This window comes from Balaenoptera acutorostrata, chromosome 20, assembly GCF_949987535.1.
Source record: "Balaenoptera acutorostrata chromosome 20, mBalAcu1.1, whole genome shotgun sequence".
Classification (NCBI taxonomy): Eukaryota; Metazoa; Chordata; class Mammalia; order Artiodactyla; family Balaenopteridae; genus Balaenoptera; species Balaenoptera acutorostrata.
Window position 1 is genome coordinate 27,674,532 of NC_080083.1, and position 72,089 is coordinate 27,746,620.

At 43.6% G+C, this 72,089-nt stretch overlaps 1 protein-coding gene and 1 pseudogene across 1 annotated transcript; both read left to right on the forward strand.

The window, feature by feature from the left end:
* The first annotated feature begins 5,165 nt into the window (after positions 1-5,165).
* On the forward strand, positions 5,166-7,337 carry LOC103015190 (regulatory factor X-associated protein-like; annotated as a pseudogene).
* A 6,492-nt stretch (positions 7,338-13,829) lies between these two features.
* Positions 13,830-37,449, forward strand: TRIM25 (tripartite motif containing 25). Its single transcript, XM_007176176.3, has 9 exons — positions 13,830-14,489; positions 18,683-18,778; positions 21,945-22,178; positions 24,278-24,449; positions 26,276-26,341; positions 28,557-28,583; positions 28,908-28,991; positions 29,070-29,168; positions 30,649-37,449. The coding sequence occupies exons 1-9, from the start codon at positions 13,893-13,895 to the stop codon at positions 31,173-31,175; spliced, it is 1,902 nt and encodes a 633-aa protein (XP_007176238.2). The 5' UTR covers positions 13,830-13,892; the 3' UTR covers positions 31,176-37,449.
* Positions 37,450-72,089: the final 34,640 nt, after the last annotated feature.

A 72,089-nucleotide genomic window follows, 5' to 3' on the forward strand; every position in this document is an offset into this window, starting at 1 on the left:
AAGACAAACACATGGAGGCTAAACAATACGTTACTAAATAACCAAGAGATCACTGAAGGAATCAAACAGGAAATAAAAAAATACCTAGAGACAAATGACAATGAAAACACGACGACCCAAAACCTATGGGATGCAGCAAAAGCGGTTCTAAGAGGGAAGTTTATAGCTATACAAGCCTACGTAAAGAAACAAGAAAACTCTCAAGTAAACAATCTAACTTTACACCTAAAGAAACTAGAGAAAGAAGAACAAACAAAACCCAAAGTTAGCAGAAGGAAAGAAATCATAAAGATCAGAGCAGAAATAAATGAAATAGAAACAAAGAAAACAATAGCAAAGATCAATAAAACTAAAAGTTGGTTCTTTGAGAAGATAAACAAAATTGATAAGCCATTAGCCAGACTCATCAAGAAAAAGAGGGAGAGGACTCAAATCAATAAAAACAGAAATGAAAAAGGAGAAGTTACAACAGACACTGCAGAAATACAAAACATCCTAAGAGACTACTACAAGCAACTTTATGCCAATAAAATGGACAACCTGGAAGAAATGGACAAATTCTTAGAAAGGTATAACCTTCCAAGACTGAATCAGGAAGAAACAGAAAATATCAACAGACCAATCACAAGTAATGAAATTGAAACTGTGATTAAAAATCTTCCAACAAACAAAAGTCCAGGACCAGATGGCTTCACAGGTGAATTCTATCAAACATTTAGAGAAGAGCTAACACCCATCCTTCTCAAACTCTTCCAAAAAATTGCAGAGGAAGGAACTCTCCCAAACTCATTCTATGAGGCCACAATCACCCTGATACCAAAACCAGACAAAGACACTACAAAAAAAGAAAATTACAGACCAATATCACTGATGAATATAGATGCAAAAATCCTCAACAAAATACTAGCAAACAGAATCCAACAACACATTAAAAGGATCATACACCACGATCAAGTGGGATTTATCCCAGGGATGCAAGGATTCTTCAATATACGCAAATCAATCAATGTGATACACCATATTAACAAATTGAAGAAGAAAAACCATATGATCATCTCAATAGATGCAGAAAAAGCTTTTGACAAAATTCAACACCCATTTATGATAAAAACTCTCCAGAAAGTGGGCATAGAGGGAACCTACCTCAACATAATAAAGGCCATATATGACAAACCCACAACAAACATCATTCTCAATGGTGAAAAACTGAAAGCATTTCCTCTAAGATCAGGAACGAGACAAGGATGTCCACTCTCACCACTATTATTCAACATAGTTCTGGAAGTCCTAGCCACGGCAATCAGAGAAGAAAAAGAAATAAAAGGAATACAAATTGGAAAAGAAGAAGTAAAACTGTCACTGTTTGCGGATGACATGATACTATACATAGAGAATCCTAAAACTGCCACCAGAAAACTGCTAGAGCTAATTAATGAATATGGTAAAGTTGCAGGTTACAAAATTAATGCACAGAAATCTCTTGCATTCCTATACACTAATGATGAAAAATCTGAAAGAGAAATTATGGAAACACTCCCATTTACCATTGCAACAAAAAGAATAAAATACCTAGGAATAAACCTACCTAGGGAGACAAAAGACCTGTATGCAGAAAACTATAAGACACTGATGAAAGAAATTAAAGATGATACCAACAGATGGAGAGATATACCATGTTCTTGGATTGGAAGAATCAACATTGTGAAAATGAGTATACTACCCAAAGCAATCTACAGATTCAATGCAATCCCTATCAAATTACCAATGGCATTTTTTACGGAGCTAGAACAAATCATCTTAAAATTTGTATGGAGACACAAAAGACCCCGAATAGCCAAAGCAGTCTTGAGGCAAAAAAATGGAGCTGGAGGAATCAGACTCCCTGACTTCAGACTATACTACAAAGCTACAGTAATCAAGACAATATGGTACTGGCACAAAAACAGAAACATAGATCAATGGAACAAGATAGAAAGCCCAGAGATTAACCCACGCACCTATGGTCAACTAATCTATGACAAAGGAGGCAAAGATATACAATGGAGAAAAGACAGTCTCTTCAATAAGTGGTGCTGGGAAAACTGGACAGCCACATGTAAAAGAATGAAATTAGAATACTCCCTAACACCATACACAAAAATAAACTCAAAATGGATTAGAGACCTAAATATAAGACTGGACACTATAAAACTCTTAGAGGAAAACATAGGAAGAACACTCTTTGACATAAATCACAGCAAGATCTTTTTCGATCCACCTCCTAGAGTAATGGAAATAAAAACAAAAATAAACAAGTGGGACCTAATGAAACTTCAAAGCTTTTGCACAGCAAAGGAAACCATAAACAAGACGAAAAGACAACCCTCAGAATGGGAGAAAATATTTGCAAATGAATCAACGGACAAAGGATTAATCTCCAAAATATATAAACAGCTCATTCAGCTCAATATCAAAGAAACAAACACCCCAATCCAAAAATGGGCAGAAGACCTAAATAGACATTTCTCCAAAGAAGACATACAGACGGCCACGAAGCACATGAAAAGATGCTCAACATCACTAATTATTAGAGAAATGCAAATCAAAACTACAATGAGGTATCACCTCACTCCTGTTAGAATGGGCATCATCAGAAAATCTACAAACAACAAATGCTGGAGAGGGTGTGGAGAAAAGGGAACCCTCTTGCACTGTTGGTGGGAATGTAAATTGATACAGCCACTATGGAGAACAATATGGAGGTTCCTTAAAAAACTAAAAATAGAATTACCATATGACCCAGCAATCCCACTACTGGGCATATACCCAGAGAAAACCGTAATTCAAAAAGACACGTGCACCCGAATGTTCATTGCAGCACTATTTACAATAGCCAGGTCATGGAAGCAACCTAAATGCCCATCAACAGACGAATGGATAAAGAAGTTGTGGTACATATATACGATGGAATATTATTCAGCCATAAAAAGGAACGAAATTGAGTCATTTGTTGAGAAGTGGATGGATCTAGAGACTGTCATACAGAGTGAAGTAAGTCAGAAAGAGAAAAACAAATATCGTATGTTAATGCATGTATGTGGAACCTAGAAAAATGGTACAGATGAGCCAGTTTGCAGGGCAGAAGTTGAGACACAGATGTAGAGAATGGACATATGGACACCAAGGGGGGAAAACTGCGATGAGGTGGGGATGGTGATGTGCTGAATTGGGCGATTGGGATTGACATGTATACACTGATGTGTATAAAACTGATGCCTAATAAGAACCTGCAGTATAAAAAAACAAACAAAACAACTAATACTCAACTTTCATTGGGTTATTTGTATGGAAATATGTTAATATAAATGTTTCAGACATTACATGAAATTTCTAAAAATCTTATATTTGTATTTGTATGGAAATATGTATGGAAATATGTTAATATAAATGTTTCAGACATTACATGAAATTTCTAAAAATCTTGTATTTGTATGGAAATATGTATGGAAATATGTTAATATAAATGTTTCAGACATCACATGAAATTTCTAAAAATCTTATATTTGTATTTGTATGGAAATATGTATGGAAATATGTTAATATAAATGTTTCAGACATTACATGAAATTTCTAAAAATCTTATATTTGTATTTGTATGGAAATATGTATGGAAATATGTTAATATAAATGTTTCAGACATTACATGAAATTTCTAAAAATCTTATATTTGTATTTGTATGGAAATATGTATGGAAATATGTTAATATAAATGTTTCAGACATTACAGGAAACGTCTAAAAATCTTATATGTTCTGGTATAATGTTATAAGTAATAATCCTAGTTATTACTTTAAAATGTATATCTCAGAAATAACTAATTTTCTTGTCAACTGCATTATTATGAACTTTCATCAAATCTTTAACCATGGTCATTTTTAAGTCTTTTGTCATTTACAGACAGTTCTGGGTGTACTCTGATGATTTTGCAAATATGTTCCTATAAAAGAGTTTCATCTTCAAGAAATTCATGGAAAAGACTCTGACAAGTACAGGTTTCTGGTAACTGACTGTACTGCTGAACTGAATGAATAAGCATTTTCAGAACTCTAATGAAAAACTGATGAACTCATAAAACTGCTAACAAAAGATCAAGATGAAAAAAAAGAAATTAATTACATGGGACTGAGTGAACTGATGAGGATGAGTATAATTTTTGTGACTTTCTGTCTGAATTAAAAAAAAAAAATCCCACAAGGACTCAGAGGAAAAGAATATACAAATCAATTTTCACTGCAAAGTAAAGGAGCTGTTACAGTGGAGGATTACTGGACTGAATGTCAATATTATGACATAGTATAAGTGTGTTTCATGTTTGGTAATTGCAATCATTGTTGCTTTTGTTGTGGTCATCCATGTACAATGCTTGGTGTCAGTCTATCTATCTCTTGTAAAAATAAAATACAGTGTGTGTGTGTGGAAAAAAAAAAAACAAAAAAAAAAAAACAAAAATATGATACCAGCCAAAAGATGTATAGACAGAATGTAAACATTAAAAGAAGCAAGAATAAACTTGTTTTTTAAAATAGAAAGAAAAAAAAAAAAAAAAAAAAAAAGAAATGATCCTATCTAAAGAAGAAAAAGAAAATAAGATTTAAAAAGATTAACAAAGCCTCAGTAAACTATGGGACAATATCAAGCAAGCTAACATATATATAATTGGAGAGAGAAAATGAGGCCAAAAAAAATGAAGAAACAAAGACCAAAAAAAATTGCCCAAATTTGGAAAAAGAGAACAAGTTACAAATCCAAGAAGCCTAGCAAACCCTAAGCAGGATTAAAAAAAAAAAAAGACATCTAGGCACATTATAGTTAATATGCTGGAAATCACAGTTAAAGAGAGAATCTCAAAACCCACCAGAGGAAATAAAATACATTACCTACAAGGGAGCACCAGTACAAATGACAGTTGACATCTCATCAGAAACAATGGAGGACAGAAGACAACAGAATGACATCTTTAAAGTGTTGAAAGGAGAGTCAACCAGGAATTATATATTCTGTGAAATTACCCATTAAAAATGAAGACGAAATAAAGACATTTTCAGATAAATAAAAGCTGAAATAATTCATTGCCAGCAGGTCTGCACTACAGGATATGCTGAAGTAAACTTGTAGCCATCGGCAGGATGAAGAGTACTGGAAATGGTAAATATGTGGAGAACATATCTATCTTTTTATGTATAACGTATTTTCTTCTTCTTTTATTTTCTTTGAGAGGTGACTGACTGTTTAAAGTAAATGTAGGACTTCCCTGGTGGCACAGTGGTTAAGAATCTGCCTGCCAATGCAGTGGACACGGGTTCGAGCCCTGGTCCGGGAAGACACCACATGTTGTGGAGCAACTAAGCCTGTGCATCACAACTACTGAGCCTGTGTGCCACAACTAGTGAAGCCTCTGTGCCTAGAGCCCATGCTCCACAACAAGAGAAGCCACCGCAATGAGAAGGCCGCACGCTGCAATGAAGAGTAGTCCCAGCTCGCCGCAACTAGAGAAAGCCCAACACAGCCAAAAATAAATAAATAAATTTATAAAAAAATAAAGTAAATGTAATAATATAATACCACTGAAAGATAAACTGAGGCACATTAAACTTTTGAAGAGTTCATTGGAGCAAACATTGAATCAGGCAGTGCCAAACTGAAACTGGTTAGAGGGTACTCTAATGTCAGGAGCCAAGGGAAAAGGCTTTTACAGAGCAGTCGCAGGAGCAAAGCAAGGAAATTATTGAATTGGCTCTAGTTTGAGCAGTTGCATTATTTGGGAAATTCCAGTTGGCTGTTTGAGATTGGTTGTTCTCAAGTTTTGATTTTTTTCCCTTGAGGCATTTATAGAAATTGACTCTGGCTTAGGTTTTGGCTTGCTTACTTTGGCTACCAAAGCATTAGAGCCACCCTAGTCTAATGACTTCCTTGTTAATGACTTTCACAATAGTGTGGGGTTTATTATGTATGTATATGTAAAATACATGACAACAATAGCAAAAGGTGGTAAATAAAATTTTAATGTAATAAGATTCTCATATTTTACATATTCATTCATTTAATATATTCATTCTAAATAGACTGTGATGAGTTAAGGATGCATATTATAATCCCTAGAACAACCACCAGAAATGTAATTGAAAGACGGGATAGTTAGGGAGTTTGGGATTGACATGTACACAATGTTATATTTAAAATGGATAACCAACAAGAACCTACTGTATAGCACAGGGAACTCTGCTCAATATTATGTAACAAACTAAATGGGAAAATAATTTGAAAAAGAATAGATACATGTATATGTATGACTGAATCACTTTGCTGTACACCTGAAACTAACACAACATTGTTAACCAACTATATTCCAGCCCCTTTTCCTCTCGCGGGTCCCGGGTCTTGGTTTGCTAAGTGCACTTGGGCCCGGCAGGTGCTGAAAGGTTGGGGTCGTGGACCCTCGCCAGGTCTCAGCAGCACGGAGGTGCAGGCTGTCGCCGAGGGCGCGGGGCCGGCGCCGCTAGCGGCGCGCTCAGCCCCGGGGCCCCCGCCCCTGCCCCCGGCCAGGCCCTGGCTCCAGCCCCCGTCCCGGCCGCGGCCTCGCAGTTCACCCTGCTGGTGATGCGCCCCTGTGGAGGGCAGGACGAGGCTGCGGCCGAAGTGCGTCCTGCGGCAGGTTCCCGCCCTGGGGGGAGCAGCGCCGGGGCGGGCAAGCCCACTCGGTACCTGTGCGAAGTGGCGGGGGATGGCGAGGAGGAGGCGGGGGAAGACGAGACAGACCTGCTGGACACTTCGGACCCCGGGGGGAGGCGAGAGTATGGCTAGTTTGGAGGATCTGGAGGACGAGGAGACCCACTCTGGGGGAGAGCTCGGCAGCACGGGAACCCGGAGCCGGGGCAGCGGCGGGGGCAGCATGAGCAAGACCTGCACCTACGAGGGCTGCAGCGAGACCACGAGTCAGGTGGCCAAACAGCGCAAGCCGTGGATGTACAAGAAACACCGCAACAAGATGTACAAGGATAAGCACAAGAAGAAGAAAAGCGACCAGGCCCTGAACTGCGGTGAGGCCGCCCAGGCTGGCAGCGCGGGAAACGTCAAACTTGAGGAAAGTGCAGATAATATATTCTCCACTGTTAAAGAGAGAACAGAATCTTTTGGGGATCAACCTGCAAGACCTACTCTTTTAGAACAAGTGTTAAATCAAAAAAGACTTCTTACTAAGAAGTCCAGAAGTGGTGCAGTTTTTACAGAAACAGCAACAACTATTGTATCAGCAAGTTTTGGAGCAAAGACAACAGCAGTTTCCAGGAACATCAGTGTGAGGGAATTTATCAAGAAGATCTACACGTTTTTTTATCTTATTGTAGTGGATGGACGTATTTTTATACTAAAGATAAATGGGTTAAGATTTGCCAGTAGAAGGTGAACAGTCATTTTCCTGTGAATGTATGTGTGCATTTGGGGACAATAAGTATCGCACATTGTGCATCTAATCCTTTCAGATCACTGTGGATTTGAAGAAATCAGCTTGTCTTTCCAAAGTAATATTTAATTACAGTGTTTTTTTAAACAAAGTGTTCCTCTTCAGTCATCGTTACTGAAGGTAATGAAGCAGTTGCTTTCTGTGGAAGTCAAGAAGTTAATAGATTTTAATCTTGGATCTCAGTGATTCTCATTAAGGGGCAGTTGGAAACATATGGGTATGTTTTTGCTTGTCACAGTGACCTTGAAAACTGCTGGTTTTTAGTGAATAGGACAGGAATGCTAAGTGTCTGGAATGGTCCCCCACAACTAAGAATTATGTTACATGCAATGCCAATAATCCTCCTGTTAAGAAACACTGAGAGCTATTTGTGATGATAAAATGTAGTTGGGCACCTAGAATTGTGTTCTTGTAATAACCTTTTCTTTGCAGTCAAGACTGGAGCTGTCAAAGAGGTAAGCATATTTTCTGTGTATAAGGAAAGTGATCACTGTTAAATAGCTGTGAGATTAGGATGTGCATCTCCTTTCAGAGATGTGCTGGTAAAACCTGAGAGGCTTTAACCAAGTACCCTGGAATGAATGCATCTCCTAAAGTTGGCTTCTCTACTTCTTGTTCCCTATTAGTGTTGATCTTATTTAAAACAGACAGTCTTGTGTGTAGAATTTGTGAATAGTACAAATGTATCTCATCCCACCAATGTCAGGATGAAATTACTTTTTTATACTCATTTCTTTTTCAAAAAGAGATCCTGAGTATAAGAATAACACTCCAGCATTTTCTGTGTTTTTCAAAATTGAGCTATTTTGAGATTGTGTTATTCCTAAGTAATGTTCAAAGAGTGATGGGTAATCTGGATAGATACTTTTTTCTTGTATTTTCTCCTAGGAAAACTTTTAAAAGGCAAAGCTTACCAATAAGAGTATCAAATGAAATGTCAAGAAAGTATTTCCAGTGTTAGGACAATAAATGCATGTGTCTCAAGTTAAACTTGTGCAAAAATTTGTTAGTTTCTTGGGTTTTAAGCTCTGAAATATATATCAAGTTAAACTTAGTCATGGCTGTTCTAAGATGTACTTAAGGAGAGAAGGAATCTTTTTGTTCATTTTATTTATTTATTTATTTTTGACTGCATTGGGTCTTCGTTGCTGCACGCAGGCTTTCTTTATTTGCAGCTAGCGGGGGCTACTCTTTGTTGCGGTGTGTGGTCTTCTCATTGCGGTGGCTTCTCTTGTTGCGGAGCATGGGCTCTAGGTGCACGGGCTTCAGTAGTTGTGGGTCACGGGCTCTAGAGCACAGGCTCAGTAGCTGTGGCACACGGGCTTAGTTGCTCTGCGGCATGTGGGATCTTCCCAGACCAGGGCTCAAACCTGTGTCCCTTGCATTGGCAGGTGGATTCTTAACCACTGCGCCACCAGGGAAGCCCTCTTTTTGTTCATTTTTGATATATGTTTTATACCTGCATATCTGTGCACAAACGCTTTTACCAGAATTATTCATTAAAGTCCAGTTATTGACCTTTGGAAAAAAAAACCTATATTCCAACATAAAATAAAAAGTTAAAAAAAGAAAGAAATAGAGGTATAGGCAAAAGACCAATAAGAGGAAATGAAAATGAAATGTACAGCATATTGGATTAGTCCAAAAGAAGACTGGAAAAGAGGAACATAGGAAAAAAAACACAAAGAGACAACCAAAAAACAAGTAGCGTTTTGGTAGACTTAAAATCAATAAGTACATTAATTACAAATGGACTAAACACACTAATTAAAAGGCTGAGCTTGTCAGACTGCATAAAAAGCAAGACCCAAATACGTTCAGTCTACAGGAGACACGCTTTAAACATAAAGACACAGGGAAATAGAAATTAACACGTTAGAAAGCTATACCATGCAAGTAGTAAGAAAACTAGTGTAACTATGTTGCTATTGGACAAAGTAGATTTTAAGAGAAAGATTATTATGAGAGATAAAGGGGGACTTTCAAGGGGTTAAATAATAAAAAATACATAAAATCCTTAACGTGTATGTACTTGTATTAGTTTCCTAGCGTTGCCATAACAAAGTACCACAGACTAGGAGACTTAAAACAAAAATTTATTCTCTCACAGTTCTAGAGGCTGGAAGTCTGAAATCAAGGTATCAGAGGGTCACACTTCCTCTGGAATCTGTAGGAAAGGCTCCTTTCTTGTCTCTTCCTAGCTTATGAGGATTTTCCGGCAATCTTTGGTGTCCCTTGGCTTGCAGCTACAGCAGTTCAATCTCTGCCTTCAGTGTCACCTGCATTTGTCTTCACATGGCATTTTCCTACATCATGTCGAATTAGGGCCCACCATAATGACCCCATCTTAATTGATTATACCTGCAAAACCGTATGTCCAAATCAGGGGTTAGGACTTCAGCATATATTTTGCTTATGTTGGCTGCCAAAGCATTAGAGCCACCCTAGTGTCTCTATTTTGGGAAGATATAATTCAGTGCATAATAGTGCCTAATAATAAAGCTTCACAGTACATGGGGGAAAAAAGGGACAAATACAAAGTGAGAAATAGACAAGTTCATTATCATATTGAAATTAACATCCTGTCAGTCTCAACATATTTCAAAAGACAAACATCTGAGATAGTAGAGCTGACTAAAATGGAATTAAATTAGAAATTAATAACAATAAGATATACTGGAAAGCACTAGATAGTGGGAAATGAAGCCATATCTTTATAAGTAATTACAAAGAAATTACATAGAAGAAATTATAAAGGAAATTAGAAAATATTTTGAATGAAATTGATAATGAAAACCCTTATCAAAACTTGTGGAATATAAAACAGTGCTTAGAGGGAGGTTTATATTTTTAAACACCTATATTAGACAAGAAGAAAGTTTAACAATAATGATCTGATGTTCCAGCTTAATAAACTTGAAAAAGAAGAGCAAATTAAACCAAAAGTAAATAGAAGGAAATAATAGATATGAGAAGAAATCAATGAAAAAGCAGAGAAAATTAAAGCCAAAAGCTGGTTCTTTGAAAAAATTAATAAAATAAATAATCTATTAGATGGATTAATCAAGAAAAAAGAAAGAAAACACAGATTACTTAAATCAGGAATGAAAGAGGGGTTACTACTACAGAGTCTACTGACATTAAAAGAGTAATACGGCAGAATAAGGACCCCTGAAAATTCTGCCTCCATAAAAGAAAACTAGCAAAAATTGTCAGGATCAGCTTTTTCAGAACTCTGTAAATTAGCAAAAAGCTTGCAACAATTCAGAAAAATGCTTATTCAAAGAAAGTGGTTGAATCTTGGTAAGAACAGCAAGCTTTGTGGGGTTTTAACTTGACCTTTTCCCATTACCCCCACCCTAGCTCCATGGTAGTCTTAAAAACCAATAGCCTGCAAATAACTCTAAGCCCTTGGAAAACACTGGGAAACTTATTGGTTTTAGGCACTTAAGGAAATCCTTATCTAGTCATTAGCTGATCACGAAGCTAACCAAGCAGAGAGTTTAGAGAAACACATGATGAAGAATACACACTTTATGGAATTAATTCAAAAAAGTCACTAAACAAATAACAGCAACAAACAGCCACAACAACAAACCCTGGGAAGGGGGAATCTGGTGTCCACAGTGCCACATTGTATTATTTTAAATGTCCATGTCCAGTTTTGAACAAAAAATTGATGACAGTTGGTGATACATACAAAGAAACAAGAAAACATGGCTCATATAAGAAAAAAAAAATTAACAGAAACTGTCTCTGAGTAAGCACAGATGTTGGACTTTCTAGACAAATACTTTACATCAGTTATTTTAAATGTTCCAAGAACATTAGGAAATCATGTCTAAAGAAATAAAGGAAAGCATGAGAATGATGTCTCTTTAAACAGAGTATCAGTAAGGAAATAGAAATTATTATTATTTTTTTAAAAAGAACCAAATGGAAATTCTGGAGTTGAAAAGTACAATAACTGAAATGAAAAATTCACTAGAGGGGCTCAACAGCAGATTTGATCAGGCAGAAGTGAGAATTCATGAATCAGGACATAGATCAACTGAGATGATCCAGTCTGTGAAACAGAAAAGAAAAAGAATAAAGAAAAATGAACAGAGGCTCAAACACCTGTGAGACATCAACAAGCTCACCAACATACACATGATGTGAGTTCCTAAAGGAGAGGAGAGGAAGGAGGGCAGAAAGAAGATTGGAAGAAATAACAAAGGAATAAAAAGAGTATATTAGAAAATATTTAACACAGAAGAAGGCAGTAACAGAGAAATTGAAAAGCAAAAAAGATATATAACATAAAAATAGGTAGTGAATGGCAGATGTAAATCCTATCTTTTTAGTAATTTAATGTAAATGGATTAGATGCTCCAATTAAAAGGCAGAGACTGGCAGAATGCACAAAACACATGATCTGACTACATGCTGTACACAAGAACCACACTTTAGTTTCAAAGACACAAATAGGTTGAAAGTAAAAGGATAGAAAAAGAGACACCATACAAATAGTAACCAATAAGAAGACAGACCACATTTGGGTCTCAATAAATTAAAAGGATTGAAATAATACAGAGTATATTCTCTAACCACAGTGGAATGTATTTAGGTAGGTCTTAGTAAATATCTACTGCATAGAATTTGATAAACATAAAGTATGCCCCTCCTAGTGTTCTTCACTGGCTAACCAGCCTTTTTAAACTTCTCTGCCTGGAAGGAGAGTTCTACAAGCCTTCTGGCATGAGTCAGCTCACCTCGCACACAAGAGCTAGGTCAGAGGGGATTTCATAGTGTTCATTTCCTGGCAACTGCTCCCCATGGAGGCGGGGCAGCATTTTATAGTAGGAAATGCTTTGCTTCTGGAATCAGATAGTCTGGATGCCAATAACCATTACCTTAGGCAAGTTATTTAGTTTCTCTAAGCCTCAGTTTTCTCATCTGTACCATGAGATAACTATACCTCAAAGATTTAGTGGGAGAATTAAATGAGATACTAAATAGATAAATACATAAATCTTAATTTCCTACCCTCCTCATTCTTCTGTCTTCCTTCTTCTTGTGCAAATAACAACGCAATATGAAAGAGAAGAAATGGGGTAAAGAGTCCTGGAGGAATAGAATAACTATTACTATATTACTATAGTAATTACTATTACTGTTACTATTACTACAGGAAAAGCGGGAATTAGGATATTAAATAAAGCAATCCTGAGCTAGCATCCCAGTCCTATTTTGTATAAAATACGTGACCCTCATCTGTAAAATGATATAATGACTTCTGTCTTGTAGTGCTTACAAGGATTATAAAAGATTATAAGGGTATCTATGACTTGTCTAGCACCCAGCAGGTGCCCCATAAATGGTAGTGATCACGATTAGCATTTACCTTTTTGCTGCCCACCCTATCCCCAAAGCAAACTCCAGCTTACTCCTCCCGAAACACTACCTTTCTCTTTGCTCCCCATCCCCTCTCTTGAACACTTCTCCCTTATTGTACACCCACTTTACCTGCACCCAGGCCAGAGCAGGGAGGGAAACAAAGCTAAAAATAAATGAACGAAAATAAACCTAAATAAACAATTTTGAGAAAAATGTTTCAAAATTATATTTGTGTGTGTGTGCACGGGCAAGTGTGTTTGTATGTGTGTGAGAGGAAAACTTTGTTAAACTGGGATGACTCCGAACTCCAGTAAAGTAGAAATGGAAAATAAAATAAAAAGCATGTTATATCGGCGGCATGGAAAGAAATCACCAAGTTTAAGCCTGAGCGTGTGGGTGTGTGACCATGGGCTCCAGCCTGCAGAGATTGTAAGCCTTTACGCCAGAGCCCAGGACCAGGGAAGAGAAAGGAAGGATTAAAAAAAAAAAAAAAAAAAAAAAAAAGGTAGTCAGTCGTTTACTGTTCCTGCAGTTATTTTTTTAAAAACCCTGTCCTGATAAGACAGCCTTGCTCGCGGGGGCGGTGGGGACAACTCCTGTCCGGATGAGTTCTCCGAAGGAAGGGACCTGCTGCAGGGGCTTCTGTGCAGTAGTCCCCTCACTCCCGGGATCCGGGGTTCACCACGCGAGGCGTCAGTTTCCTCATCCGCAGAGTGGCCGCAAGAACCCGCTGGTGGTCCAGAGGCTCGTCTGAAACCCCGAGCTCAGCGCCCCGCACCCAACCCCCGGAAACCACCGGGATACGAACGTCGCAACTCGCACCTCATCAACCCCGGGGGCCCCGCGCGGCCCGCCCCACCCCCCGCGCTCCCCGCCCGCCCCACGTGACTTCCCGAAAGGGCCGGGGACCGCCCCTCGCGCCTCTCAGTTTCGTTTCCTTGGTGGCTTCCGGGCGATAGTGCAGCAGAAGCGGCAGCGGTTCCAGCGCGTCCCGTCGGGTCCCCCCAGGAGCGCCATGGCGGAGCTGTGCCCCCTGGCCGAGGAGCTGTCGTGCTCCATCTGCCTGGAGCCCTTCAAGGAGCCGGTCACCACGCCCTGCGGCCACAACTTCTGCGGGTCGTGCCTGGACCAGACGTGGGCCGTCCAGGACCCGCCGTACCTGTGCCCGCAGTGCCGCACCGGCTTCCAGACGCGGCCACAGCTGCACAAGAACACGGTGTTGTGTGCGGTGGTGGAGCAGTTCCTGCAGGCCGAGCAGGCCCGTCCCGAGCTCCCCGACGACTGGACGCCGCCCACCCGGGCCGCCGCCCCCAGCCCGGCCGGCCAGGTGGCTTGCGACCACTGCCTGCAGGCGACCGCCGTCAAGACGTGCCTGGTGTGCATGGCCTCCTTCTGCCAGGAGCACCTGCGGCCGCATCTCGACAGCCCCGCCTTCCGGGACCACCCGCTGCAGCCGCCCATCCGTGAGCTGATGCGCCGCAAGTGCCCCCAGCACAACCGGCTGCGGGACTTCTTCTGCCCTGAGCACGGCGAGTGCATCTGCCACATCTGCGTGGTGGAGCACAAGACCTGCTCGCCTGCGCCCCTGAGTCAGGCCAGCGCTGACCTGGAGGTAGGGGTTGGCCGGCGAGGGCCCAGAGGGGCAGCCTGGGCCTGCTGGGTTGTGCAGAGGGCACCACTGTGGGCATCTTGGCCTACTTGGATCACCTGGGTGCGGGGGAATGGGCCTTGCTGGGCCTGAGATCAGGGCAGGGGCATCCCCAGTGTCCAGGTAGAAAGGGGCTGGGAGAACATACAGCCCTCCTGGATCATTCCTGGTCCACCTTCTCTGCCCCCACCCCTCTCACCCATTATACAGAGGAACGTTGCTTGCCTTGAGGCTAGCACTTGTCTGACATGTTTAGTACAGGGTTTTGAACATCAAATACGAGCGCTAGAGGTTACCTGTGTTCTCTCAATAAATCTGGGTAACACCCAGGAGGTGGGTATAATTAGTTATTTACAGCTGAGGAAATGGAGGTTCAGAGAAGTTAATTTAACCTGAGCTAACCCAAGTGGCCAAGTGGGCATTGGGCCCCCAGCTGGTCTGACTCCACATTTGCCGTTTCTCCCTATGGACCAGCCTCAAAGCCAAGTCCGCAGAGTTCAGAGCATAGGACATTCCTGAGGTCATGTGAGAAAAAGCCTTTGGTGAGCCAGAGACTTCCAGTGACCAGGGAGGATGGTTATGGGTGGGAGGGTGGGCAGAGTCCCAGGAATCCCTGGATAGGATGCCCAGCCACACTCCTGCACCACAGCGCCCTATATACTTCCTGTGCCACTTTAAAGCACAGGACTGGTCCTCATCAGTAAAGTGAGGAGGTGGGACCGGGTGGATTCATTTCTAAGGGGCCTTCTGGGTCTGTGATGATTTCAGTGGTTTGGGGATCATAATTTCCCCCTGTGGACTCGAGGCAGAGGCTGAAAAGGTGTAGTCTAACTACTTTTCATTGTATCAGTCTGAGCTCCAGAGTGAAGCCTGATTTCCTTTCACTCTCGCAGCTCTGTCAGGGAGAACAAGGGCTGTCCTCGTGTCATCAGAGGAGACGTGAGGCCTGTGGGAGGTTTGCAGTGGCGCCAGGGCCAGGGTGCAGGCTTTGCTCCCATCCGGACACGGCTCCTCCCTGGCCTGGTCTGCTTCTCCAGTCTGAGCTGGGTTTCTGTGTACTTCCTCCCTGAGTCCCAGAAGTCAGATGTCAGGCAGTGCCTGACAGTTGAGTTTGGAGGTACCACCATCTCAGGCCCAGCCTACCTGGGTCTCTACCTGTTGCAGGAAAGGGCCTGCCTGGCCTTCGAAGGCTGGAGCCCTGCTCTGCCCTGCATCCGCTGTGGTTCAGGGCAAGTCACTGAGTTCTCTTAACCTCAACTTCATCCGTAAAATGGGATTAATAGCATTCCCTCCCCACCTCCAAGGGTGACCAGGAGGCTCCGGAGGGATGAACTGTGTGGGAAGTGCCTCATAGGCGGGCCCCAGGGTCAGGCTGGTTGACACGGGCTCCGACCAGAGCTGGATGTTGAGATCTGGGTTTGAATTCTGGCTCTGCTTCCTAGCTAGGAACTCAAAAAAAGGACACAATAATAGTACCTATCTCAGAAGGTTATTGGGAGGATTAAATGAGGTGTTTCATAAATGGCGTTTTACAGTTCGCTAATGCTCCATAGAACTGCCACTATCATTTCTGTTACTCAGAAATTCCCTGAGGAGAGTTTGCTGCATAGAGGGTGTTAGGCTGCCCAGATCTTCATTGCCTCAGGATGCATGGTTCTGAGGACTAGGGCAGCCTGGCTCCTATCGAAAGACCCTTCTAGAAGTTCTTCCCAGGAGGCAGAAGGACCCATTTCCGCCTGGTCTGGAGCCCCAGCTCCCTCTCAGCCTCCAGGGCCTGGAGCTGGAGTCTGTGCCCAGATTATCTGTATGCCATACACACTTGGCTTTTTAATCCTTTTAACAAGGCTTTCCTGCCATCTCTCCCCTACCCGTCGTTGTCCTGGCTTGCTGAGTCCTTTAACCTGTCTCCTTTTCCAGCCCTGCTGCTGGTCAGTACTGGTGGCAGAGCCAGCCCAGCTTGGCTCGGTCACTGGTGTGGGGCAGACTCAGGACTCTGGTGCCTCCCACGTGGAGGACCCAAGTCCCCAGTCTGTGAAGGGATCCTCAGAACTTCGAAAAGTTCTCTACCCTTGATTAGGGGATTGTCGCTGCTGTCAAAGTCCTTGGGTGGCGTTCCTTTCATCATCTATAGCCCTGTGGGCCCCTCTCTACCATCAGGGGACTGTTGTATGCATTTGATTAATGGTGGGTAAAATCTTTCAAAATACAGGGTTCAGGGGTGTACTACTAAGCGTGAGTCTTGGAGGTGAAACATTTGGCAGCCCCCAGGTATTCTGAGGTCTCTTCCAGCTCTGAGACCTGTGAGGCCAGATCTGCCCGGGCCTGGCCTTCTGCCTTTGGCCCACAGTTCATCTTGGCCACTGTTAGAGACCAGGTCAAAGGGCATTGTCACAGAGGTCACATCTGAAACACTATCAATGACTTGGGCTTTGGGGGTTGAGTTAGTGTGGCCTTGGTCTCTGCTTCTAGCCTTTACATGTGACTGTCTCTGGGTTGTTCAAATCCAGAGTCAAGGTCACTGGTGGAGTGGGAGAGGCAGGGAAGAGGAAGGGAGGGCCAGAGTATTGTTGAGCCAGTTAGTTAGGGGACATACATTTTTTTCTAGAATTTTCCTCTGTGCTCAGTTTGGACACAAGTCTGTAATTGTAACACCAGGATCTTGTAACACTAGTTAATAACGATGTGACCTAGGGCAAGCCACTTAATTACTCTGTGCTTCAGTGACCTCATCTGTAAAGGGCAGATAACCCTCTACCTCCTAGTGTTGTTTTTAGCTTTACATAGTTAATACATGGAAAGCACTAGAACAATGCCTGGCTTGGAGTAAGTACATGATAAACACTAGCTGCCATTATGGTGGTGGTGGTGGTGATTTTCCTACCCATTTCTATGCCCCAACATTTCACCTGAGTAGGGTGAAATTGGATATTGATTATGAAAATCTATGGCAATACTAAGAGGCCTTGGGTGATATTAGCTTCCACTGTGCATAATTAGCCTTTGTATCTGAAGGCTAGGTGCCTAGCAATTCTGAATCGCCTTAGTTCAATTTCAGGGACTGAACTGTCGATGGCTGGTTTACTGCTGGTTCGTCCCTATTCCTAAGGTTTAGCCCTTGGAGGTCCCTGCCTGTGGGGCTTATCAAGTGAGCCTTGGACTCTGATATTTGTCCACCTGCCTCTCCGAGGCTGACAGAGGCCCTCCCAGCTGTCTTCCGGAACTGGCAGATGGCTCTGGGAGAACAACCCCCGATGCCAGCCTTATCTCTCTGGGTTTCCTTCTTCTGGATCTTAATTACATAATCCTTCCCTGCTTTCGTAGCTCCCCATTGGTTTTTAGTAGATCCCTCTCCCGCAATATTTTGTCTCCTTTTCTGGTTGTTTGCAGTGGGAGGCTTGGTTTGAACAACCCCGTCTGCCACTTATTGAAGCAGCTGTCCCAGCTCGTTCTGTCTGTGTGAGCTTGACCACCTTGCTGTCCTCTTTGCCTCAGTTTCATCATCTATAAAATGGGTGCTAGTGAAGAAGCTCATAACAATCCAAGCTGAAATTTACTAAGGCCATTTGTCCTGACTAAGATCCAGGCACTATGCTGAGGACTTACACTGCTTCAGTTAATTCTCCTACTAGCCCCGCGGGGTGGGAACAGTTGCGTTGATATCTATTTCGTGGCCAAAGAAACAAGTGAGAGACAGTTGGAGAGCTGGGTATTGAGTCTGGTCTGTCTGGCTCCAAATCCTATCCTTGTAACTTCTTTACTGTCCTGTTCCCCTGAAAGGATGAAGGGAGGCAGTAAATATGAGAATGCTTCAAAAAGCTACAAGCAGGGACTTCCCTGGCGGTCCAGTGGTTAAGACTTCACCTTTCAGTACAGAGGGTGCGGGTTTGATCCCTGGTCAGGGAGCTAAGATCCCACGTGCCTCGTGGCCAAAAAACCAAAACATAAAACAGAAGCAATATTGTAACAAATTCAATAAAGACTTTAAAAATGGTCCACATCAAAAAAAGAAAAAAAACGTAATAAAAAAATAGCTACAAGCAGGTGAGACTTGGGGTGGTGGAAACACCTGTGGGATAGACTTGAGGGCAGTCGCTGGTGTTGGGTGCTGGTGGGGGGCTGGATGGGGTGTTTTCTCACTCGGTTTGTTTTCTCCGCAGAACAAGTTGAGGCATAAACTGACTCTCACGTACAGTCAGATCAACGGGGCATCAAGAGCACTGGAGGACGTGAGAGCCAGGCAGCAGGACGTGCGGGTGAGAGACAGGGCTCCCCGCCACCAGCCTGGCCCTGGAGCCTCCCTCCGTCTCTGGGGAGGACGAGGCTCGTGTTAGGTTCACTCACAGAGTCAGAATTCAACTTCAACCGTGCAAAACATGCAAAAAGCTATGTGCCCAGAGAGATGCTTCACAGACTCAAAGCCTACCTACAAGCTCAACCATTAAAAATTAGGGTTAAAATATAGTGATATAAAAAATGGTTATGATTTAAGGGGGAGAAAAACAGGAAGTAAAAGTTGTATCTATTTATTTTTAAAAAGTGTATTCATTTCTAGGGCGACTGTAACAAGTTACTGCAGACTTGGCTTACAACAACAGAAATGTGGTCTCCCACAGTTCTGGAGGCCAGAAGTCCAAATTCAAAGTGTCGACAGGGCCACACTCTTTCCGAAGGTTCTGGGGAAGAATCCTTCCTTGCCTCTTCCAGCCTCTCATGGCTCAGGCATTCCTTGGTTTGTGGCTGCATCACTCCAATCTCTGCCCCTATCTTCACATGGCCTCCTCTGTCTTCTCCTCTTTTGTCTCTAATAAGGACACTTGCTATTGGATTTAGAGCTCACCTGGGTAATCCAGGATGATCTCATCTCAAGATTTCTACCCTAATTACATCTGCAAAGACTCAGTTTCTAAGTTCTGAAACATGGACATATCTTTTGGGGGGCTGCCATTCAACCCATTACAGGAAGTATAGGAAAAAAGACTGGAAGGAAATATAGTAAAGGAACAGTACTGCAAGTGTTGGAGTGGTAGAATTAGGGATATTTTTTTCCTTCTAGTTTTTTTTACAGTTTTTATAAGGTTACAGTGTTTTTATATTGAAAGAGGATTTGATTTTTAAGCATCCTGGTCTGGAGCTGCAGCATTCAGTTTTATTGCCACAGCTGTGGCTTAATTAGATGAAATCTGGGTTAGAATGCTAGCCTGTGTTGGCAGATCTCTGAGCCTTAGTTTTGAAGCAATCACAGCTTCTTTCCAAAGGTGAGTTATGAGGCTTAAATGAAAGGATGCACATGAAAATACCTGTATCAGTTGGGGGGCAGGCTAAACTGCTGTAACAGAGATACCCCTCAAAATCAGAGGTTTAACTAAGATAGCCGTTTATTTTGCTCCCTGTGACGGTTCAGGTGAGCAACCCAGGCCAGTGGGACCTGAGCAACCCAGGCTAGTGGGATGGCTCTGCTCCATGTGATCCTTCACAGTTCAGGATCTTTCCTTTTTATTGCCCTTCCTCATCTCTTTGGTTGCAGCTGGGTCACCATTACATCTTTGCTCTAGCCTGTGAGAAGGGGGACAGGGAAGGAGAGTGTTGCCATTATCACTTTCGCTCCTGTCGTGAGCAGCTTAGTCACATGACCAAGCCCAGCTGCAGGGGATGCTGGGAAATGTAGTCTGTGGCTGGGCAGCCACGTGCCGGTCTAAACTCCAGGGGTGTTCTCTTAGTGACGGGAGCAGGAGGAGGATGAATCCTCGGGGACATTGGTAGTCACACTGGAGGTGGCAGGGTAAAGTGTTGGTTAAAGAAATAATTGAATTCCCGGGACTTCCCTGGCGGTCCAGTGGTCAAGACTCCGTGCTTCCACTGCAGGGGGGCATGGGTTCAATCCCCAGTCAGGGAACTAAGATCCCATATGCCGTGCAGCGTGGCCAAAAAAGAAAGAAATAATTGAGTTCCAATCTTCCTGTCCCTCTTAAGTGTGTTTCTGTTTGTCACGTTTGATTCTGAGCTATTGAGGTTTCCCAACTTGTAAAGCGAAACTGCAGCTTCTAGAGCAGTGCTGTCCGCTAGAAATATAAAGTGAGCCTTATACTGTATATAACTCTAATTTGAATAACACATGAAATTAATTTGAATAATATATTTTATTTAACTCAGTATATCCAAAATATTATTTTAATCAGTATAAAGTATTAATGAGATATTTCAAATTCCTCTTATTTTACACTTATAACACATCTTAACTTGGACTAGCCATAGTTCAAGTGCTCTGTAGCTACATGTAGCAAGTAGCTATGGTATTGGATAGTGTAGTTCTAGAGGAAATTTTCTAGAGCAGCTTCATACCCTTTAAAAAATTACTCATGGGGCTTCCCTGGTGGCGCAGTGGTTGGGAGTCTGCCTGCCAATGCAGGGGACACGGGTTGGAGCCCTGGTCTGGGAAGATCCCACATGCCGCGGAGCAACTAGGCCCGTGAGCCACAGCTACTGAGCCTGCGCTTCTGGAGCCTGTGCTCCGCAACAAGAGAGGCCGCGATAGTGAGAGGCCCGCGCACCGCGATGAGGAGTGGCCCCTGCTTGCCACAACTAGAGAAAGCCCTCGCACAGAAACGAAGACCCAACATAGCCAAATTAAATAAATTAATTAAAAAAAAAAACTACTCTTTAAAAAAAAAAAATTACTCATAAACTGCTTTCCAGCTTAAGAAATAAAATATTGCCATGGAAGATGAAGCCCCTGCTTTGCTTCTCCCTTTTTATATCCCCCTTCCTCTCTTCCAAAAGTAACCACTATCCTGAATTTATCCATTCCCATGTGTTTCTTTATACTTTTAATATGTATGTATGTATTCCTTTGGCAATAAATACTACCATTCTGTTTGTTTCTAACCTTTATGTAAGGAGCATCATACTGTATGTCTTCTTCTACAAGTTGTTTTTCCCTTATTAGTGTTTAATATTCCATCCTGTGAATAATTTTCCATCTTCTATTGATAGACATTCAGGTTGTTTCCAGGGTTTTGCTAATTCAAACAGTGCTGCTTAGAGCATTCTTGTGTGTCTCTTGGGCAGGTTCTGAGATTTTTTTCTTTCTTTATTTACTTGGTTGCATGGGGTCTTAGTGGCGGCAGGTGGGCTCCTTAGTTGCGGCTCCAGGACTCCTTAGTTGTGGCTCACCAGCTCCTTAGTTGCGGCACGTGGGCTCCTTACTTGCGGTTCGCGGGCTCCTTAGTGGTGGCATGTGAACTCTTAGTTCCAGCATGCATGTGGGATCTAGTTCCCTGACCAGGGATTGAACGCCGGCCCCCTGCATTGGGAGTGCGGAGTCTTATCCATTGCGCCACCAGGGAAGTCCCCAGATTTTTTCTAGAGTATATTCCTAGACTGAGCCAGTCTGATGGATGCCCTCTTGTTTTGGCTTCTCAGGAGGTTGCACACAGGAAGATGGACCAGCTTAGACAAGAATACCTGGAAATGAAGGCTCTCATTGATGCCTCAGAGGCCAGCTCCACACGAAAGATAAAGGAAGAGGAGAAGAGGGTCAACAGCAAGTTCGACAGCATTTATCAGATTCTCCTCAAGAAGAAGAGTGAGATCCAGACCCTGAAGGAGGAGATTGAACTTGCCCTGACTAAGGGGGACGAGTATGAGTTTCTGGAGGTGGGTCAAGATGAGGACATTGAATATGCTTTCTGCCTAGCGTCATGATGTTGACTGTAGGTGCATTGGGGCCCTCGAGGAGTTGAGGCTGTATGAGGTCATGGGAAGCATCCCTGAGACACATGCTGTGTTAGTTTTCTACATTTCATGACAACTTACCACAAGCTGAGTGGCTTAGAAGAACCACTGTTATCTGTTATCTCACACTTCTGTGGCTCAGGGCATGGCTGAGGTCTCACCAGGCTACATTCCTTTTGGAGCTCAAGGTTGTCTTCCAAGCTCACATTCTTGTTGGCAGAACTCAGTCCCCTGTGGTGCAGGACTGGGGTCCCCATGTCCTTGCTGGCTGTCAGCAGGAGCCACCCGCAGTTCCTAGAGGCTGCTGTGATTCCTCGCTGTGCGGCCCTCTTTCGAGTTGGCAGCCAGCTTCCTCAAAACCAGCAGAGAATTTCTCCCTCCAGGAAAGCCCAGTTTTTCTTTTAAGGACTTTTACCTGATTAAGTGAGGCCCACCTGGGAGAATCATCTTTTTGATTAACTCAAAACCAACAAATTTGGGATCTTCATTACATCTGCAGTAACCTAACCATGGAGTAATATCCTTTCATACTCAGAGTCATGCTCATACTCAGGAGGAGAGGATGTATAGGATGTGTACCCGGGGCAGGCGGGAGTCTTGGGGGCCATCTTAGCATGCTGCCTACTGCATAGGCCTCCACCGCTTCCCTCCATCCCGCCTCTGCACGGCCCCTGGAAGTGTCTCTCTAAAGCACAGGCACCCCTCCCCGCCCTTTCTGATTTCACATTCCCACAGGGCCTTGGTGACCAGCCTGCCTTTGCCAGCAGCCTCATCTCTTGCCAGCCACCCCCTGCCCATGCCCTGTGCTCTAACCACAGCAGAGCACTCGTCAGATGCACCGGGCATTGGGAGGGAAGGCCGTGGCTGGCCTCTGCCTAGTAAACCCTGTCCTTTGTTCAGGGCAACCCCAGTTCCCCCATCTTCCTCAGATCCCGTTATTCTGCCATTGCTGGCGATCCGGAGCATGTTACCTGCCTCTGCTCTTGCCCTCGACAACGTTGTTTTAGATGTGCTTGTTTTCATGTCTGTTTAAAAGGCTGTCAGGGGACTTCCCTGGCAGTCCAGTGGTTAAGACTCTGTGCTCCCAATGCAGGGGGGTGTGGGTTCAATCCCTGGTCAGGGAACTAAGATCCCGCATGCCACACCGCGTGGCCAAAAAAAAAGAAAAAAAAAAAAACCTGTCAGCTCGTTTCGGGCGGGGCCCTTCATCCTCCTAGCACGTCCAGTGCACGGCAGAGTGTCTGGCACGCGGCAGATGTTCTGGGGAGGCCCATTGATTGGGTGACGTGCTGCTTTGACCCATCAAAGGCCCAGATTCCATGTTCAGGTCCTGAGGAGGGACAGGAGTGCCTGGCAATCTTCTCTTCTCTGTTCAGGATCTTCTAGCCACACCTAGGCTGGATGGCATTAAGTTTCATCGCACGTGCTCATTCCTGTTTGTTGACCTAGCTGCCTTGAGCTCTTACAGAAGGATTCTGAGTCCACATCTGGTCCTCTTGATACTGTATGACATGATTTGGTCTCCACATTTGGAAGCTTCTGTACGATCCTTCTTTTCCGTTGGGCATGCGGCTGAGTCCTGCAGCCTTCCAGGCATTCCTGTCTATTTTCAGGACACGTGTTCAGAGCTGGTCCTTGTGGGATGGACATGGTGATGAGTCTCCTGTACTTTTTCAGCCACAGCTGGAGGGGTGGAAAGAGCATTATCCATGGGGGTCAGGAGATCTGGGTCCCAGCTTTGTCCCTGCCACTAATTGGCAGAGGTCCTGGCAAGACACTTGTCATTTTTGACTTCAGTTTTCCCATTTGTAAGGTGAGCGACCTCTGAGGGCCCTTCCAGCTCCAGATCGCTGTGTCTTGAAGTGGCACTTTAACCCCCAGTGACCTCTGGCTCTAATTTGAGAGGCTGATTAGACTTAGTGCCCATGGGCACAGGGAAGCTCCTTCTGGGGTTCATGAGGCCTGAGCCCAGGCCCTGGCTTCACCAGAGCTGCCTGAACTAACCCCCTGGCTTGTTGCAGAAAGCAGCAAAACTGCAAGGAATCACGACGAAGCCAGTCTACGTCCCCAAGGTGGAGCTGAATCACGAGCTGCTAAAGGGTGTCTGTCAGGGCACCTCTGAGCTCAAAAATGAGCTGAAGCAGTACCTCAAACAGCTCCAGGACAAGAAGCCTGAGGAGCTCATCATCCCAGGTAACTATTAGCAACCTCCTGTGCTTTCCACTGGGACCCCTGAAATGGGATGTGTCCCCTCAGTGTTTTGGGATGGGAGAGAAATCTTGATCTGGAGCATTGGGGCTTGAGTTTCGGGGGTTACAAAACATCTGCCCTCCATCTAGGAGGTAGTGGGGAGTTTTTGCCTCATCCTGAGATTGTAGCTGTCCTTCCTAAAATATTTTTGGGGGCCGGATGTTATGAAGGGTCTTTCTAGATAGGCTTTTTTTGTCTGAGTCTGAGGTTGGCTCAGATGGGTTGAATGGATTCTGGGTTCTCATTGTTATTTGGTAGGGAAATGGCTAGTTTGGGGGTCAGAGAAACGTGGAATTCCTCCTTGATACCCCCTACCCTTCCACTTATATCCAACCCATTGTCAGATTTTGCTTCTTAAATATCTCCTGATTCAGTCAGCTGGTTTCACTGCCGGCCACCACTCACCTGCTCTCCATTGCAATCACCTGTGGCAGCTTCCTAATGAGTCCCTCTGCATCCACTCCTGTTGCAGCTGGAGAGAGCTTTTCAGGATGCAAATCTGATTTCTTGGCACCTTCTCCCCTGCCTCCTGTTCAGAGACTTTCCATTGCTTTTATTTATTTATTTTTTTAAAATTATTTATTTATTTATTTATTTATTTATGGCTGTGTTGGGTCTTCTTTCTGTGCAAGGGCTTTCTCTAGTTGCGGCAAGCGGGGGCCACTCTTCATCGCGGTGCGCAGGCCTCTCACTGTTGCGGCCTCTCTTGTTGCGGAGCACAAGCTCCAGACGCGCAGGCTCAGTAGTTGTGGCTCACGGGCCTAGTTGCTCTGCGGCATGTGGGATCTTCCCAGACCAGGGCTCGAACCTGTGTCCCCTGCATTGGCAGGCAGATTCTCAACCACTGCGCCACCAGGGAAGCCCTCCATTGCTTTTAGATTGCAGACCAGACTCTTGACCCTGGCTGTCAACCCCTGCCTGGTCAGGCCCCGTCTGTCTTGTTAGCCCTGAAGTTACCCTCTCCTCCCATACGTCCCTCTACACTCTACAATTCTTCAAATATGTCAAGCTTCCTGCCACAGGGCCTTTGTACATGCTCCTCCACTGCCTAGAGGGCTCAGACTCCAACATCTTCACCAGGTGACTCCTCTCACCCTGCAGAGATCAGTTGAAACATTACATTTCTCAGCAAACCTCCCCTGTTGCCACTCCTGCTCCTCAGACCAGGTTGCCGGGTCCTTATCATCCCTTGGGGCCCTTTGCGCACCTGTCATTTCACTCTTCCTTGCCATTCCCATGTGTCTCCCCCACCAGACTGTGATCAGTGAGGGCAGGGGCTGGGTCTGTTTTCATCCAACACTCTCCCCAGCGCCTGGCACAGAGGGGAAAGCCATTGATGAATTAGCCCTGCATATTTCTTTTTCTGCTGTATCAGCGATCACTGGTCTGGGGATGGAGGGGTGAGAGAAACCAGAGGGAAAGGAGCTACCACGACATGCCAGGCATCTTGATCTCACCACCACGAGCGCGGGGAGTCATCCCCGTCATACGTCGGAAGAAACCAAAGCTCACAGATGGTTCAGAGGTCATGGAGCTGGGTGCTGGTGGCGGAAAGACTCCACCCTGGCTACAATTTAAGGCAGAGAAAAGAAGGAACATACCGAATTTGTCTTTCAGTTATCTTGTTTCTAGTGCTTGTAAACGATCGGATGGGGAAGGTCAGCGGAAATCAACTTTGTAAGCCCTCTCCCCGCCTGCCGACGGCGGGGCTGGCTCCTAGGCTTGGTTTGGAAGAGCCGCATAGACTACCCTCTTCTTCTTTGGCACAGGGGGCCCTGGAGGACATGGCCTGTTGCACATTCCGAAACCCCCACGGCCTGTGAAGAAGATCCCAAGTAAGTAAAGTAACCCCGCCTCCGTCCCTGGGGCAGCAGCGACTGTGGCAGGCGGTGCTCGGGCTGAGGTACTGGCAGGCGTCACGGCTCCTTCCAGCGGGGCACAGCTCACCCCAGGCTCCGCGGGGCCCGGGCGCACCTGGAGGCAAGTGCTGCCTGACCCCGCTGAGGGGCGGTGGCGGGGCTGTTGCAGGAGCCCTGCTGGGGCACGCGGGAGGACCGGCCATCAGCACTGGATATTCTGACTGCCTGGAACAGCAAGATGACCGAAGCTGGCTTGTCTTGAGAAATACTTATGATGCCCGAGTTCTGGCATTTGGGGTGACCCCCTGAGCAGAGGCTGAGCCTCACCGTAGCCCAGTGCCGTTCAGCCTCGGGTTGGGATGTGTTTCTGCCATCACAGAGCTCTTCAACCTTTTTTCCGTATTGCCCTCCTTTGCTCTTACCTCTCAGGACCTTTTAGAAATTTTTTTCCTAATCACCCCCATCCATGAAATTTTAATACCACACATATGATATATCTGTTTATACACTGTGCTTTTATACATAAGAAGAACAAGTTTTTTTCCATCCTTCTCTCCCCCTCACCTCCTAAGAATCAATTTTTGCTCCCCCTTGGGGGCAAAATCACCCTTGTTGAGATGGGTGGGGCTGGGGTGAAGAATGGTCCTCAGTTTCCTCATCTATCAATTTTGGACCATAATGATGTCCACCTCATGGGATTATTGTGTGAGGTTCACATGGGACACTGATGGTGAAAGCTCTTTAAAGGACAGGCATATGTCACCAAACTGTTGGCCAACAAGTCAGCGAGGACGGAGGAGGGCTGCCCCCCATTGGGTGGTTGGGATGAGAGAACTCCGGGCTGGTGTTTGTTGTTGTCTGCTTGGTGTTAGTGTTTAGTGGCTGTCTGTGGCAGACAAATGTGTGGTACCAGGTCCTGAGTGGAACGGGGTCGGGGACTGGGATGCCTGGGGCAGGTGAGGAGGGAGCCATCAGTGGAGCTTGAAAACGTGGAAGGGCACCTTGTGTGAAGAGGGAGGTGGAAGAGGAGGTGACAAGTACTGTAAACCTGTGTCCTTCTCAAGGCACAGCCCCTGAAAGCCTCCTTCCCGCTGCCCCACTTCATAAGGCCCGCTCTTCACGTGAGTGAGCTGTGGCGGGGCTGAGGCGGGGAAACAGGCAAGGAAAGGGTAGGCTTATCACTGTGGATGAGGCTCCTAGGAATTGCGATGACTGGGGAGGGGGCCCTTTGCCTGAAGCCAACGTCATAGCCCGGGGTCCTGCCAAGATGCTGGTCCAGTGGCCGTGGGCAGGAGAGGAGCAGGGGGGGAGACGGGGAGAGTGAGAACGACTCCTGAGAAATACGGCTCTGAAGTGGGAGGAACGGGGAGCCAGTGGGGCATGTGGGACCAGGGAGGGTCTGGTGGGGAGAGAGCAGGGCTGGTCTGGAATGTACAGGATCCTGCAGGCAGGCAGGGGTGAGATCCAAAACCCCCCTTGTCATTTCAGCGGTGGGGAAGGTAGCAGAAAGGGAACCTGAAATCTTCTAGCCTGCTCGACCTTGAGCCTCATTGCAATCCCAGGGGCTTGTAACAGACAGACTTCTGAGCCCCACCCCCAGACTCTCAGTTTTCAGCTGGTCTGGGTGGGTCTGAGAATTTGCATCCCTACAGCTTCCCAGGTGATGCTGCTGCTGGTTTGGGGACCACGCTTTGAGGACGGGTGTTTTAGCTAAACTCAGTTCCCACAGGCACACACTCGGGATACTTTCTAAAGACGATCGTGATACTTGGCAAGCACATTTTTTTGGCTGGCTCCCTATGTGTGTCTTCTTTTGTGTTTGTTTTTGCATTTTTTCTTTTGTGGAGATATAATTTAATCCTACAGTAAAATGCCCAGATCTTAAAAGTACAGTTCGATTAATTTTGACAAATACATACATCTGTGTTACCATTACCCAAATCAGGATAAAGATTTCCATTATTCCAGGAAATTCGTTCGTGCTCCTTATTAGTGAGCCCCTCCCTACCAAAACCATGATTCAGGTTTCTATCACCGTAGATTAATTTGCCTGTTGACCCCTTATATTTTTCAAGTTAAAACATCATAGCTTTATTTGTATGGGTCACATTAGTGCATTGATTGTTATTATGGTGTTTTGAAAGTGTCATTGTGTTTAAAATATGTTAATTCTGAAAATTTTCTCTTTCAGAAGAAGAAAAGAAACCCAAGAAACCTCGTAAGTTACGCATTTCTGCATCTTTTTGTTTCTTGAGTGCCTGAGTGTAGAACTAAATGCCAGCAGGGAGAGCTGAGCCATGGGTTTGGGGGTCTGGGCTCTGTGACTGTGTCCCGTGCTGGCAGCCAGGCCTGGGCTTGGAGGTGACAAGTGTAAATGCGTAAGACCGCTAGGATGAGTGTTGCCCTGTCTGGACTCGTTTGTGTCGCCCTGGCTGTCCAGGTGTGTGTTTGTGGAAGCAGCTCTTGAGAATCAGCGTGGGAGGGAGTATAGGCCATCAGGTCACTCTGTCATGTCCCCAACTCATGGCGTCTCCTCCCTCAGCCCCAACCATTGCCTCACCCAGCAAGCTTCCCACCTTTGGAGTCCCAGAACTTTTAGTGGATCTCAAGCAAACTGGCCAGGAGGGTGAGTTCTGGTGGGCCAGGGGCAGTGGGCTGCCCGCTCTGAGTTTGTTCTGAAAACATCTCTCTGTTCTTCATCCAGCTGAGGCCAAAGTCCCCACCGTACTGCCGACCCCGGTGTCTCTCAAGGCCAAGGTGCTGGAGACCTTCCTAGCCAAGTCCAGGCCTGAGCTCCTGGCGTGTGAGTAGCTGCTGGCTTGCTTACCCTTGCCTCCGTCTAGCTTGGTCAGCCTCTCCCCTAGAGGACCCACTGTGCTCTACTCTGTCACACCCTTACTTGCTCCCGTCCGGATTCCAGCCCGGAAGTGGTGGGAGTTCCTTCCTCCAGGCCAGCCTAGGGGCCACCCGCCCCTAGCTTCACCCATAGAGCGTCCTCCACTTGTGCTCACTTCCATGCAGTGGCCAGAACCTCTCTCTGCAAAGTGCGCTCTGGCCCTCCTTTCCCCACAGCCACGGCAGGCTTGCTGGGGGGCAGTGGATGCCTGGTTCTTGGGCCGGCACCCGAGAACCTCCCCCCGCCGCCCCCGATTTGTGGAGCCCCGTGCGCTTTGTGATACAGCCGTGTAAGCAGAGGAAGTGAGTTCTAGGGACTTAGGATCTTAGAGGACATTTTCCCAGGCCATTCATTTTGCCCTGGGGGAGAACCAGTGCAAAGTATCCTTCCCTGAGCCTCCCAGCCAGGGAGTGGCAGATAACCCCAGTCCTGAATTCCCAAGCTAGGGATTGTCCTTCTCTGCCTGCTGTCTCCCACTGGTCCAGGGTTCCCTGTGAGCAGGAGGGGCAGAGATGGGTGTGTCCTGGGGAGGAGGTGGAGGGTGGGGACAGCACTTGTCTCTGCTCAGTCTTCGGACCTGCCAGAACTGGCTGGAAGTGTGGCAGGAAGGGCGGGGAGGCCGTGCTCGTGTCCCAACCAAGGAGTATATTCAGGTCATTGGTGTGCTCACAGACCTTGATTGGTTCCCCGTTGCAACCGATTAAAGTCTAGACCGCTTAGCTCTCTACTTGTGGCTCCCTGTGTCCCTCTCCTCCTGCGGTGGCCTCTGTGCTCCCAGCTGCCCAGCCTTCCCTGGTCCCAGCACCCGTCCACCGTCCTCGTGACTCCGCGTTTGCCTTCACTGTCCCCTCTGCCGAGCATAGCCTTTCTCCCTCCTCTGCTCTCCTCTGTTTAATTCTCCTCCTCTTCCTGTCGCTCAGCTCCAATTCTAGCCCACGTGTGAAGTGTTCCCCTGTGCTCTCCCCACCCTTTACCCTTTGCCCCGTGGCTGTGTCCCTCCAGCAGTGTGCTTGCCCTTTAGCAGAGTGCGGGGCCCATAGTGTTGTCATTACTGACGGGCTTGCCTTGCTTGTGGGAGTGTGAACTCCACGAGGCCAGGCACCATGTCTGGTTCATGGTTGTACATCCTGCATAGAATCTGGCATAAGCCAGGGGCTCAATAAATGGTTTTAGATGGAGGAATAGACAGAGAGATGGGTGACTAATAGATGCACAGACGGCTGGATTGATGCATAGAGAGATGGACAAATGTCTGCCTGGCTAGACAGAATGGATGGATGGATGGGTGGATGGATGAAACAAATGAATACATATTACCAGTTAGGGAAAGGATTGAAAGTGAGAGCACTTTGGGCTCCTTGTAACTGACTTGTTGATGCTCCCTTAGATACTGTTAAAGTCATCCTGGACTACAACACTGCCCACAGCAAGGTGGTTCTGTCCGAGAACTACACCGTAGCTTCTGTGGCTGACACATGCCACAACTACCGACCACATCCCCAGAGGTTCACATACTGCTCTCAGGTGTTGGGCCTGCACTGCTACAAGAAAGGGATCCACTACTGGGAGGTGGAGCTGCAGAAGAACAACTTCTGTGGGGTGGGCATCTGCTATGGCAGCATGGAACGGCAGGGCCCTGAGAGCCGGCTCGGCCGCAACAGTGCCTCTTGGTGCGTGGAGTGGTTCAATACCAAGGTCTCTGCCTGGCACAACAACGTGGAGAAAACCCTGCCCTCCACAAAGGCCTTGCGAGTGGGCGTGCTTCTCAACTGCGACCATGGCTTTGTCATCTTCTTCGCCGTGGCTGACAAGGTCCACTTGTTGTATAAGTACAAGGTGGACTTTGCTGAAGCTCTGTACCCGGCCTTCTGGCTGTTCTCCACAGGTGCTACGCTCTCCATCTGCTCCAAGTAGGCAGGCTGTGGACGCTTGGCCTGACTGCCTGTGCGATGCCCAAGACTCTAGTGAAGATGCTGTAGGTGGAGCTCTCGGGGAGGTTCCTGAGAGTCCCCAGGGGCTGAAAGGATGGGAGGGGAGCTGGTGAGGGTGGGAGGTTAGGGAGATGGGATAAGAGGATGGGTTTGGCCAGGGAAAGGGATGGGGTGATTGCGTTATGGGTGAGGAAGCCTTTCTGCCTCCTGGTGCCCATCAGGCAGGATGGCCCCCTCCCCTCGTTCTGGTAGATCTCCAGGCTGCTGGGTGGCCGGGTGGGGCTTTGGGGAGTGAAGTCATTAGTGCCCCTCTGCTCTTGGACATAATCTATAGCCACTGTGGGTTCTTCCTTAGGCCTCTGGTGTCCGCCTCTCTGCTGTCTGGAGTAGCCTTCAAATCTTGGAGTTTTGATGATTCTCTATAGAGCTACTTAACTCTATAGATTTTTTAAAAAATTCCAAAGTCATTGAATTTCATTATTATTCACCCTCCACTACCTACATGTGGGAGTTGGGGTGAATGCTCAGACTTCTGGTTATTTTCTGTGCTTGAGGGAAGCTACGCACAACAGGTCTTCACCCAGACCAGAGTTTCCCAAAGAAGTATGTCCTTTTCCTCCACGGTTTCCGTTTCTGTTTTGGACCTCAGCACCCCATCCATGGTTTTAAAATGTTTAGTCCAACAGGAACCTTTTCAGTCTAAGATTTCAAACCATAATCTGAATCAGCCTGTTTTGGATTTGTGATTCAGGGTCAAGGTGACCCAGGTCCTATGTGGCTAGAAACCCCTCCCACTCTCATGTATTATGAAAGGCATCTCAGCAGAGATGCCTCGGCTGCAACTACGGAGCCTTCTTCCCCTAGTGCAGGCTTTGGGGCAAGGCTCTTCACCAGGCAAGAGGGACCCTGACTGCGTTCACAGTTGGTGGTTTTGCTCTTATCAGAGCGTCTTGCCTTCTCACTGATCACTCTCCTCAGTGGTAGCCTCCGTTCCCCAGGATTGTGAGATCCTGCACTGGCTGGTGGAGGTACCACCGTGGCCAGCACAGTGGAGCGTTCAGCTAAGCCCGCTGTCAGGCAGACAGGCCAGGTGTGGCTACCTCAGGGACCATACTCGGTCACCTGCTGGGCTGACTACCTATGGCCAGAAGGGCCTTCCAGCAGATCCATGGGAAACAGCAACATTCCTGTTCAACCCAGCACTGGGCCTTGGATGAGTCGGAGGCCTGTCACCGGCCCTAGCCCTTTCTGCTTTCTTCCTCATTTGAGCCAATTCCAGGTGTAGGAATTGACCAGGCAAAGGGTCAGGAAGACTTAAGGACCAGGGAGGAAAGAAGGTGCCAGGCTTAAGCACAAGGGGCGATTTTTCCTGCAGTGTTTCTGTGCAGTGAAAATAACCCCAGTCCACTCAGGGCGGGAGTGAATGGATGCTGGAATTTCCCAAGCTCCTTATATCCTGGCATTGTCAGGATGTAAGTTCTGATCCCCAAAGTGAGAGAAATGTAACCTCTTGTGGTGAAATGTGTCCTGCTCTGGGCTTTGCCAAGAGGAGAGCTGAGGTCAGGCTCCTTGTGGTATGAAAAGGACAATACCACTGGAGACAGGGACCCCAGGCCTTTCCATATGGAGGTTTGACAAGTTAGCACTTCTGGGGCCTTGTGCTGGGCCCCCAGGGCACTCTAGTCCGGCCCAGAGCACTTGATATTTCTGACAGATGTGTTCATCTGTGTCACCTCCCAACAAGAACTTCCACTTCCTTGGGAGAGAAATCATCTCTGTAGGGAAGATCCCCCTGCAATAGCTGAAATGTGGTTTTTAAAAGTTTTCTTCCTTTGCTCCTGGGAAGAAAAGTTCTTTGTTGATTCTTCTCTGCTTTTGGAGATGGTCCAAAGCATCTTCATTGATCTCCTGAAACAAAAGCCTTGCTTGAAGCCAGTTTATACTCGGGAAGCAGCTGGGTTTAGAGGAGAATGCAGAAGATTAAACCACAGGTCCTGCTTGGGCTCTTCTGCAGAAATGAGGGCAGCCAAGAGGGCTGTTCCCTGATGGTCGATCATCCAGCTCAGGAAAGGGAAGCATGAGCCCCTCTGTTGATGAGAGGCAAGCAGGTAACCCAAGGTGAGCCCTGTGTGGGTTCTTTGCGTGAACTGAGGGGCATTCCGAACCATTCTGTTTCCAGTGGTGAGACTTTACATCCCCTCCCTTGCCTTGCGGGGCCGGTGCCCGACACTAGAGCCCTAGAGTTGGGGGAAATCTTGTGTTCATCTGACTTCCCGTTTTGCAAAGTAAGTCAGATGGGGAGGTATTGGATGACTCCACTCACCGCTCTTGACATCCCATTATGGAGGAGGTGCCTCCTTAGATGCCCCTGGTACCCTGGAGGAAGGGTCAGAACTTCCCAGATACACAGACATAAAAACACTCTCCCAACCTAGGTATCAGGGGCTGTCTCAGTCACTCTGGCGTGATAAACGAAAAGTCAGGGTCAAGTTTTTGTTATTATTCAAGGGCTGATTGATTGGTTCTCCTGTTATAATTACTCTGAAATGGGTCTGTGATCTATAACTAATACTGATACATTATTTCTTACCTTATTCTGCCCCACCTGTATTGATTTTAAATAATTAGGAGTATTTCAGCTTATATTCTTGAGCTTATATTTTTAAGAGTTGATTCTTTCAGAGATAGTAAGGGCTGTAGACACAGATCTTCTGAAACCCATGAGAAATACCAGGGCCAAGGCTGGCTGACATGCCTTAGAAGCTTTGAATGCAATAAAGCTGTGTGTGGTATTGTTTCACACATTGCAGTGTGTGTAGAAAGTATTACTTATCTGTCATGCTGGAGTCAGCAAATGAGGTGTCCAAGGGCCTCTGGCTGCCCCCCCCCCCAGATGCCTGGGGGCTGAGATTTCAGCAGAACTATAGCCCATTTGAGGCTGCCATGGGTGTGGCAGCCCCTCAGGAAGCTTTCGATGCTGAAATCTCAGCCAGATAAGATGTCCTTCTGGGCTTTGCATCAGGATGGGGGTGGGGAGAAAGGGGAGGGGTATGAGTGAAAAGGTAAATAAACCACAATGGGGTAATCAGGGAAACACTGATGGAAGTGGGAGGGTTCATTGTATGATTCCTTCTGTTGTTGCCTCTGTTTGAAAATTTCTATAATAAAAAGTTTAAAAAATGAAACAAAAACCAGCCAGCAATGGGCCCTGTTCACGGATTTTTATCCTTGTTTGAAGAGAGGTAGGAGTTGTGGTTGGTATGGATTTGAGGTTGTTGAATAATAATTTGACTGGCTCTTGTCTCTTATTCCTGGTGGGGAGATGCTAAATCCTTGGAATTTCCCCAGTAATACGAGAGTCCTTATTATTCATGAGCCCCTTGGATCACACCTGAATTTATACTAAGAAGTGAGATGACCCAGGATCGGGGCTGGTCGGCAGAGAGACCAGGCATGAGATTAGAGGGTTGGTCTCATTGAGCCAGCCTCACCCCCAGGAGGGGAGAGGGGCTGGAAATCGAGTTGAAATATGTGGTCAGTGATTCAATCAGTCGTCCCTGATGAAAGCTAGGCACCCCGAAGATCTGAAACAGGAGGGAAGGGGGCAGGGCACAACCTTTGAAAGAATGACATAGCCCGAGGACATGACATAAACTGATTAGAAGCAAATGAGTCCAAGCTGGAGGACAAGTCGACTTCCACTAGACCTTGAGCCTCAGTATACACTTTTCTTTTTTTTAAGTGTATTTATTTTATTTATTTTTATTTTTGGCTGCATTGGGTCTTTGTTGCTGCGCGCGGGCTTTCTCTAGTTGCGGCGAGCAGGGGCTACTCTTCATTGCGGTGCGTGGGCTTCTCATTGTGGTGGCTTCTCTTGTTGTGTAGCATGGCCTCTAGGTGCACGGGCTTCAATAGTTGTGGCACGTGGGCTCAGTAGCTGTGGCTTGTGGGCTCTAGAGCACAGGCTCAGCAGTTGTGGCGCACGGGCTTAGTTGCTGCGTGGCATGTGGGATCTTCCTGGACCAGAGCTCGAACCCATGTCCCCTGCATTGGCAGGCGGATTCTTAACCACTGTGCCACCAGGGAAGCCCAGTATACGCTCTTTCTAACACATCAGCAAGCTAAATGACACAGCCACAGGCACCATGACAGTTCCAAGGCCTACCATAAGGATCAAAAAGTGGGTGGTGGCCCAATTCCTCTAAATCCCCACCCCTTCCTGAAATAGCTGGAATACTCCTCCCACTCATTAGCCTATGTAATTACCCACCCCTATAAAAACTGAGAACCCCATACCCTGGGGCTGCTCTCAGCTTCTGAGATGGCCCACACTCTGTCTGTGGAGTGTGTTTCTTTCTAAATAAAGCCACTTCTTACCTATCACTTTGTCTCTCACTGAATTCTTTCTGCAATGAGACATCAAGAACCTGAGCTTCATTAAGTCCTGAAACCAGGTGTGTGATCTCAGTTGGAAGACCGTGGGTTTTGGCCGGGTTTGAGTCCCGGCACATGGGTTCAAGTCCTAATCTGAGGTGCATGGTTTCAGCTCCACTGAACACCCTGCTTCCACAGGAGCTCTGGGTTGGTGTCCCTTCTGGACCTCACTCCATGTGTCTCTTCATTTGGGCAGTCTTGATCTGTATCCTTTACAATAAAACTGTAATCATAAGTGTAGCGATTTCCTGAGCTCTGTGAGTTCGAGTAACACACTGAAGCTGGGGGAGGTCGTGTGCTATAGACCAGAGGTTGGTGCTGCCGCCCAATTCATATGTTGAAACCTCACCCCCAGTGTGGTGGTATTGGAGGTGATTAGAGGGTGGCACCCTCATGAATGGGGTTAGTGCCCTTATACGTGAGACCCCAGAGAGCTCCCTCACCCCTTCTGTCGTGTGAGGACACAGCAAGAAGACAGCTGTCTATCAACAAGGAAGCAGTTCCTTACCAGACACTGAATCTGCCAGCGCCTGCTTCTTGGACTTCAGCCTTCAGAGCTGTGAGAAATAAGTGTTTTTGCATAAGCCACCCAGTTTATGGCATTTTTGTTATAGCAGACCAAACTAAGCCTTCTGGACGTGTGTGTAGCCAGTTGGTCAGAAGTGTGGGTGGCCTGGGGACCCCTGAAGTGTGGCTGGGGTCTGAAGTGAGGGCAGTCTTGCTGGGACTGTGTCCTTTGGCCTGTGGAGCCTGAATCTGACTCCGACTCCAGGGGTTATCAGCAGAATTGTACTGCAGGATGCCAGCTGGTGTCAGAGAGAGATGGCAGGACTTGCAAACTTTGAATAAGCCCTTGACCAACTTGTCAGAATAAACTACACTGTTCTTTCTTTCTTTTTAAACATTTCTTATAGCAGGTTTATTTGCAAAAACTGGAAACAACCCAAGTGTCCATCAACAGGGTGAATAGATAAACAAATTTTGCTGTAGTCATACAGTGGAAAACTGCTCAGCAGTATAAGGAAGGAACTATTGATGCACATGAAAACATAGATAAATCTCAAAATAATTATGCTGACTGAAAAAAGCCAGACGTGAAAGAGTACATAGTGTATGATTGCATTTATGTAAAACTCTAGAAAATGCAAACTATCTATAGTGACAGAAAGCAGTTCAGGTATTGCCCCGGAAGGCGGGTGGGCAGGAGAGGCTGCAGGGAGGGATTATAATGAGGCATGAGGAAACTTAGGGGAAGATGGTTATGTTCACTATCTTGATCAAGGTGATAGTTTCATGGGTATTTGCATATGTCAAAACTCAAATTGTACAACTTAAATATATGCAGTTTACAGTGTCAATTATACCTCAATAAAGCTTTTTTTAATTTTTATTGAAGTATAATTGTTAGCTCCAGATGCACAATATAGTGATTCAATATTTCTATACAAGATGATCACCACGATAAGTCTAGTTACCATCTGTCACCATCAGTCTCCCTCACCTCTTTCATTCATCCCCACAACCCCCTCCCCTCTAGCAACAACCTGTTTTGTTCTCTGTATCTATGAGTCTGTTTCTGTTTAAAACACATTGTTCTATATATGGAATCTAAAAAAAAAAAATAATGTTCTGGTGAACCTAGGGACAGGACAGGAATAAAGATGTAGATGTAGAGAATGAACTTGACACGGGGAGGGGGATGGGTAAGCTGGGACAAAGTAAGAAAGTAGCATTGACGTATATCCACTACCAAATGTAAAATAGATAGCTAGTGGGAAGCTGCTGCATCGCACAGGGAGATCAGCGCAGTGCTTTGTGACCACCTAGAGGGGTGGGACAGGGAGGGTGGGAGGGAGACATAAGATGGAGGAGATATGGGGATGTATGTATGCATATAGCTGATTCACTTTGTTGTACAGCAGAGACTAACACACCATTGTAAAGCAATTATACTCCAATAAAGATGTTAGAAATATATATATATATATAATAAAATAATAAAATAAAATAAAACACATTGTTCTTTCTTTCTTTTTTTTCTTTTTGGCCGCGCCTCTCAGCTTGTGGGAGTTTACTTCCCCAACCAGGGGTTGAACCCGGGCCTTTGGCAGTGAGAGCACTGAGTCCTCACCACTGGACCACCAGGGAATTCCCTAAAACACACTGCTCTTTAAAGGAGCCTCGAAAGTTTCTTCTTTCCGATGCCAAGTCTCCAGGGTTTAAAGTCTTGGGTTTTGCTCTCTAACCCCCACTCCTCTTGCAGCTTTTTCGTCCTCAGTGTCACTGTGCCCACAAAAATACTCAGGATGTCAGTTACAGAAGTGTCCTCCCATTCAGAGATGCCACTTAAACTGTCATGGGACACTTCTGTTCCAGTGAAAAGTTCAGGACGGTAACTTGAGACTCCTTATTAGTAAAGTACAGAAGGGTGGTGAGTAGTGTGTGTGTGTTTATGTGTGTGTTGGTGTTTATGTGTGTGTGTTTATGTGTGTGTGTGTGTTTATGTGTGTGTGTATGAGGGGCTAATTTCAAAGTCACCTGTGGTCAGGGAGTGACTCATTTATTTTTCCTCGATTCTCTCATAGGTCTTCCATCTGTTTTCTCTCCAGTTCCCAGGTGGTCTTAAAAGGCCATTGCACCTTGATTAATGGGAGGCTCCCCAGCCTTTACTGACCCTGGGTGGTGATCTACCTGTCTTTTACTGTGGAACAATCTTAATGCATATACTACAGGAAGACTCTAAAACAGTGGGTCTAAGAGTGGGGGTAAAGGAAGGGATTGTAATACTGACACAATAAGAAAGCCTAGCTGAAAGGGGATAATTGGGGTAAAAACACCTCATGACTGATGATTTTCCTGCCTATCTTCTTTTTTTTTTTTAAATTAATTTATTTTATTTATTTATTTTTGGCTGCGTTGGGTCTTCGTTGCTGCCCGTGGGCTTTCTCGAGTTGCGGCGAGCGAGGGCTACTCTTTGTTGCAGTGCGTGGGCTTCTCATTGCTGTGGCTTCTTTTGTTGCAGAGCACGGGCTCTAGGCGTGCGGACTTCAGTAGTTGTGGCACGTGGGCTCAGTAGTTGTGGCACAGGAGTTTAGTTGCTCTGCGGTATGTAGGATCTTCCTGGACCAGGGCTCGAACCCGTGTCCCCTGCATTGGCAGGCGGATTTGTAACCACTGCGCCACCAAGGAAGCCCCCTGCCTATCTTCTGTGCTGAGGTTATTTCCTCTCAAAAGTTCAGGCACTCGAGTTTTTTTTACATTTCCCCATACGCTTCTGGATTTTCTTGATTGAAAACATGTAAGTGGGGCACATCTCCTTCTAGTTGGATTTGGAAAAGTTCCTGCTGGGCAGCCCCCAGGCCCTTCCCTCAGAAGCTTGCTGATGAGAAGCTGCATGGCGTGGGGCATGGCCCAGGCTGCAGTGCTTCTAGGATATCCAGCTGCTGGGTCCACTGCATGGGCTGACAGTGTCTGACAACAGTCATGGGAGACATCCATGCTCTGTGGCTTCTGAAGAGTCGTGGAGCCTGGATATGTGGGTCTCATCCTAGATTTCCACAGAATCCCTGTGAGAGACTTAGTGGGCAGACACGAATGTAGTGTGACTCTAGGTGATTGTCTTTCTCTATAGGGATTTCCCAGAAGATTTATTCCCTAAAACCTTATTATCTACAGATGGAATGTGAGTATAGGATTTGAGAAGCTGCTTCACTGCTAACTGGCTCTTAAGCAGGGGTCACACACCATTTCCAAACTTCTATTAGTGACTAATGATGACTTCTCATTTCCATGGTGCCAACAATTCAGCTTTTTAAAGCATCTCTGAAGACTCCGTTTTGTACTCATCTCACCTGTCTTTTCTACAAGGGTCCCATGGCCTTGAAGGATCCAGTTCAGCTTTCTCAGAGGTGTCCCCACTGAGAAAGATGACGAGAGAGATTCCTCACGCTTCCTGCACCCTGACCCATGGCTCATCCTCTTTGGGTCCCTGGCAGCAACACCATTGTGCCCACACTCATGCTACTCCTCCATCCATTGTCATATGCAAAAAGCAGTTCTTTGTCTTGTGAGGATAGTTTATTCCAGGAAAGGATATATGAAGTTTGAAGCTCCCCAATTTCTTACACCTAGACCAATGATGTCTCCATTAAACAAGAGCTAATCCATCTATTAGAAGTTGTAACTGCTCACCCAGCCTTGACAACCAGTTTGTCCAGGTCAAATCTAGAAGAGGTCTTGCCTAGGTCAGTCCCTCTCCTAGAGCCAGGAGCTCAGTGAGACAGAATTCCCACTGAGAATTCCTGAACCATTCAGGATTCAGAATGTTCTTCTGTCTGAGTACTGAGTGTTTACTCACCACTCAGCCAGGATTCACTCCATACTGGCTGGATTGGACCATTCTGGGTCTAGACCTCAATGTTTCAGAACCCTTGATGGCTGGAAGCAGGGACAAAATACCTATTCTAAAATCACCTGAAATACATGTCTAATGGCTAACAGTGGAATCAGGGAATTTTTCTTTGGGTAGATATTTTTGTTGTCTTGGGACAGATACCTTGGATGACTTCCAGTCATCAATGAAATAATCCAAGTGCAAACACTTCAGACTGGGATGCTAAGTGATTATCAAATCTGTGGGCATGGAGTTATTCATAGTATCCCTTTATTAATGTTCTAATTCTCATAGGGTCAGTACTGAGGTCTCTTTTTTCATTTCTGATATTAGTAATTCATGTCCTTTTTTTTGGTCTTAATCTGGCTAGAGGCCTATTGATTTTACTGATCTTTTAAAAAGAATCAGTTTTTGGTTTCGTTGATTTTCTCTATTAACTTACTGTTTTCAATTTTACTGATTTCTGCTCTATTTCTTATTGTTTCTTTTTCTGCTTAATTTGGACTTAACTTGCCTTCTTTTCCTAGTTTCCTAACGTGGGAACTTATATTATTGATTTTAGATCTTCCTTCTTTTCTAATACTTGCATTCAATGCTATAAATTTCCCTCTAAGCATTGTTTTCACTTCATCCCACAAATTTTGATAAGTTGTGTTTTAATTTTAATTTAGTTCAAAATATTTTAAAATTTCTCTTGAGATTTCTTCTTTGACCCATGTGTTATTTAGAAGTGTTTTCAACTCCACATATTTTGGGATTTTCCAGTTACCTTTCTGTTACTGATTCCTAGCTTAATTCCATTGTGGTGTGAAAGCAGACATTGCATAATTTGTATTCTTTTAGATTTGCTAGGGTATGTTTTATGGCTCAGAATGTAATCTACCTTGGTGAATGTTTCATGTGAGTTTGAGAAGAATGTATACCCTGCCATTGTTGGATAAAATAGTCTATAGATGTCAATTATATCCAGTTAAATGATAGTGTTGTTGAGTTTGCTGATGTCCTTATGACTTTGTCCATTTCTGATACAGGATTGTTGAATTATCCAACAATGATAGTGGATGCATCTATTTCTCTTTGCAATTCTATTCATTTTTGCCTCACATGTTTGATGCTTTATTGTTAGGTGCATATATATTAAGAATTGTTACGTCTTCTTGAAGAACTGACCCCTTAACCATTATGTAATGCCTTTTTTTTTTAATCCCTGATAATTTTCTTTGCTTTGAAGCCTATTTTGTCTGAAATTAATATAGCTACTCCTGCTTTCTTTTGATTAATGTTAGCATGGTGTATTTTTCTCCATCCATTCACTTTTAATCTATATGTGTCTTTATATTTAAAGTGGGTTTCTTGTAGAGAACACATAGTTGGGTCTTATTTTTTGATCCACTCTGACAATCTCTGTGTTTTAATTGGTACATTTAGACCATTGATGTTTAAAGTGAATATTGATACAGTTGGATTAATATCTGCCATATTCATTGTTTTTTTCTATTTCCCGCCCTTGTTCTTTGTTCCTATTTTTCTCTTCCACTTTTTTTCTGCCTTTCATGTTTTTTATTTTTTTAACATCTTTATTGGAGTATAATTGCTTTACAATGGTTTGTTAGTTTCTGCTTTATAACAAAGTGAATCAGTTATACATATACATATATCCACATATCTCTTCCCTCTTGCGTCTCCCTCCCTCCCACCCTCCCTATCCCACCCCTCTAGGTGGTCACAAAGCACCGAGCTGATCTCCCTGTACTATGCCGCTGCTTCCCACTAGCTATCTATTTTACATTTGGTAGTGTATATGTGTACATGCCACTCTCTCACTTTGTCCCAGCTTACCCTTCCCCCTCCCCGTATCCTCAAGCCCATTCTCTAGTAGGTCTGCATCTTTATTCCCATCTTGCCCCTAGGTTCTTCTTCATGACCATTTTTGTTTGTTTGTTTTTTAGATTCCATATATATGTGTTAGCATACGGTATTTGTTTTTCTTTTTCTGACTTACTTCACTCTGTATGACAGACTCTAGGTCCATCCACCTCACTACAAATAAATCAATTTCGTTTCTTTATATGGCTGAGTAATATTCCATTGTATATATTTGCCACATCTTCTTTATCCATTCATCTGTTGATGGACACTTAGGTTGCTTCCATGTCCTGGCTATTGTAAATACACCTGCAATGAACATTGTGGCACATGACTCTTTTTGAATTATGGTTTTCTCAGGGTATATGCCCAGTAGTGGGATTGCTGGGTCGTATGGTAGTTCTATTTTTAGTTTTTTAAGGAACCTCCATACTGTTCTCCATAGTGGCTGTATCAATTTACATTCCCACCAACAGTGCACGAGGGTTCCCTTTTCTCCACACCGTCTCCAGCATTTATTGTTTGTAGATTTTTTGATGATGGCCATTCTGACTGGTGTGAGATGATATCTCATTGTAGTTTTGATTTGCATTTCTCTAATGATTAATGATGTTGAGCATTCTTTCATGCGTTTCTTGGCAACCTGTATATCTTCTTTGGAGAAATGTCTATTTAGGTCTTCTGCCCATTTTTGGATTGGGTTGTTTGTTTTTTTGATATTGAGCTGCATGAGCTGCTTGTAAATTTTGGAGATTAATCCTTTGTCAGTTGCTTCATTTGCAAATATTTTCTCCCATTCTGAGGGTTGTCTTTTCGTCTTGTTTATGGTTTCCGTTGCTGTGCAAAAGCTTTTAGGTTTTCATTAGGTCCCATTTGTTTAGTTTTGTTTTTATTTCCCTTTCTCTAGGAGGTGGGTCAAAAAGGATCTTGCTGTGATTTATGTCATAGAGCGTTCTGCCTATGTTTTCCTCTAAGAGTTTGATAGTGTCTGGCCTTATATTTAGGTCTTTAATCCATTTTGAGTTTATTTTTGTGTATGGTGTTAGGGAATGTTTTAATTTCATTCTTCAACATGTAGTTGTCCAGTTTTTCCAGCACCACTTATGGAAGAGACTGTCTTTTCTCCACTGTATATTCTTGCCTCCTTTATCGAAGATAAGGTGACCATATGTGCGTGGGTTTATCTCTGGGCTTTCTATCCTGTTCCATTGATCTGTATTTCTGTTTTTGTGCCAGTACCATACTGTCTTGATTACTGTAGCTTTGTAGTATAGTCTGAAGTCCAGGAGCCTGATTCCTCCAGCTCCGTTTTTCTTTCTCCAGATTGCTTTGGCTATTCGGGGTCTTTTGTGTTTCCATACAAATTGTGAAATTTTTTGTTCTAGTTCTGTGAAAAATGCCAGTGGTAGTTTGATAGGGATTGCATTGAATCTGTAGATTGCTTTGGGTGGTAGAGTCATTTTCACAATATTGATTCTTCCAATCCAAGAACATGGTATATCTCTCCATCTATTTGTGTCATCTTTAATTTCTTTCATCAGTGTCTTATAATTTTCTGCATACAGGTCTTTTGTGTCCTACAGGTAGGTTTATTCCTAGATATTTTATTCTTTTTGTTGCAATGGTAAATGGGAGTGTTTTCTTAATTTCACTTTTCATCATTAGTGTATAGATTTTTCATCATTAGTGTATAGGAATGAAAGAGATTTCTGTGCATTAATTTTGTATCCTGCTACTCTACCAAGTTCATTGATTAGCTCTAGTAGTTTTCTGGTAGCATCTTTAAGATTCTCTATGTACAGTATCATGTCATCTGCAAACAGTGACAGCTTTACTTCTTTTCTGATTTGGATTCCTTTTATTTCTTTTTCTTCTCTGATTGCTGTGGCTAAAACTTCCAAAACTATGTTGAATAATAGTGGTGAGAGTGGGCAACCTTGTCTTGTTCTTGATCTTAGTGGAAATGGTTTCACTTTTTCACCATTGAGGACGATGTTGGCTGTGGGTTTGTCATATATGGCCTTTATTATGTTGAGGTAAGTTCCCTCTATGCCTACTTTCTGGAGGGTTTTTATCATAAATGGGTGTTGAATTTTGTCAAAAGTTTCTCTGCATCTATTGAGATGATCATATGGTTTTTCTCCTTCAATTTGTTAATATGGTGTATCACATTGACTTGCATATATTGAAGAATCCTTGCGTTCCTGGGATAAACCCCACTTGATCATGGTGTATGATCCTTTTAACGTGCTGTTTGCTAGTATTTTGTTGAGGATTTTTGCATCTGTGTTCATCAGTGATATTGGCCTTTAGTTTTCTTTCTTTGTGACATCTTTGTCTGGTTTTGGTATCAGGGTGATGGTAGCCTCATAGAATGAGTTTGGGAGTATTCCTCCCTCTGCTATATTCTGGAAGAGTTTGAGAAGGATAGGTGTTAGCTCTTCTCTAAATGTTTGATAGAATTCGCCTGTGAAGCCATCTGGTCCTGGGCTTTTGTTTGTTGGAAGATTTTTAATCACAGTTTCAAATTCAGTGCTTGTGATTGGTCTGTTCATATTTTCTATTTCGTCCTGGTTCAGTCTCGGAAAGTTGTGCATTTCTAAAAATTTGTCCATTTCTTCCAGGTTGTCCATTTTATTGGCATATAGTTGCTTGTAGTAATCTCTCATGATTCTTTGTATTTCTGCAGTGTCAGTTGTTACTTCTCCTTTTTCATTTCTAATTCTATTGATTTGAATCTTCTCCCTTTTTTTCTTGATGAGTCTGGCTATGGTTTATCAATTTTGTTTATCTTCTCAAAGAACCAGCTTTTGGTTTTATTGGTCTTTGCTATCATTTCCTTCATCTCTTTTTCATTTATTTCTGATCTGATCTTTCTGATTTCTTTCCTTCTGCTAACTTTGGGGTTTTTTTGTTCTTCTTTCTGTAATTGCTTTAGGTGTAAGGTTAGGTTGTTTATTTGAGGTGTTTCTTGTTTCTTAAGGTAGGATTGTATTGCTATAAACTTCCCTCCTAGAACTGCTTTTGCTGCATCCCATAGGTTTTGGGACGTCGTGTTTTCATTGTAATTTGTTTCTAGGTATTTTTTGATTTCCTCTTTCATTTCTTCAGTGATCTCATGGTTATTAAGTAGTGTATTATTTAGCCTCCATGTATTTGTATTTTTTACAGATTTTTTCCTGTAATTGATATCTAGTCCCATAGCGTTGTGGTCGGAAAAGATACTTGATACGATTTCAATTTTCTTAAATTTACCAAGGCTTGATTTGTGACCCAAGATATGATCTATCCTGGAGAATGTTCCATGAGCACTTGAGAAGAAAGTGTATTCTGTTGTTTGTGGATGGAATGTCCTATAAAGATCAATTAAGTCCATCTTGTTTAATGTATAATTTAAAGCTTGTGTTTCCTTATTTATTTTCATTTTGGATGATCTGTCCATTGGTGAAAGTGGGGCGTTAAAGTCCCCTACTATGATTGTGTTACTGTCAATTTCCCCTTTTATGGCTGTTAGTATTTGCCTTATGTATTGAGGTGCTCCTATGTTGGGTGCATAAATATTTACAATTGTTATATCTTCTTCTTGGATTGATCCCTGATCATTATGTAGTGTCCTTCTTTGTCTCTTGTAATAGTCTTTCTTTAAAGTCTATTTTGTCTGATATGAGAATTGCTACTCCAGCTTTCTTTTGATTTCCATTTGCATGGAATATCTTTTTCCATCCCCTCACTTTCAGTTTGTATGTGTCCCCAGGTCTGAAGTGGGTCTCTTGTAGACAGCATATATACGGGTCTTGTTTATGTATCCATTCAGCCAGTCTTTGTCTTTTGGTTGGAGCATTTAATCCATTCACATTTAAGGTAATTATCGATATGTATGTTCCTATGACCATTTTCTTAATTGTTTGGGGTTTGTTATTGTAGGTCTTTTCCTTCTCTTGTGTTTCCTGCCTGGAGAAGTTCCTTTAGCATTTGTTGTAAAGCTGGTTTGGTGGTGCTGAATTTTCTTAGCTTTTGCTTGTCTGTAAAGGTTTTAATTTCTCCATCAAATCTGAATGAGATCCTTGCTGGGTAGAGTAATCTTGGTTGTAGGTTTTCCCCCTTCATCACTTTAAATATGTCCTGCCACTCCTTTCTGGCTTGCAGAGTTTCTGCTGAAAGATCAGCTGTTAACCTTATGGGGATTCCCTTTTATGTTATTTGTTGTTTTTCCCTTGCTGCTTTTAATATTTTTTCTTTGTATTTAATTTTTGATAGTTTGATTAATATGTGTCTTGGCATGTTTCTCCTTGGATTTATTCTGTATGGGACTCTGTGCTTCCTGGACTTAACTATTTCCTTTCCCATATTAGAGAAGTTTTCAACTGTAATCTCTTCAGATATTTTCTCAGTCCCTTTCTTTTTCTCTTCTTCTTCTGGGACCCGTATAATTTGAATGTTGGTGCATTTAATGTTGTCCCAGAGGTCTTTGAGACTGTCTTCAATTCTTTTCATTCTTTTTTCTTTATTCTGCTCTGCAGGAGTTATTTCCACTATTTTATCTTCCAGGTCACTTATCCGTTCTTCTGCCTCAGTTATTCTGGTATTGATCCCTTCTAGAGAATTGTAAATTTCATTTATTGTGTTGTTCATCACTGTTTGTTTGCTCTTTAGTTCCTCTAGGTCCTTGTTAAACGTTTCTTGTATTTTCTCCATTCTGTTTCCAAGATTTTGGATCATCTTTACTATCATTATTCTGAATTCTTTTTCAGGTAGACTGCCTATTTCCTCTTCATTTGTTAGGTCTGGTGGGTTTTTGCCTTGCTCCTTCATCTGCTGTGTGTTTCTCTGTCTTCTCATTTTGCTTAACTTATTGTGTTTGGGGTCTCCTTTTTGCAGTCTGCAGGTTCGTAGTTCCTGTTGTTGTTGGTGTCTGCCCCCAGTGGCTAAGGTTGGTTCAGTGGGTTGTGTAGGCTTCCTGCTGGAGGGGACTAGTGCCTGTGTTCTGGTGGATAAGGCTCATCTTGTCTTTCTGGTGGGCAGGTCCACGTCTGGTGGTGTGTTTTGGGGTGTCTGTGACCTTATTATGATTTTAGGCAGCCTCTTTGCTAATGGGTGGGGTTGTGTTCCTGTCTTGCTAGTTGTTTGGCGTAGGGTGTCCAGCACTGTAGCTTGCTGGTCGTTGAGTGGAGCTGGGTCTTGGCGTTGAGATGGAGGTCTCTGGGAGATTTTTGCCGTTTGATATTACGTGGAGCTGAGAGGTCTCTTGTGGACCAATGTCCTGAACTTGGCTCTCCCACCTCAGAGAAACAGCCCTGATGCCTGGCTGGAGCACCAAGAGCCTATCATCCACATGGCTCAGAATAAAAGGGAGAAAAGAAAGAAAGAAAGAAGAAGATAAAATAAAAGTAAAATAAAATAAAAGTTATTAAAATAAAAAATAAAGAATAATTATTAAAAAATTTTTTACAATAATAAAAAAGAAAGAAAGAAGAGAGCAACCAAACCGAAAAAAAAAAAATCCACCAGTGATAACAAGCGCTAAAAACTATACTAAAAAACAAAAACAAAAACAAAATAAAAAACAAAAATGGACAGACCGAACCCTAGGACAAATGGTGAAAGCAAAGCTATACAGACAAAATCACACACAGAAGCATACACATACACCCTCAGAAAAAGAGAAAAAAGGAAAAAAGAATATATTGTTGCTCCCAAAGTCCACCTCCTCAAGTTGGGATGATTCATTGTCTATTCAGGTGTTCCACAGATGCAGGGTACATCAAGTTGACTGTGGAGATTTAATCCGCTGCTCCTGAGGCTGCTGGGAGAAATTTCCCTTTCTCTTCTTTGTTCGCACAGCTCCTGGGGTTCAGCTTTGGATTTGGCCCCGCCTCTACGTGTAGGTCGCCTGAGGACGTCTTTTCTTCACTCAGAGAGGACGGGGTTAAAGGAGCAGCTGATTCCGGGGCTCTGGCTCACTCAGACCAGGGGGAGGGAGGGGTACGGATGCGGGACGAGCCTGCGGCAGCAGAGGCTTGCGTGACGTTGCACAGCCTGAGGCGCACTGTGTGTTCTCCCAGGAAAGTTGTCCCTGGATCATGGGACCCTGGCAGTGGCGGGCTGCACAGGCTCCCGGGAGGGGCGGTGTGGATAGTGACCTGTACTTGCACACAGGCTTCTTGGTGGCGGCAGCAGCAGCTTTAGCGTCTCATGCCCGTCTCTGGGGTCCTCGCTGATAGCCGTGGCTCGTGCCTGTCTCGAGCTCCTTTAAGCTGCCCTCTTTTTTTTTTTTTTTTTTTTTTAAATTTTATTTTTATTTTTGGCTGCGTTGGGTCTTCGTTTCTGTGCGAGGGCTTTCTCTAGTTGCGGCAAGCGGGGGCCACTCTTCATCGCGGTGCGCGGGCCTCTCACTGTCGCAGCCTCTCTTGTTGCGGAGCACAGGCTCCAGACGCGCAGGCTCAGTAGTTGTGGCTCACGGGCCTAGTTGCTCCGCGGCATGTGGGATCTTCCCAGACCAGGGCTCGAACCCGTGTCCCCTGCATCGGCAGGCAGATTCTCAACCACTGCGCCACCAGGGAAGCCCTAAGCTGCCCTCTTAATCCCCTCTCCTCTTGCACCAGGAAACAAAGAGGCAAGAAAAAGTCTCTTGCCTCTTTGGCAGCTCCAGAATTTTTCCCGGACTCCCTCCCGGCTAGCCGTGGCGCACTAGCCCCCTTCAGGCTGTGTTCACACAGCCAACCCCAGTCCTCTCTCTGTGATCCTACCGAAGCCTGAGCCTCAGCTCCCAGCCTCCGCCCGCCCTGGCAGGCGAGCAGACAAGCCTCTCGGGCTTGTGAGTGCTGGTCGGCTCCGATCCTCTGTGCGGGAATCTCTCCGCTTTGCCCTCCGCACCCCTGTTGCTGCGCTCTCCTCCGTGGCTCCAAAGCTTTCCCCCTCCGCCACCCGCAGTCTCTGCCCACGAAGGGGCTTCTAGTGTGTGGAAACCTTTCCTCCTTCACAGCTCCTTCCCACTGGTGCAGGTCCTGTCCCTATTCTTTTGTCTCTGTTTTTTCTTTTGCCCTACCCAGGTACGTGGGGAGTTTCTTGCCTTTTGGGAGGTCTGAGGTCTTCTGCCAGCATTCAGTAGGTGTTCTTTGGGAGTTGTTCCACATGTAGATGTATTTCTGATGTATTTGTGGGGAGGAAGGTGATCTCCACGTCTTACTCTTCTGCCAATTTGAAGCTCCTCCGCCTTTCATGGTTTTAATTGAGCATTTTAAATGATTCCATTTTCTCTTCTTTCTTAGCATACTTCTTAGCACTTAAAAAACTTTTTTTGAATGTTTGTTTTTTTTTAGAATTTGCAATATACATTTACAGCTAATCGAAGTCCACTTTCAAATACCTCTATACTAATTCACAGGTAGTGTGATTACCTTATAATAGCAAAATTATCATGGACTTCCCTGGTGGCACAGTGCTTAAGAATCCACCTGCCAATGCAGGGACAGGGGTTCAATCCCTGGTCCGGGAAGATCCCACATGCCATGGAGCAAATAAACCCCTGCGTCACACCTAGTGAGCCTGCGCTCTAGAGCTCGCAAGCCACAACTACTGAGCACATGCTCCACAACTACTGAAGCACGTGCGCCTAGAGTCCACAATGAGAAGTCTGTGCACTGCAACGTAGAGTAGCCCCTGCTTGCCACAACTAGAGAAAGCCCGTGTACAGCAATGAAGACCCAATGCAGCCAAAAATAAATAAATAAATAAATAAAATTTTTAAAATAACAAAATTATCATAATTTATCCCTCCTGTCCCTTTTATCATTGCTGTCATTTATTTGACTTATATATAAGTATACACAAGCATACATAAACATAAGATATATACATAAACACATAATCAAATGCATTGTTGGTATTATCTTGAACAAGCCGTTATCTGTTAGATCAATTAAGAATAAGGAAAATAAAATTTTAAATTTCATTTATTCCTTCTTCAGTGTTCTTCCTTACTTTGTGTAGATCTGAGTTTCTGACCTACATTATTTTCCTTTTCTCTAAAGACCTTCTTTTCACATTTCTTGCAAAGTAGGTCTACTGACAGCAAATTCCTTCACTTTTTGTTTGTCTGAAAAATTCTATTTCTCCTTTACTTTTGAAGGATGATTTCACAGGGTACAGAATTCTAGGATGGTATTTTTTTTTTCTCTCTCAACACTTTAAATATTTCACTTCTACCTTGTATGATTTCCAAGGAGAAATTGGATGTAATTCTTATCTTTGTTCCTCTATTGGTAAAGTGTTTTTTTTCCTTCTGGCTTCTTTCTGGATTTTTACTTTATCTTTTATTTTATGTAGCATGAAAATGATATGCCTTTTAAAGTACTTTTCCTACTTAGTGTTCTCTGAGTTTCCTGGATCTGTGATTCGCCATCTGACAGTAACTTGGGGAAATTCTCAGTCATTATTCTTTCAAATAGTTCTGTTCCTTTCTTTCTTTCTTCTCCTTCTGGTATTTTTATTATGCATATATTACACGTTTTGTAGTTGTCCCATAATTGTTGGATATTTGTTCTTTTTTTTTTTCAGTCTTTGGTCTCTGTGCTTTTCCGTTTTTGAGGATTCTATTGGTATATGTTTTAGCTCAGAGATTCTTTTCTCAGTCACGTCCAGTCTACTAATAAGCCATCAAAGGCATTCTTCATTTCATATATATATATATATATATATATGGCTGATTAACAATAACAATGTTGTTATAGTTTCAGGTGCACAGCAAAGCAAATCAGCCATACATATACATGTATCCATTCTCCTCCAGACTCCCCTCCAGGCTGCCACATAACATTGAGCAGAGTTCCCTGTGCTATACAGTAGGTCCTTGTTGCTTATCCTTTTTAATATAGTAGTGTGTACATTGCAATCCCAAACTCCCTAACTATTCCTTCCCTCCCCCCTCCCCCCACCCCCATAACCATAGGGTCATTCTCTAAGTCTGTGAGTCCATTTCTGTTTTGTAGATATGCTCATTTGTATTATTTCTTTTTAGATTCCGCATATAAGTGATATCATACGATATTCTCTTTCTCTGTCTGACTTACTTCACTCACTATGACCATCTCTAGGTGCATCTATGTTGCTGCAAATGGCATTATTTCATTATTTTTTTATGGCTGAGTAATATTCCATTGTATATCTGTACCACATCTTCTTTATCCATTCCTCTGTCGATGAACATTTAGGTTGCTTCCATGTCCTGACTATTGTAAATAGTGCTGCAATGAACATCGGGGCGCATGTATCCTTTAGGACCATGGTTTTCTCCAGATATATGCACAGGAGTGGGATTGCAGGGTCAAATAGTAGCTCTATTTTTAGTTTTTTAAGAAACCTCCATACTGTTCTCCATAGTGGCTCTACCAATTTACATTCCCACCAACAGTGTAGGAGGGTTCCCTTCTCTCCACACACTCTCCAGCATTTATTGTTTGTGGATTTTTTGATGATAGCCATTTTGACTGGTGTGGGGTGATATTTCATTGTAGTTTTGATTTGCATTTCTCTAATCATTAGCATGTTGAACATCTTTTCATGTGCCTCTTGGCCATCCATATGTCTTCCTTGGAAAAATGTCTATTTAGGTCTTCTGCCCATTTTTCAATTGGGTTGTTTGTTTTGATCATATTAAACCACGTGAGCTGTTTGTAAATTTTGGAGACTAATCCCTTGTTGGTCACATCATTTGCAAATATTTTCTCCCAACCTGTAGGTTGTCCTTTTGTTTTGCTTATGGTTTCCTTTGCTGTGCAAAACTTTTGAGTTTAATTAGGTCTCATTTGTTTATTTTTGTTTTTATTTCCATTACTCTGGGAGATGGATCGGTAAAGATGTTGCTGCAATTTAAGGCATTCTTCATTTCCGTTACAGTGTTTTTTTGGTTTTTTGTTTTTGTTTTTTTCCCCAACCAGGGATTGAACCTGGGCCCTTGGCAGTGAAAGTGCAGAGTCCTAACCACTGAACCTCCAGGGAATTCCCTCTGTTACAGTGTTTTTGATCTCTAGCATTTCATTTTGTTCTTTATTAAGAATTCCATCTCTTGGCTTACCTTGTCCATCTGTACTTGCATGCTGTCTACTTTATCCATTAACTCTCTTAGTATATTAATCATAGCTGGGTTTTTTAAAATTAATTAATTAATTAATTAATTTTTATTTTTGGCTGGGTTGGGTCTTCTTTTCTGTGGGAGGGCTTTCTCTAGTCACAGCAAGCGGGGGCCACTCTTCATTGCTGTGCGCGGGCCTCTCACTGTCGCGGCCTCTCTTGTTGCGGAGCACAAGCTCCAGACGCGCAGGCTCAGTAGTTGTGGCTCACGGGCCCAGTTGCTCCGCGGCTTGTGGGATCTTCCCAGACCAGGGCTCGAGCCCGTGTCCCCTGCATTGGCAGGCAGACTCTCAACCACTGCGCCACCAGGGAAGCCCTGGGGGGTTTTTTTTGAATTTTATTTTATTTATTTTTTTATACAGCAGGTTCTTATTAGTTATCCATTTTATACATGTTAGTGTATATATGTCAAGCGCAATCTCCCAATTCATTACACCACCACCACCACCCCACCACTTTCCCCCCTTGGTGTCCAGTTTGTTCTCTACATCTGTGTCTCTATTTCTGCCCTGAAAACTGGTTCATCTGTACCACTTTTCTAGGTTCCACATATATGTGTTAATATACGATATTTGTTTTTCTCTTTCTGACTTACTTCACTCTGTATGACAATCTCTAGATCCATCCATGTCTCTACAAATGACCCAATTTCGTTCCACTTTATGGCTGAGTAATATTCCATTGTATATATGTACCACATCTTCTTTATCCATTCATCAATCACAGCTGTTTTAAATTCCCAGTCTGATAATTCCAACATCTCTGCCATGTCTGGTTCTGATGCTTGCTCTGTCTCTTCAAATTGTGTTTTTGCCTTTTGGTATATCTTGTAATTTTTTCTTGCTAGCCAAACATGTTGTACTAGGTAAATGGTACTGCTGTAAATAGGCCTTTGGTGTGGGAGAAGGGGAAGTGTTCTATAGTACTATGATTTAGGTCTTGGTATTTTAGTGAGCCTATGCTTCTAAACTGTGAACTTCACAGTGTTTTTCAGTTTTTTCCTCCTCCCCCTAAGTGGGACCGTATGCTAGAATGGGCTGGAATTGGATATTTTCCTTTCTCCAGGTCAGTTAGGCTCTGATAAAATCACAGCAGTTTAGGGTCTGGTTAATTAGTTTACCCTGAGGGCAGGCCTTGTTAAGAAGAACAGAATGCTCTGGCATATTTCAAAATAATTCCTTTTCTCATCCGCCGGCCAGAAGCTTGAGGGGATTTTCCTCTGATATTTACTGTGGGAAACACGTTGAGCTTTTGGAGGTAAATTTCACAATATGGTGGGGGCCCTATGACTGGGTTCCCTTTTATTTTTTAACCCTGATAGGTGGTTTCAGCTCCCAAGTCTCTGCTCTTGTAATTCATGATTCCCTGTTATTGCCTGTCTGTCTCTCCAATCTTGAGGGCAATGGTTTGCCCTGTGTACTCCCCTCTTTTATGGATTCAAGAAGCATTGTTGATTTTTCAGTCTGTTCAGCTTTTTACTTGTTGTCAGGAAGGAACGGCAACTCCAAGCTTCTTACATGTGGAACTGGAAACTGGATATTCATGATTTCAAAATACTTTTAAGTGTCCCTTTCTTCTTTGACTCATCAGTTATTTAGAAGTGTGCTGTTTAGTTTTCACATATTTGGGGGTTTTCCAGATATCTTTTTTTACTGGTTTTTAATTTAATTCCATTGTGTTTGAGAATATCTTTCCATAGTTTTGAGACAGGAAGGAAGTGGGTAGGGCCCAACCTTTAAAAGAATGACATAGCCATTGAGGATACAACATAAACTGGTTAAAACCAACTAGGCCCAAGATTGCATAAGCTTCAACTTCTGGTAGACAATTAGCCTCATTACATGCTCATTGTAATGCATTAGCATACTAAATGCACACCCACAGGCACCATGACGGTTCTAAGGGTGACCATAAAAAGGCCAAACATTGGGCGGTGGCCCAATTCCTGGAAATCCCCGCCCCCTTCCCTGAAATAGTTGGAATAATCCTCCTACTCATTAGCCTATGAAATTACCCAGCCCATAAAAACTGATCACCGCATATTTTGGGGCTGCTCTCATCTTCTAAGATGGCCCACACTCTGTCTGTGGAGTGTGTTTCTCCCATGGCCGCTCTCGCCTTCTGAGACAGACTGCATTCTGCCTATGGGAAGTGTCTCTCTCTCAGTAAACCTGCTTTCAGTTTACTATGGCTGGCTCTTGAATTTTTTCCTGCATGAAGCCCAGGTCCCTCACTTGGTGGCCCATTCCAGGGACTTACCTGAGACACGGGACATGACCATCCTCTTGAGCCCCATTTTCCCACAACAGTTTGAATTGTTTTAAATTTATCAAGCTTTATGACTGAGAATATGATCTATCTTGGAAAATGTTACATGTGCACTTGAAAATAATGTGTACACAGCAAAGGAAACCATAAAGAAAATGAAAAGACAACCTACGGAATGGGAGAAAATATTTGCAAACGATGCAACCGACAAGGGCTTAATTTCCAAAATATACAAACAGTTCATACAACTCAATAACAAAAAAACCAGCCCATCTAAAACTGGGCAGAAGACCTAAATAGATAGTTCTCTAAAAAAGAAATACAGATGGCCAATAGGCACATGAAAAGATGCTCAACATCACTAATTATTACACAAATGCAAATCAAAACTACAATGAGGTACCACCTCACTCCAGTCAGAATGGCCATCATTAAAAAGTCTACAAATAACAAATGCTGGAGAGGGTGTGGAGAAAAGAGAACCCTCTTACCCTGTTGGTGGGAATGTAAGTTGGTGCAGCCACTATGGAAAACAGTGTAGAGTTTCCTCAGAAAACTAAAAATAGGATTACCATAGGATCCAGCACTCCTACTCCTGGGCATCTATCTGGACAATACTATAATTCAAAAAGATACATGCACCCCTATGTTCATAGCAGCACTATTCACAATAGCCAAAACATGGAAACAACCTAAATGTCCATCAACAGGTGAATGGATAAAGAAGATGTGGTATATATATATAATGGAATACTACTCAGCCACAAAAAAGAATGAAATAATGCCATTTGCAGCAACATGGATGCAACTAGAGATTACCATACTGAATGAAGTAAGTCAGAAAGAGAAGGACAAGTACCATATGATATCACTTACATGTGGAATCTAAAATATGGCACAAATGAACCTATCTACAAAATAGAAACAGACTCCAGACATAGAGAACAGACTTGTGGTTTCCAAGGGGGAGCAGGGTGGGGGAGGGATGGACTGGGAGTTTGGGGTTAGTAGATGCAAACTATTATATATAGAATGGATGGACAACAAGGTCCTACTGTACAGCACAGGGAACTATATTCACTATCCTGGGATAAACCATAATGGAAAACTATAGAAAAAGAATGTCTCTATGTGTATGACTCAGTCACTTTGCTGTACAGCAGAGATTGGCACAATATTGTACATCAAGTACATTTCAATAAAAAAAGGAAACTAATGTGTATGCTGCTATTGTTGGGTGGAGTGTTCTGTAAGTGTCAATTTGTCAAGTTGGTTGATAGTGTTTAGGTCTTTTATATTATTACTGATTTGTGTCTACTTGTATTAATTATTGGGAGAAGGGTGTTAAAATCTCTAAAACTTTGAATGTATCTATCTTTTCCTTGAAGTTCTATCAGTCTTCTTTTTTTTTTAAAAAAATAAATTTATTTATTTATTTATTTTGGCTGCGTTGGGTCTTGCTGCGCATGGGCTTTCTCTGGTTGTGGCGAGCAGGGGCTACTCTTCGTTGCGGTGCGCAGGCTTCTTGTTGCAGTGGCTTCTCTTGTTGTGGAGCATGGGCTCTAGGCGCACGGGCTTCAGTAGTTGCAGCTCGTGGGCTCAGTAGTTGTGGCTCGCGGGCTTAGTTGCTCCGTGGCATGTGGGATCTTCCCAGACCAGGGCTTGAACCTGTGTCCCCTGTGTCGGCAGGTGGATTCTTAACCACTGCGCCACCAGGGAAGCCCTCTATCACTCTTCTTTTTATGTAATTTGAAGCTTTTTTTCCTAAGTTTATAAATATTTAGGATTTTTATGTCCTCTTGGTGACTTGACCCCTTTATTATTATGAAGTGACCCTTTTTATCCCTGCTAATATTCTTTGCTCTGAAAACTACTTTGAGTGATATTAATATAGACAGTCTAACTTTCTTTTGATTAACGTTAGCGTGACATATCTTTTTTCCATCCTTTTGCTTTTAACCTGTGTCATTATATTTAAAGTGTATTTCTTATAGACAGCATGTATTTGGGTCTTGCAGAAATGGCAATCTGCTTTTAATTAGTGAGTTTAGACTGTCTGCATTTAATGTAATTGAGCATGTAGAATGGGAAATAATGCTGTGTTCATCTCTGGGAAAAAAAAATCTGCCATAATCCTCTGAGTCTTTTCTTTCTCCTGGAGCACTTGGTTTCAGCTTGCCAACACCTATGTTAATTTACTGTTGTTCTATAAAAATACTGTTGTTTTACTCTTGAGGATAGGGGAATGTTCATATTAAAAAAAAAAAAGACTCAGTTTGCAACTTTACATTCATCTCTCCCTATGTAAAAGATTCACAGACACACACACAAAGCATTTGACCTTCAATACCAATATCCATGAATAATATTGGATTATTAATCACCCTCTGATGTTACTGGGACTATCAGATGCAATAACCCTTGAAGTGACAAAGAATAGTGTCACCTTTTAAGAGCAAAAAACCTAAATTCTTAAAATGCCACATCAAACCAATGCTTCTTTTAACAGAAATTACTTCTTTTTTTAAAAAAGCTCAAAAATTTATTCCCACTTTATAAAGCACTCATTGCTTATCTGTAAGCAATGACACCTCTTTATACAACACTTAAAGAAAAGGCTGAATGCAATCTGTGCTCTGTTCCCTTTTTGGAAAGTTATTTTTTTAAATCTAAATTTTCTAATGATGTAGGAAGTGCCAACTATCTTTAGTCAGAAGTGGATGCCAGCAATGTCACCTTAAAAAAAATTCTATGAAATGTGAACAAAAAACTTCTGCATTTATTTTGCTGTTGTGGGGTTGCTGCACAATTTTGTACTATTCTGGGAGCAGCTCTTTGCTCTATTAACAGGACCCCCACCTGTTAGGTGGAGTGGTTTCTGTTTTGCATTTCTATTCCTTAATGACTCATAATGAGTCATGACTCTTTACGTCTAGCTGTTTAATATGCCTCAAGTCAGATTTGTTTAGCACATTCTAACAATGGCACACAGTGACCTTTCCTTTGTCACTTCTCTGGAAGGTAACCAACTACCAGAAACTAAGTACAGCAGTACTGGTCACTCTTGTACCCTTTTGGGAAATAGCTGTCTTTACATGGGGAAAAGGAAAGAGTAACAGAAGTGATAATTCCCAATCTTATGGCAAGATGGAGACTAAAAGAAGCTGAAAAGTAGAGGCTGGAATTCTATTCCACAGTTATCTTTTCTCTTGTGTATTTTTAATCTTTCCCTTTCCAGTAGGTAGTTCCTTTCCCCTGTGCTGCCAATTATGCCACTACATTTCTTAACAAAGCAACAATATTTAATGAAAAACCCCACCAACTTGCTAAATCTGTTGTAGCCCAAGGGTCTGCCTATCTAGGTCATGGGTCATCTGCTGCTCCATGTAGGATGGAGCTGCTCCTCTGTTCATGTTCCTGATGCACAGTGAGGCCAAACAAACTGAAATATCGGAGTTTGGGGCAGAGAAAGGTTTATTGCAGGGCCAAGCAAGGAGAACGGGTGGCTTGTGCTTAAAAGCCTGGAACTGAGACTTACCTGGTGGCACAGTGGTTTAAGATTCCACTCTCCCAATGCAGGGGGCCCAGGTTTGATCCCTGGCCAGGGAACTAGATCCCACATGCATGCTGCAACTAAGAGTTTGCATGCCACAACTAAAGAGCCTGCCTGCCACAACTGAGGAGCCCACCTGCCACAACTAAGACCCAGCACAACCAAATAAATAAATAATTATTGAAAAAAAAAAACCCAAAACCTTGAACTCCCCAATGGTTTTGGGGGAGAAGTTTTTACAGGCAAAATTTGGGTTGAGGGCTGCATGGTGTGTGACTTTCTTCTGATTGGTTGGTGATGAGGTAACAGGGTGGTGCTCCAGGGATCTTGTGATCATCCTGAAGTTACCATCCTCCACCACGGTGGGGGCCTTAGTGCCTGCAGAAGAGCTCAAAGATATTGTTATGTATATTCCTTGAGGAGGAACCAGGACACTGCCCCAAGGATGCACTATTGTTTCTTGACTGCTCCTCCTTTGCTTCTGTATTCCCTCCCTTCCTTGATTAGCAACTGTTTGAATCTGCCCTTTGGAACTCAGGGAAGGTCAAGGAGGCTGAATGAAAGTTATTTCCTACAAATAAGAAATGGGCAACACAAAAAGGACTTGCACCCAGGAGGGGCCCACAGGGTCTTGCTCTGTTTCACCTCCACGGGACTTGTCCTGTCCCCACTCTCCCCCAGGTACGGCTCTGGTTCATTAGTGCTTCCTCACCTAGAACTCTGGCCACCACCCCTCTCCATACAATGCTAATGTTGCCACAGTGGCCTCATGTACAGGTGACTTATTCAGTGAGTACATTTTGAGTTCCTATTATGTGCCAGGCATTGTTCTCATGCTGGGGATACAGTGGAAGTAAAACCAAACAAACCCTGCTTTCATGGAGCCTTAATTCTAACAGAGGGTACACACAACACACAAATAAGTATTAGTTGGGGGAAAAGTGCTATAATGAAAATAAGCAAGGTAAGGGCATAGTGTGATAGATATGTGTGTGTGCTTGTCTGGTCCAGACAAGGTGTTTAGAGAAGACCCCTCTGATGGGCTGACATTTGATCAGCAACCAGAATGAAATGGGGAGAGGGTCAGACCATGCAAAGTTCTGGGAGATGAGCAAAGGCTCCATGGCAGAAATATATCTGGCATTTGGAGGACACAGTGGCATAGTTTTAGATTTTATTTCAAGTTTGAGGTAATGTGAGGAAGCCACACTTCCCTTTAATCCTCCTCTCTCACTTCCCTCTAGAAAGTAAGCTCCAATAGGTTAGGCGTTTTATCTCTTTTGTTCACTGCTGTTTCCTAAATACACAGAAAAATGCCTGGGACATAGTAGACAAAACATTTGCCGAGTGTGTGACTGAATTTCAAGGATACAAACTCCAGTGCATGAAAGACTCTGCTGTACATTTGGGGGCAGCCAGAGGAATCTATAAAAGAGGGGGAAAGTAAAATTAAAAACCAGACCATAGGGCTTCCCTGGTGGCTCAGTGGTTAAGAATCTGCCTGCCAATGTAGGGGACACGTGTTTGAGCCCTGGTCCGGGAAGATCCCGCATGCCGCGGAGCAACTAAGCCTGTGCGCTGCAACTACTGAGCCTGCGCTCTAGAGACCACGAGCCACAACTACTGAAGCCCGCGTGCCTAGAGTCCGTGCTCTGCAACAAGAGAAGCCACCACAATGAGAAGCCCGTGCACCACAACAAGGAGAAGCCCCCGCTCTCCGCAACTAGAGAAAGCCTGCGTGCAGCAACGAAGACCCAACGCAGCCAAAAATAAATAAATAAATTAAAAAGAAAACAACAGCCGGACTGTAAACATGACTATTCCCAGAGTCCTAGGAAAAAAGGAAAAGTACAGTTTAAATCCTTCTTAGGGTCCCCTCGAAGCACTCTAGATACTAGCCTATCTTTTCTGTCCTTGCCCATCCTCTGATTTTACAGTGAAGAGAGAGCCCTTTCTTCAATCTTGCACATAGAAAAATCTCCATCCCTCTGTAACAGGGAAGAGCCAATTCTGACTCGATGTTGGATCTGTTTCTTTGACTTTAACCTTTGCTTTTCGTTGCTTTTGTTATTATAAGCATACATAATGGCCTGCCTCAGGGAACCTTGCCCCTCTGCCTGCATGTTAAACTAAAGTGCCTTTGTTCAGCTCACAGGGAGACAATCTGACCCTGCCCACCTGTAAATGGCTGCAGAAAAGAAGAAATTAACACATCCCCTCCCTGATGCTGGCCAAGCCAGGCAAAACTAATGGCCTTTTTACTTTACTTCCTCCTGCCCCTCTCTGTTCTGTAAAAGAAACTGGCATCCAGACCCCGATAAGATGGTTTTTTGGGAACCCTAACCCACCATCTTCTCAGTCTGCTGGCTTTCTGAATAAAATCTATTCCTTGCCTCAACACCTCGTCTCCTGATTTATTGGGCTGTCCTGCAGCTTGCAGAGCAAGCTCGACTCAGTAACAAATTTGGCGAGCCAGCTAGGAGCCTTGCTGCTCGTGGCTAGCTGGCCCCAGTCAGGGAATATTGGGGCAAGGTCCTAGCAGCTGCTGAGACCATTTTTCCTGAGGATCTTCCCTTCAAAATTCCCTGAAGCGGCACCAGCTACACCAGCACTTGGCAGTTGAAGCAAGGAACCGACAAACTTCTACGAGTCAACGGACTCGATTTTGGAGGGTAAGTCGCTCTGGTGTGTGCACCGGGAACATATTCTCCCCGCAATTTGGTCTTTTCCTTTACAGGACAAGCCAATTGTTTGGTGGGGGTACCGTCTTGGGGAGGGGAATTGTTGTTGGACTTTACCTGATTTGGGAACTTGTTTGTTGGTTTTGGTTTTCATTTTGGTTTTGTGTGCATCAATGTTGGAATTTGTTTGTGCTTTTTGTGTTGGAATTTGTTTGCATCTTTTGTGTTTTGGTGTTATCAAACTTGTAAAAGTGGGAAATACTACATCTATCCCAAAGGAGAACCCTTTGGGGCATATATTAGATAAATGGGCAAAACATAGCCATGAGCCTATGACTAAGAAAGACATGATATACTATTGTAATAAGGTGTGGACACAATATATGTTAAGTTCAGAAGGGTGATGGCTCGAATGGCTCCCTCAATTATTATATGATCTCACAATTAGAAGTGTTTTGCGAAAGAGCAGGGAAAAGAGGTGAGATTCCATATGTAGAAGCATTTATGCTATTGCATCAGGAGGAAAAGGAGTCAGAGGGCTGCTCACCCCCCCATGCTGCCAACATATTTACTCCTTTCACCACCTCCTGTTTCCCCTTCCCATGGGGATCGAATAGAAGTTTCTATGTTAACCCTGGAGCACAGGGACCTGGTTTAGTATTACCATCTAAGACCCAACAGGGCACCCAATTTGGACCGGGAGTCACTTCTGCAGCAGGGCAATTTCCCTTACACTGATATCCTGTAAGAGGCCAGGGAACTCCTTTAGACTTGAGGCGTCAGATTCTAATTTCCCCACAGGAGCCCTGGGTAACTTTGACAATGGGGAACAAGTTGACTGATTTTCTAGTAGATACAGGTGCCACATATTCTGTGGTAAATGCCAAGGTGGCACAGAAAACATCGCAGTCTATCTTGCTCATGGGAGGTTCTGGAGAAGTACAAAACCCTTCATTCTTACAACCTCTAGAAGACCAACTAGGGGACCTCACCCTGAAACATAGCTTCTTATATATGCCAGAGCATCCAATCCCCCTTTTTTGGGACAAGATCTCCTTTGTAAATTAAATGCTCAAGTAACTTTTTCACCAGAACAGCTTGATATCAGGGTCCCACTGGAGCTTAAAGCCTACAAATGGTGCTCTTGGAAACCACAGAGAAGGAAACAAAGTCATCCTAGGAGAAACTTGCCTGTATCTTTGAGATGCAAATGTCCTATTTGATGTTCTCAAGAACCCTCATCTCTGCCATCTTTTTAAAATGCAAATTTTGAAAAAAGTGTAAAGTAATTTAGAAATTGACTTGTCAAGGGTAAATTGAAATCCTCAGTGTCATTTCTGTAAATATTTAGCCATCATCTAGAGAAGTGAGCTTTATTGTTCCATCTACCAGAAACCCAACTTTAATCCAACCTCTTGTTAACTGATGAGTTTTACATTGCTGTACCTGCAGGGCTGAAATTTTGAAATGAGAACTATGAGGTCTCTCTGTTTGTTTCTGTGTTTGTATGTGTCTTTGTCTTTGGATAACATTGCTGAGGTTGATTTGTGGATGAGCTCTGTTTAACTGGCTTAAAGAACAGTAAGCACTTATAAACCAAACAATTCTAAATACAAGAGAAATTAAGCTAAATTAGTTTCAGTTTCATGTGAACTGGGAAATACTTAGTATTAAATTAATGTTTAAGTTTGTGATCTAATTAATATAGACATGTCTTTAAAGTCATCAACATTAAGTATAATACTTTCACTGCACCTAGGTTTAATAGAAGTTAAATGAAATCTTGTTATACCTGTTGCAAATTTGTCAGCAAGTAAAGTAACTTGATGTTAAGAAACTTCTAAGGAAAGAAAATGTAAACGAGATAAGAGCCTTTAGGTTTGAAAAATTATCTAAAATAGTCTCTCCAGATTTTGGTAACTATTACTTGCCTCTTGGTTTTCACTAGAAATTAAGATTTTTAAGAGTCAGGGATTCTATTTTAAATATATAATTAAAGCTACTGAAAATAATAAAACATTTCAGTATGGTAGAATGTGTGTTTTCAGTTACAAAAGTGTGAGGAATGGAAGTACATTTTACTGAGAAAGTTTTATACATGGTCAGGATGAACTAAATTTAGGTTGAAGTTAACTAAGTAAACGGATTTTGTTAAGTAAGCTAATACAAGACTGGAATTTGACCTCTCTCTCTGTTAGAAGTGCTCCTTTTTGATAACAGATTGTATGAGTTTCTGTGCCCTTAGGAGATCCATATTTGTTTTCTTTTAATCGTTTTGTGATTTGGGTTAAATGAATATTGTTTCACAGTGACCTATGATCCTGTTGTGTTTTAAAACCTTTTTGATATTTTTAACAAACTTCCCAAATATCAAAATCTGACTAAAGCTTTTTTAGCCTCCTGCTGACTCTGGAATACTTCAAAAGAACATCTCTGAGACATCTCAGAGAGGAATGTTAAACTAAGTTTATTTGGCATGTTAAATTATTTCAGAAATATTGTCAAGTGATTGGAGATGAACCTTAGGTTATAGAGTATGTATTAATGTCATTAATATAGATATTCCAAAATTTAATTTGAATCCCTAACATCTGATATGTCCTGATATGTTATCAATCATAATTCTAGTTATTCTAAAATGTTACATGTCACAGAAATATCCAAGTTTCCTGCTAATTGTATTGTACTCAAATCTTTAACCAGATTATTTTAAGTTTTGTCCTGATGCTTTTACAAAATGAAGATTTTCAAGAGGACTCATAAAAAGGAATTTTTTAGCAAATATAAGTTTCTGGTAGCCTTTAGATAATATCACTGGACTGGGTAATGAATAACAAAACTAATGGAAAACCTGATTACTTCATCCAGATCAACACGAATTAATTACATAGGACTGAATAAACTGGTGAATATGGTTATAATTTTTATGGTTTCTATCTGAAAAATTATTGGTTTAAATCTGTGTTTTCCAGGTGTAAGGAAAACTAATTATGACTTACAGTAATTTGGTAAATTATACCTTGGTAAGTAGAATTGAAACATTTATCTTTTTCTCTCTACCTGGTTGATCCTGCTAGTACCATATGCTTGTCTCAGAGATTAAGCCATGCACGTCTAAGTATTCATGGCCAGTACAGTGAAACTGCGGATGGCTCATTAAATCAGTTATGGTTCCTTTGGTTGCTTGTTATTGCAACTGGATTACAACTAGTTATACTAATCATTGGTTTAATTTGTTCTTTGTTTCCAAATTGTTTGTGCTTTGTGTCTCCCTGCTGCACTATGTCTTTGTCAATGTTACTAGCTGCATTACTTATATCCTGTCTATTTTATAAGATTTTTGTCTCTTACACTACCCAGTGTGTAACCAGGCCTCCAACAAAACTTCTATGGCTAAACATCTTGAGGAAATAGATCACATTTATAACATAAAATAATTGTAATAGTGTGATTCTAGGTATGGGAGGAAGCAACAAGGGAAAATGTCTCCTGGATCATAATTAGACAGAGGATCCAGAGAATCTTTAATTATCAATAGGGCCTAATCCAAAAATTAACACCTGGAGTGACATATCAAGAATTTCCCCCTGATCTGGGATGAGCCTCCCAGCGCTATGGGACAAAATTTGATCATGAAATGTCTCCCAAATATTGGTCAAATTTCTGACCAAGAGGAGAAGATATGAGAAATGGAATATTTCCCTCCATTATCAGTCATCAGCAATTGCAGCCCTTCAACGTGAGCCAGTGAGCCCTGAGGAAGCTCAGGAAGGAGAAGAATACCTGCCATCTAGCAGCCATCAAACTGCGGCCACTCCTTATGGCAAGCCCTGAGGAAACTCAGGATATGAGAATACAGGATACAGGCCCCAGATATCTGAGGTGCATATCAAAGGAATGATTTCAGTGAGCCCGGAATCTTGCATCTTCCCATACATAGAAAAGTGCTAAATTCCTTAACTTTAGATGCTGCCTCCTGGTCTTGAAGTCCTCAAAATTCCCACTGAATAAAACATAAGTCTCAACTTTTAGGTCATGAGTAGTTTTTAAGTCTACAGATGTAAAGTAGACACTTTCCAAAGAGGAACAAAAAAAACAAATCTCAACATTTGGAACACTGGCACCAATGGTGGACCCTCCCAGAAAGATCCATCTGACAAAGCAGTTAGAATAGTTGTCACCCCTTTTCCCACAAGATTGTGGAATGGACACTGACAGTGGAAAATTGTAACACGGAAGAACCAATTCTGACTCCATGTTGGATCTGCTTCTTTGCTTTTCGTTGCTTTTGTTATTATAATCATACATAATGGCCTGTCTCAGGGAACCCTGCTCCTCAGCCTGCATGTTAAACTAAAGTGTCTTTGTTCAGCACACAGGAAGACAATCTGACCCTGCCCACCTGTGAATGGCTGCAGAAAAGAAGAAATTAACACATCCCCTCCCTGATGCTGGCCAAGCCAGGCAAAACTAATGGCCTTTTTACTTTACTTCCTCCTGCCCCTCTCTGTTCTATAAAAGAAACTGGCATCCAGACCCCAATAAGATGGTTTTTGGAGACTCTAGTCCGCCATCTTCTCGGTCTGCCAGCTTTCTGAATAAAGTCATTATTCCTTGCCTCAACACCTTGTCTCCCGATTTATTGGCCTGTAATGCAGCAAGCAGAGAGAGCTTGGACTCAGTAACACCCCTATAGGAAATTCTCACCAACCCCCTCCCCCCAAAGAATTGCTTTTGCCCCCAGATTTAGTTCTCTCCATTTCTCCCCACAGGGCAATTCATAGACACAACATCCTTAGGAGCAAATTTCCTAACATCTAGGTGTTCAGTCTGAGTGATTCTCAGCCTTTAGAGGCATTTGAATCACCTCAAGGACTTGTGGAAACAGATTCCTGGGCTCCACCCCTGAGTTTCTGATTTAATAGGTGTAGGGTGAGATTTGAGAATTTACATTTCTAGCAAGTTCACAGGTGTTGCTGATGCTGCTGATCTGGGGGCTACACTTTGAGAATCACTGATCTAGCAGAACACCTCATGGGGTATCAGCAAATACGACCACCTGGGTTTTGCGTGTCAAGTTTGTCCCCTTTGAGGTCACCACTGATGTGACGGCAAGAGAATCTGCTCTGCAGGATTCTATATGGTGGAGTCATCCCTTGGTATTGATACAGGTTTCCCCTGCTATCTGAGAGTAGAGTGCTCCTATATGGCATAAAGCAAAGAATATCCTCCTGCTTTCAAATAATTTGAGCTAGATCACTTTGCTTTTACAAAAAATGTACGTTAGTACATTAATATGGCAATGGCTTTTTTTCATAAAAGCGAAAATCCTCTTTGGATGTCTCTCAGTTGTTGAAAACAGGGACTAAGGTAGGTGTTTTGTAAAAGCAAAATAGTGTAATGTGAACTTTCAGAAAGTGGGAGATACCTGTAATCTCATCTCCTTGGCTTGCATCATACTTCACGTCTTCTTTCCTTTCCTGGTTATTTGTCACCTTGTCCTCTGTTGATTCTACTTGTCCACTCCCCCATAAAGGGGAGCGTTTTCTTCAAAATCCAGAATCTCTGCTACTGTCACCTGAGTATTCTGCTCTCCAAGAATCCACCCTCTTTCTTCATCACCATCATCATTATCATAGCTGACATTTATTTCCACTTACTGTGTTCCTATGTTACTTATAATATACCACACTTGACATAAACATATCAGTTAGGATGTTGCTTTTGGTGGCTATGAACAAAAAACCCAACTTTAAAAAATAAGGAAAATTTTCATCTCACATACCATGTAGTCCCAAGGAAGGGCAGTTCCAGGATTGGCTGACTCAGTGCCTCAACATTGTCATCAATGGGTCTTTCCAACTTCCCACACTGCCATTCTTGCCCTGTTGGCTTTGCCCTCAGTTCTGCTTACCTCCTGGTTAAAAAAATGACCTCAGTGGTTGCAGGTATCCCACACAGTCATGACACCATTTCTTTCTCTCTGTATCTCTTTTTAAGAGCCAGGCAGTCTTTTCTGGAGGTATCCCAGCAGATCTCCCCATTATGTCTCATTGGCTAGAACTGGGTCACATGTCCACTTCCAGCTGCCAAGAGAATGGGATTACCATGTTGGTTACCCCTGAGTTGGGGTGAGGTCACCTTCTCCAAGTACTTGGCTGTCATTTGGGGGCACAAGGAAGAAGAGGGAAATGGGTGTTGGTTGGTTGGTTGGCTCTGAACATAAGAACAGAAACTTATGTTCTGGTTATCTACTGCTGTGTAAAAACACAAAAATAACATTGGTTTTGCTCTTGACTTTGTAACTTGTGTAGGGTTTGGTTGGAACAGCTCATTTCTGCTCCACTTGGCGTCTGTGGTGGTGGTTTGAAGGCTGGGCTGTAATCGTCTTCAGGCTAACTCACTCACACATCTGACAGTTAATGCTAGGGGGCTTTTCCTGGCAGCAGATATATTTTCTCTGTGCAATACTGAAGAAAGGGCTGAGTTCCAAGGGCAAGTGTCCCAACAACCAGGCAAAAGTCATATCACCTTTTATGACCAAGCCTCAGAAGACCCCCATTTCTGCTGCATTCCCTTCATTGGAAACAGGTCACTAAGGCCAGTCCATATAAGTGGAATTAGATTTCACTTTTTGATGGGAGGAGTATCAAGAAATTTGTACACCATAACATGTATTATCTGTTAAATCCTCCAAGCAGCCCTGTTCTATTCTTCATTTTTTTTATAGATGAGAAAAGAGACTCATGTTAGAACCTTGAAAACATTATGCTAAGTGAAATAAACCAGACACAAAAGGACAAATGGTGTATGAATTCCACTTCAATGAAGTACTTAGAATAGGCACATTCACAGAGACAGAAAGCAGAACAGAGGTGACCAGGGACTGAAAGAAGAATAGGGAGTTATTGTCTCACGGGTTTGGAGTTTCTGTTTGAGATGATGAAACGTTTCTGGGAATGAATAGTGGTGAAAATTGCACAACACTGTGAGTGTACTTAATGCCACCAAATTGCACACTTAAAAATGGTTACAATGGGGCTTCCCTGGTGGCGCAGTGGTTGAGAATCTGCCTGCCAGTGCAGGGGACATGGGTTCGAGCCCTGGTCTGGGAGGATCCCACATGCCGCGGAGCAACTAGGCCCGTGAGCCACAACTACTGAGCCTGCGCGTCTGGAGCCTGTGCTCCGCAACAGGAGAGGCCGCGATGGTGAGAGGCCCGCGCACCGCGATGAAGAGTGGCCCCCACTTGCCGCAACTAGAGAAAGCCCTCGCACAGAAACGAAGACCCAACACAGCCAAAAGAAATAAATTAATTAAAAAAAATGGTTGCAATGGTAAGTTTTATATTATGTGTATTTTACCACAATTAAAAAAAAAAAAGAGAGAGAGAGATCAGGTTAACATTCTGGCAGATTGTATCCTCCAAAAATGGCCACAGCACTCTTTCCAGGACAGCATGCTGTTCCAGAACCTTCCTCCCCACCCCCAATAGAGGCTGTCTGTTTCTCCTCTTGCTGAAAACGGGCAGGGCTTTGCCACTACCTTGGTGAATAGAATATGGCAGAAGTGACACCGTGTGACTTCTGAGGCTAGGGCACAAAGGAGTAGGGCTTCCGCCTGGCTCTCCCTCTCAGGATGCTTTCCTGGGAACTCAGACACCACGCGCGAGGAAGCTGCAGCCCCAGCTGACAGCCAGCAGCAACTGCCAGATGGGTGAGCTTTCCGCTGATTCAGTCCCCAGTCTTCAAGCTGTCCCAGCATATGCTGGAAGGAGAATCTGACTCATGTGAAAATGCACAGAGGCCTGCCCTTGTTGCAGATTCAGGAACAAAATAAATGTTGCTATTTTAAGCCACTTAGTTTTCAGGTAATGTGTCACACAGCCATGGTGACTGGAACACATACCTAGTGAGTGACAGAGCCAGGACCTGAACCCAGGACCCGAAGGTGAAAGTCCAACACTCAGTATGCCCCACCTCTCTGTGAATGACACAAAAACCTATGCCTGTAGTCTGGCCAGTACATGAATGTCCTGATCTAACTTTATAGTCTATGTATCTAGTACCAAGGGTATCTTCTATTCCTCAAAACTAGCTCCTGCCACCACCCACCAGCCACTGCCACCCCCAGTGTAGAGGAACAGCTCCATTCCCAGGCATGAGATGATGGGAAGCCTATAAGGAGCCGGTACAAGGTCATCTTCTGTTCGCGTCCTTACACCCCCTGGGAAGCTGTCATGAGCCAGTTTCCCATTTCTCTGGGGTTCTGGTGAGACCTGGGCTTCAGAATTTCAAACCACTTTCCTCCAATCTAGAATTAGCTCCTTAGCAATGGGGTGTCCCATAACTCACATTGCAGTCACTCTGCCTCTTCGGGTGCTGTACAAAAATCATGGGGAGTTGGCACCTTTGGCTTATTATAACTTTGCTACTTGTAAAAATGGCTGCTTATAACTTTACTGGTTGAATCATTCAGGTGCTGGCCTTGGCCTTGTATGTGTGAACCTGACACCCAGCAGTTCCCCATTTGTATCAGTCACATCAATATTTGTTGAACAAATTCATTCTTCCAAGGTTCAAAATCTTGGGAGACTATTTAATCCTTTCTTCAAGGCATCCTTCATCCAGACCTGTCAATTCTTCCTCTATAAACGTTCTCATTTCTGCCTCTATTTCCATGTCTGTTGTCTCTACCTAAATTCAAACCCTAGTCCGCTTGCTCCTGGATTATAGTAAAACTAGGCTTCCTGTTTCCAATCCATCCCCTTCCGATCCGTCTTCCACAGTACTTCTAGAGTAATCTTCTTAAAATGCCATTTATAGATGGTACCATACGGTTCACAGACTTAAAGCTGACATCTTTAGCTTCTTGTTCAATGCTCTACAACTTGGTCTTCTGTTATTTCTCCAAATTCACCTTCCACTAATCTTCTACATCAACATTTGCTTCTCGGGACTTCCCTGGTGGCGCAGTGGTTAAGAATCTGCCTGCCAATGCATGGGTTCGATCCCTGGTCTGGGAAGATCCCACATGCTGCGGAGCAACAAAGCCCGTGCGCTGCAACTACTGAGCCCACGTGCCACAGCTACTGAAGCCAGCACGCCTAGAACCCGTGCTCTGCAACGAGAAGCCACTGCAATGAGAAGCCCAGGCACAGCAACGAAGAGTAGCCCCTGTTTGCCGCACCTAGAGAAAGCTTGCGCACAGCAACAAAGACCCAACGCAGCCAAAAATAAATTAATTAATTAAAAAAACAAAACAAAACAAAACACACAAAAATATTTGCTTCTCTCCAGCTTGGCCAACACTGTCCTTTGAATATGCCAGAATAGAATTTCCTTTGAGGCTTAGCCTAACGACACTTCCTTTCTTCCTAAAGCATCCCTCCACCGCCAGCTCTTCTGAACCTGTGTGCCCTTGAGTTCTCTGTAGTACTCAATGGGCTTGTGGATGAGTCAGAATACAAAATGACTGAAGATGGCAGAAGATAACTAGACAAAGCAAGTTCATTGCCAGTTGATACTAAATATGTCTGAGGAATCCAGCTAGGACTGGTTCTTGGTACAGAGGTTCTTAATTGGAGTCTAGGAGGCCCCTGAAGTTCATTGCAAAATCCTGCTGAATGTGTATAGCAACGTGTGTATGTGTGTCCATAACTATAATCAGCTTCTTACAGAGGTCTGCTTGTGGCCCAGTAAAGGCTAAGAACCCCTGACCTAGACAGAAGGTGACATAAGTTAGTAAAAAAAACATAAGCAACACAAACCCCACTAGATTTTAGAGTCACAAGACTGGATTGGTATCTTATCCCAGCTCTGTATGACACTGGTATGTCACTAACCTTTCTGAATCACAGTGTACTCATTTGGAAAATTGAAATTATTATCTGCTCTGCCTAATCAATTGGGTTTTTGTGAGGAATAAAGAAAATACTTCATATAAAATTGCTTTATAAATGATGAAATGCTCTAAAAATATGTTATTATGCTACTTAATTCCAGACCATATGGTTCTTAGTTTATATGTTCCAGTTTACATAATTTCTTACCTCTCTTGAAATAATAGTTTCTTACTAGTCTTACCTCCTCTTCCTGTTGTCTGGGTGTTTCATTGGTCCAGAGTCCATTGCTATTACCTGAATCATGGTCACAAGCTTTGGTATCAGATACTAAAGGTCACTGCTACTTTTACCAAATTAAAGCAAACCTCTTGCAACATGTTAGTCAGAGTTTATTTTTTTTCTAAGGAACAGAAACTCACTGCAGCTCGGCCCCTCCTCTCCCAGTGGAAGAAAGCATGTTATTTAAAGCAGTGCTTCTTAAACCATCTGTGGTGAAAAACCAGGTGTTTTTTTTTGTTTTTGTTTTTTAAATTTTATTTATTTTTGGCTGCATTGGGTCTTTGTTGCTGCATGCAGGTTTTCTCTAGTTGGGGCGAGCAGGGGCTTCTCTGTGTTGTGGTGCATGGGCTTCTCATTGCGGTGGCTTCTCTTGTTGCAGAGCATGGGCTCTAGGCGTGCGGGCTTCAATAGTTGCAACAGGCGGGCTCAGTAGTTGTGGTGCACAGGCTTAGTTGCTCCATGGCATGTGGGATCTTCCAGGACCAGAGATTGAACCCATGTCCCCTGCACTTGTGGGTGGATTCCTAACCACTGCGCCACCAGGGAAGTCCAAAATCAAGTGTTTTTTTTGTTTCTTTCTTTTTTAAAAAAATTCTAATACACTGTAAAAAATTAATAAACAGAAATTTCAATTAAAAAGAGTCAGGAGATAAGAATGAGGCGCTCTCAGACCCTGCTATGATAGTAGGGCCCAACAGGAAGAAGAAATATTCCTCTTCTTTCCTGGTGAGAACTGAGCCAATGAAAAGCCATGGAATCTTTGTTTACTATAGCCCTCCCAACTTCCTTTTCCCCTCTATAAAAGAGTGCTCCTTCCCTTGCATGTGGCTTGCCATAGTTATAGACCTTGAATTACAATTCTTTGCTGATCATGGATAAACCTATCTTTGCTGGAGAACTATTTGGCAGTCTGTTGTTTTAGGTCAACAGCATCATGTATCAATATTTTTATAAAATACAATAAAGAGAAAAATGACATAAAGAGACATACACAAATACAAGCCACATTTTTTTTTTTTTTTTAATTCAAGACCCATTTATTCTCTAGTTCTGCCCACATGGAGACACCCTCCTTGAAAAGGGGTTGAATCCTTCCGTTCACTTTAACACCCTGTGCTGAAAACATGTCTTCCGAGGTTTCAACTCTGAGATCCACAGTCTTAAAGCACTGATTCTTAAACCTCATCTAGATTTCTCCCCTTGGATGGGGGGAGATGACCCAAACACAGAGAAGAACAGCTCAGGACTGTGGGCTCTGCTCGCCCAGAAGACCTTGCAGCTCCCCTGACCAGCCGGCTGGAGCCAGGATTAGGGCCCTGAGACGAGGGGCGCCTGCTGGGCTGCTGCCACCGCAGATGGGCCACGCTGTCGTTGGGTGCCTTCCTGTGCCACCGCCACCAGCCCCCAACTCCTGTCCTCTTCATTAGGCTGGCTGTCACCTTTAGTTTCCC

Coding starts and splice junctions, on each gene's coding strand:
- TRIM25 (XM_007176176.3), top strand. CDS start 13,893: ATGGCGGAGCTGTGCCCCCTGGCCGAGGAGCTGTCGTGCTCCATCTGC. Junction 22,179..24,277: donor ACGAGTATGAGTTTCTGGAG/GTGGGTCAAGAT, acceptor GGCTTGTTGCAG/AAAGCAGCAAAACTGCAAGG. Junction 24,450..26,275: donor TGAGGAGCTCATCATCCCAG/GTAACTATTAGC, acceptor TCTTTGGCACAG/GGGGCCCTGGAGGACATGGC.